Below are 72089 nucleotides of genomic sequence, written 5' to 3'. Positions count from 1 at the left end.
AGTGAGAGTGAGTGGTGCAAGAATTGGGGGCGCCTGCTGCCCCTTATTTATAGGGGACTCCGGGCGCCCGGATCCCTTCCGGGCGCCCGGGGTTGATTTAGGGCGGGGCGCCCGGATCCCCTCCGGGCGCCCGCCCCTGGTTTTTTACTGCAATTTTTTTTTTTTAGGTTTTGGAGTTAAGTTTTAAAATTAAAATTTTGAAATTAATTTTTAAGTTTAGAATTAAAATTTTGAAAATAATTTTTAAGTTTAAAATTAAAATTTTGAGATTAATTTTTGAGTTTAAAATTAAAATTTTGAAATTAATTTTTTAAGTTTAAAATTAATATTTTGAAATTAATTTTAAGTTTAAAATTAATATTTTGAAATTAATTTTTTGAGTTTAAAATTAAAATTTTTGAAATTTATTTTTAAGTTTAAAATTAAAATTTTGAAATTTATTTTTAAGTTTAAAATTAATATTTTGAAAATAATTTTTAAGTTTAGAGTTAAAATTTTGAAAATAATTTTTAAGTTTTAAAATTAAAATTTTGAAAATAATTTTTAAGTTAAAATTGAAAATAATTTTTAAGTTTAAAATTAAAATTTTGAACATAATTTTTAAGTTTAAAATTAATATTTTGAAAATAATTTTTAAGTTTAGAATTAAAATTTTGAAAATAATTTTTAAGTTAAAAATTAAAATTTTGAAATTAATTTTTTAAGTTAAAAATTGAACTTTTGAAATTAATTTAAGTTTTAAAAATTAAAATTTTGAAATTAATTTAAGTTTTAAAATTGAAATTTTGAAATTAATTTTAAAATTGAAAATTTGAAATTAATTTAAGTTTTAAAATTAAAATTAATTTTTAAGTTTAAAATTGAAATTAATTTAAGTTTTAAAATTAAAATTTTAAAATTAATTTAAGTTTTAAAATTGAAAATTTGAAATTAATTTAAGTTTTAAAATTGAAATTTTGAAATTAATTTTTAAGTTTTAAAATTAATTTAAGTTTAAAATTAAAATTTTGAAATTAATTTTTAAGCCTTATTCATCTCACCCGATCTATATTATCAATCAAGGAATCCTATGATTTTGTGAGATGAAATTGGTTTGATTACAGAGTTTTGGTTTAACTTGTGTTAGATTCAGACTTAGCTTTGGTTTCCACAAGTAGGCATTCTTCGAATAAACTTCTAAGCTTGGTGAGTCACAAGGACATCATTAGAAGTAACCAACCTTTCGAGGTTTTCCGAATAGTCCTATCCACGGAACTTAGTACTACATCTTGGTCTAACTGGTTAGGATTCGTTTAAGGGTAGCTTCGGTCAGTTCCACTTGGCCAAATGCACCAGATCGAAACCATATCTTTCTAGACATGCGATGCCCAAGTTTCCCTAACGTACTATCATCCAAAAATTTCACCAGTACCATGTTTCAAGTTAAACTTGGTCTCTTTTTAACTAATCCTAATTACCCTGCCGGGTTGGTAAATTTTGGGTTACCCTATCGGGTAAGTTAGTTTTGGAGCCTCCCCCTGAATTATTGGCCATTAATTTAAGTTTTGATTTTAGGCTTGTGTCGATTCTTTTTATAGTTATAGTTAACTTGGTGATAATTCTGTTTAGATTTTGAATTTGATTTAGGTTTGTATTTTGGATTTTGATTTGGTTTATTTAATTTTATATAATGTATTTTTTCTTTAGGTATATAATATTGATTAAGTCCTACTTGCGTAGTCAGACACGCTTTCGGAACCCAAGCTAGATTGGTTGACTTGTGTAAAATACGGCCACAAATAATAATTTAATAATAAGGTTTAATAGACAAATAACCTTATTAGGATTTTTAGAAATTTTTAGAAATTTTCTGGGATTTAATTGGATCTCATATGATGTATTTAAAGGGAATGCATTAATGGGGCCGATAAAAGCCTGTTTGGAATACCCGGGGTGGGAGTTGATTGAGAAATCGATCTAGGGTTTTATTTTACAAATCTCTAAGTTATAAATATAATTATCCCGTGCCCTAACTCCCACACCCGTCGAACTACTCATCCTCCCCGAGCCCTCTCCCTCTCGCGAGATCCCACACCACCTCCGGCGATCTCCCTTCCTCACTCGAGCACTAGCCGGTCTCCTCTCTTCCTCGCGCAAGAGCACCCCGGCAACCGGCAACCTCCTTTCTCGAGCGATCACAGCCGGCGATCTTGCCCTCACGTGAGCACCCCAGCCGCCTCAACACCCGCTTGAGCCGGTGTTGTCCATCCCGGTGCCAGCCGAACCCTAGGTTGGCTCCAGGCAATTGCTTCCACCTCCACTGTGCCACACAAGTTGGGGTCGACTCCGGATCAGCCCAAACAGAGCCCTGCCGCCAACACAGCCGTGCCCTAACCAATCCAGCAGGTACAATCTCTCTTGTAGGTATGAGTTTTGGGAATAAGGGATAGGAGTAGGTGTATAAACGATCTCCATTGATGTCCTTGCTTCTTCCTATGGTTCCTTTCGATTCCTTCCTATTGCCCCCGAATGGTTTGAACAAGTTGATAGTGGATTAAGTCTTGATTAAAGATGCTCTTGCTTCTCCCTGTCGTTTCTGGATTTTTCGAACAGATTCTAATAGTTTAAGCTTCGATTGATGACACTGTTACTTTGTCCGTTCCATCTAAATGGATGAAGTGTTAAGCTGTGTTCGATGGCGTTTTGGTTTTATTAATCGGTTTTGCTTCGTTGAACAAGCTTGAGATAATAGGATGTGACCAATTTCGTTGTTACTTCTACTCATGCTTTGTTTTGGAATTAGTCGTTGCTGCTTTTGCCTTCCGAATTGTTGAGGAAATTTGTGTGGATTTAACTTGATATTGTAGCTGAGGTTGTTGTGGATTCTATTTGTGGTTCTTGTCTCCTCGCTGTTGTAGGATTTTGGGACAGATGTGGTAGTCATTATGCAATTTCAAGAATTATTCTTGCTACCTTAAGATGTTTTCGGATCTTGGTCAGGTAGGTGAAGTTTGGTTTTGTCTTGAATAGCCGTGATCTTGAGAAGTGAATTGGTGTGATTTCATTTGAGTTAGCTGTGGATTTGTGGATGGGGTTACGGTGTGGTGGTTGATTCTTTTAGATGATCTTATATGCTGGTAAAGATTTGGATTATTAGGTGGAATTGAACATGGTCCCTAATCGAATTAGGTTTGGGATTTGATTTAGTTATTAAATTCATATATAATTAGCTAAATCTATATACTATGTGATCGCAGGACGTTGATTGAAGACGGTTGACACGATCTACATATAAAGGTGGGTACTTCTTGCTTTGTTTTCTTTTAGTACTTCGACCTTAGTGCATGAATCATTTTGGATAAGGATTGTTTTTACCTTGACTCCACTCTTATTTTCCTGCGTTTGATACTTCCACTCAAAATCTTTGAGTTACTCATTTTTATATCCATACAGTCTCTTGTTGTTGTCTATGATCAGTAGCAGATATTAGATACCATGTTTGTATGCTTTGACTGTTGTTTATTTATGAAGATATTGAGTACCGGCTTACGAGTATACCTATTTCCGCTTATATATATGATGATCGCGATTGTTCGTGATCATGTCATCGCACGACGCAGTCCTCGCCACCGAGAGTGGTAGTCGAGTTGATGTCGCTTCCGTCTGTCGCACTCTACCACGCGCGTGGGTAGTGGTAGCGGAGTTGAGCGCAGAGACTTCACAGCTAGTTAGCTACTCAAGACTGTCCATCCGGTCACCGCAGGAGTGGCGGCTAGTGCGGTACACCGTTATTGATCCTGCCTCGACCATACAGGGTCATGCAGAGAGGTGGGCGGGTGGTCATCCGTATATACGTTGTTATTATGACTGTTGTTGCTTACTTATGTTATTATTGCTTTCTTATCTTGATGTATATTTACGCGCCGTCATTGCTGTTCGCTTATCGATACGCCTATCTTGAGATATATTCTCGGTAGATGTTTAGTCATTGGGAAGTGGTATATACCCGCTTATTACCTCTCAGTAGTTATGAGAACATCTGCAGTGATTAGTACCAGCCTAACCTATTGTACCTAGCTTAAGATATGGTTTCGGTGTATGAGCATTTATTATGGCTTTACTTTAGTGTATGCTATTCTTTTATGAGGCTGTATACTTTTGGTTCACTTTCTATTGTATATTACGTTCACGACTATCTCTTTCCTTACCCATGAGTTCCAATACTCACCACCGCAATTTGGTTTTCTTCGCCAGTAATGTGATGAGTCATAGATGCTTGAGAGATGTCATACCGATCCCACGTCACACTCGAGGATAGTTTTCTTGTTTTGTTTTAGTATTGTTTGGATGGTATGTTGATTTTGTGTATTTTGCTTTTCGATGAGTCGATGTGAATTTTTGAGTCTAGTCCGTGGTCAGACATTTTATTAGTGTCGTTGTTAGTTTTACGTTCATATTATTTTGGTGTTTCACGTGTTTCGATCGTGTGGGTTGTTATTAAGCAGGTTATTTTATTCATTGTAGCCAGGTTACATATATATTAATTGCGTGGTTATGTTATTTCTAATTTGTGCATATATTACAGCCGAGTGTGGCTGATGTATATTTTGTATGTAGTAATGTTTCATATTGTCCGCCGTATAGGGGAGGTGCTGTCGAAATTTCTTCGGACAGGGACTCCTTTGGGGGCGTGACAACTTGTATTGGGTTATTAATGATTTGAAGGTTTTATTTGAATTTGACTTGTATCCTAGTCCGGTTTTATTATAACATGCTTTTTGATTATTTAAGATTAAGTCTAAATTTTTTGATCTTGTTGTGAATTTTTCTAACATCTCTTTTAAATTGTTTATTTCATTTTTTAATGATAAATTCTCTTCCTCAAGTGTTAGATCTTAAGTTGGATTCGAATTCTTTAATTGTTCCTTGAGGTTTTGATTTTCCTCAAGAAGTGATTTGTTTTCATTTTCTAATTTAGTTAATTTACTATTTAAACAGGAAATAATTCTAAATTTTTTTTTGTTTAAATTAAAGTATACCTCATTCGGGCCTTCGGAAACGAGTACGGACTCGTGGCTTGTTTCGGGTTCAGACCCATCTTCATCTTCCGACTCGTTATCTCGTGGGCCATCGATGCGAGGTGGCTCGATGTTCTGCTCTTCTTCCTCCGATTCGTCCAGGAGTCGTCCCACGTTGCTTTGAGTGCCTTCTTTTTGGTTGGCTTTGGTTTGTCGAACTTTAGTTTTGACATTCGTTCTTGTAATGTCCCTTTTGCTGGTACCAGTGAAGGTGTCACGTTCTTTGTTACGAGGGAGAGCCGATCTTTAAGATCCTTTTCAAGCTCCTCTTTCTCCGGTGAACATTTTTCTTACCAAGTTCACCGTGTTCTTCGTCTTCTGGGTCTTGTTCAGATTCACTTTTCTTTGAGGAACACGCAAATAAGGCTACACCTTTCTCGGCTCCGGCATTAGTTTGTTCGTGCAATTCTAATTCACTAAAAGCTCATCTAATTTTAATTTAGAAAGATTCTTAGAAATTTTGTAGGCATCCACTATTGATGCCCACAAACTATTACGTGGAAAAGCGTTTAAAGCGTACCTTATTAAGTCTCGTTCTCCATTTGTGGCCTATCGCATGGAGCGGTTGAGGATGTCCTTGATCCTCGCGTGGAGTTGATTCATTGTTTCTCCTTCCTGTTTTATATTAAAGTTTTATTTAAAAGGGTCTCGTTTTGTTACTTTAGCCGCTTGTTCCTTCGCATTCGATCGGTTTGTCCCATAATTCTTTAGCGTTCTTGTGTGGACCGACTGCTTAGCTCTTCTCTTGTTAGTCCGCATTAGAGTGTTGATCGCTTTGTTTTCTGTTGACGCTTTTTCTTGAGATCTGCTGTCCAGTCTTGAGGATCCACTAGATTCCGGCGTTGTCCACTCGAATTTTGTAAGGTTTCGTAATGCTCATCCACTGGTGAAGTCTGTCTTGAGGTAGACCTCCATGCGCTTCTTCCAGTAAGGGAAGTCGTCCCGTTGAAGAGTGGAGGTCGCACTGTTTGAATCCTTCTTGTTGGGACATTCCGTGCACGGATAAATAACCAAGAAAAAATATCCCAAGACTTGGTCTTAGATTAGTAGTCGGGAAAAAAAGATAAAAAGACTAGATTAGTGTTGCACTAATTTAAATTGATTAGTTAAATATTAAGTTATCGAAACACCAGTTTTAAAATTAATTAAAAAAATTCACCTGTCGATTGGTGGTTGCACCAAATCAGAGCGGTACCCGATACCACTTGTAGGACCGTTAGATTCGATAGAGGGGGTGAATATCGATTCGAAAAAACAAGAGTTTAAGCGCAGCGGAAAAGATAGAGACACAGTATGTTGGCAGCCTGTGACGACTCTACTCGAAGGCCGTGGTCCTTGACCACTTTGGGCAATCACTAGCAAGTCGAAATATGATTCAGAAAAAGTACAGGAGATGCTAGTAATAATAAAGCAATCCGACAAAAAGAAAATTAAACAAAACCGAAGAGCACTTTTGCGGAGCGTTGTTGGCCGCACTCAACATCGAGAAGATCGCAGAAGAGTTCTCATCAAAGTTGATTCAAGCTCCCTGCCCGGGGCTTCTTTATATCTGTTCGGCGCTGATCCCTTCCGGCCGAGTGACGAATCGCCAAATCAAGATGCTCCACGAGCGGCGAGGTGTCCGGATAAAATTCGCCTTCGGGCGCCGATCACCTTCCGTTCTCTTTTCCCGCAAAACAAGGTTAGTCAGAGGCAAATATATATCCGTAAAACAAATGGTTAGCACAGTTAAAGTTCAGCAGATAGATAAAGAGAGTATGAATTAGATTCGTTCTTCGAGACCGAATCTAGTCACGATCTCGACTTAGACATCCGAAATGGATCTAAGCGGATCGGCGCCTAATGTCCCTTCCGGAACGTCCTCACGATCCCCTCCGTGACTTACCTCACTTACTGCTAGACGTCCGGCCACCGTCTGGACTTCTCGCCAAGCGTCCGGCCACCCCGTCGACCCGCTTCTCTCCGGTCAGCCCGTCGACCTAGCTGGACTTCTCGCCAAGCGTCCGGTCAGCCCGTCGACCCGCTTGGACTTCTCGCCAGCTATCCGGTCAGCCCGTCGACCTAGCTGGACTTTTCCTGCACACTTGATCAAAGTGTCAAACAACAACACAACTAACTTAACCTATTTGTCATTCATCAAAACCTGGGTTAGATCGTTAGTGCTACCCGCACCAACAGAAGCTTTACTTCAGTCCATAGACTGATTGAGTTTACACACAAGATGCTCTTTGTTCTTTGCAATGAACCCTTCTGGTTGCTATATATGGATGTTTTCTTCAAGACTTCCATTAAGGAAAGCTGTCTTGACATCCACTTGCTAAATCTCATAGCTAAAAGAATCCGGATAGACTTAAGCATGGCTACCGGTGAAAAGTTTCCTTTTTCAACAAGCCTTGCTTTGAAAGTTTCTACCTTCCTGTCTATCCCTCTTTTACTATTGTAGACTTATTTTCACCCAATGGCTTTTACACCATTTGGTGATTTTATAAGCTCCCAGACTCTATTAGAATACATATATTCTAATTCTTTATTCTTTGCAAAGATGTTGCATCTTTATCTTGGAGTGCTTCGTCATATGTCCGGGGATCAGGTTCATGTCTACCAAGGATCAAGTCCAAAGACTCTTCCAAAACATGAATCTTTTAGGTTGCCTAACAACCCTCCCACTATGGCGAGACATTGTTTGTGTATCAATTGTGATACGTGTTGCAGTTTATTATGATATTTCATCTTGTCCAGTTGGTACTAGATTAGACGTGTCATTTCTTTAAGAACAATTTTACTTATGGGCTCGTGGTTCATCGTATAGTCCTTTTCTAAAATCGGACATTGGTGCTAACAATAACCTTCCGATTTTGAGGACTATAAATCTCCTTTCATTTCTCTAGGATAACTCACAAACAAGTGAACTCCTGCCCAACTTATCAGTGTCTCTCATGTGCTAGACCACCCAAATCCAAATATGCTTTAGTTTAGGCTTATGCCTATTCTGCAATTCTATGGGAGTAGGGAGTTCTGACTTAGAAGGTACTACGTTCACTTCCGTTTCCAGTGTATATCCTTTAAAACGAATTTGGTAATTTTGAATAACTCATCATCGATCTAATCTTTTCCATAAGAGTCTTATACCTTCTTACTACTACATCATCTTGTTGGGGTGTACCAGATGTAGTTAGTTGGGATTGAATCCCTACTTCTGATAAGTGACTCCTAAATTCTCCCAAGAGGTATTCGCCACTATGATCTTACCATAGTGACTTGATACTTTTACTTTGATGTTTCTCCGCATCAGCCTTGTACTCTTTGAACTAATCAAAGCACTTAGTCTTGCGGCGCATCAAGTAAATGTATCTATATCTCAAATAGTTGTCTATAAAATAGACAAAATTTTTGAACCTTCCTCTTGTCTGGATAGTCATAGGACCATACAAATCAGAATAAACCAATTCCAACATATAATCGGCTCGATACCCCTTATACTTTAAAAACTTCTTGGTTATTTTTCCTTCCAAGTAAGACTCGCAGGATTGGAAAGATTTCCACTACCAATGAACCTAAGAATTCATTGGTTTTTATCCTTTGAATCATACTCAAGTTAATATAACCCAGCCTTAGACTGCCAAGGATGTGATTGGTTCATTTCCGAAGGTTCCTTTCCCTTATTAAAGTTAGAAGATGTGTTACTAATTTCCATTTATTGCATTGTGGGAGTTATTGTATTTATAAATTGTCAACCAACGTACCAGAACAGATATCTTTCCTATTTTCTTAATAACAAGTTTGTTATCAAAATAGATAGAATATCTATTCTTTGATTAGTTTAGAAACCGAAATCAAATTCTTTCTAAACTTGGTACGTAAAGATAATTTCTTAAAATCCATATTTTATTCCTATCAGAGGATAAGCATCTCCCACTACAACAACTACCACTTTTGCAAAGTGCCCATGTAGACGGTGACTTCCCCTTCATATAGTTATCGGGTTTCCTGGAACCTCTGCAATTAATTGCAAACATGATCAGTGGCTCCCGTATCTACACACCAGGTATTGGTAGATAACACCACTAATCATGTATTAACTAATGAATGAAATACACATATTTTGTTCTTAATTCTAAGAGGACAGTCTACCTAAATGTCCAAGTCCTATTTCCAATTTTTACAATTGGGACTACTAAGTTTTTTTCTATAGTATAACAACTAGGGAATTGACAAACATTTTAAATCCAAAGAATCACAAAAATATTTGGTCAAGATCAATTCCTTAAAATCCCCATGAATTTTGTATGCCACGATAGTGTGGACGTATACAAAATCAAAGAAGAGATTTTATCCATTAATTTTATTATCTCGTCAACTTTATTTTATGACGAATAAAATTAATAGTTGATCTTTCTTTGATCAAATATTTGGTCAAAACTTTTGAATTTAAAATAACATTGATTCCTCAAACAATATTATTTAAATTCACCAACACCTCAAACACCGTGAATTTTACATGCCACGATAGTGTAGACGTATACAAAATTAAACATTTGTAAGAGGAGGGGTTTACCCATTAATTATCTTGTCAATAAATCTTTATGACAAATAAAATTACCTCAAACACCGTGAATTTTGTATGCCACGATAGTGTGGACGTATACAAAATCAAACATTTGTAAGAGGGGTTTTTAATTTTATTATCTTGTCAACTTATTTATTTGACAAATCAATAGTTGGTTTTCTTGGTCACACAAATAGCGGTGACTCCGATGGGAGGATACTATTAGACGTGCTAAGTGTATACCATTACTTGACACTAAGTCCGTTAATAAGATTGTGTCCTTGATGGGGAAGATCACACGCTCTTAATTAACTTCCTATAGTCATCCAAATGGAAGTTTAAGCTAGTGATCCGCAAACAAGCTCATCCGATATGGAGGAAGGCACTCGAGCCAACGCCATGAAGCTTGTTGCATCACTTATAAACCAAGAATGGAGACCGTGGAATTTATTTAAAATAAATCCCTCCCACTTAGTTATTTAAAGTGAGGAATTTTGACTATGCTAGCCTACTTAGCATGCATACTAACAAGCACACACAACACAAAATAAAAACAATAAATAGAAAACTAATTTTCAACTATTATGGCTTTTATCTATTTTGTCCTCCGTATGTCGCCAACCCTAGTTGCTGCCATCTTCACCGCCACCGGGTCTAGTTGTCGATCCATCTTGCTCCTTGTTCCACTGCGCCTCTGATCCTCAAAAGGTTCCACGCCTTGCAAGATTCGATCCGCGACATAAATAGAATTTTACATTTTTCAATCCTATATTCCTCGAAGAAATGTACATGTAAAATAGATCGAACATAAAATAAAATTTACATCCATCGATCCTATATTCCATAAAAGGAATGTACATGTAACTAGATCAAAAAATAAAATCCTAATAAAACTAAATACAGCTCCTGCTGTATTTTATAATACAATCATGCACACACAATAAAATGCCCTTGACATGTCCAAGGGTCCAATTACACACATAATAACTATAAGCCATAATAGTTGGATCCTGCATCCACAAAGTTAGCACATCCTACTATTAACCTGCATAAATTATTTATGACATGTGCATAATTAAACTAATACCAAATACACAGAGGCAAAACCCTAGCTCTGATACCAATTGTTGGTTGCTACTCGGAAAACCTAATGGTTCCACTGTACAAAAATTTTGTATAAAGGTCTGAACCTTTTCCTAGCTACCATGTGTTCTTTTAAATTAAACTTGGATCGCCTGCGGAACTTAACACGTTTGATCCAAATTTTAATCTATTTGTTCTTTTAGGTTTAGACTCGGATCTCCTGCGAAACTTAACACGTTCGATCCAAATCACCTAGGTTATTAATTGTTAGGACCAAAAGTAGCTAGAGGGGGGGTGAATAGCTCGTCGCGTTCGCTCGGTGCTCGGCGTTGCTTGTTTCTTCAAGAATATGCAGCGGAAAATACAGAAACAAATACAACAACGCTAACACGGTTGGTTTACTTGGTATCCACCTCACAAGAGGTGACTAGTCCAAGGATCCACACCACGCACGCACCCTCCACTATGAAAACACTCCTTTTCGGTAACTACCGAGGGCGGAGAAGCCCTACAAGACTCTCAGTACAAGAAGAAAGGAAAGGGAAACAAAATACAAGCGCAAAGCTTACAATGAGTACAGAAAACCCTAACCCTAGCTTCTCTTCTTGCCCTCTTGACTTGGAGAGCTTCCAAGATCCTTCAAGAACCGCGATCCGAGCTAGCGGAGGAGTAAGCAGAGCTCCGGGTGAATCGAGAAGTTGTTGTTGCATCGAACGTCAGGCCTATAACCGACGCCAACGGTCGGATCCGATCGATTCGAATGTTCCCAATCGATGAGGCTTTGGATCGATCCACGGATCGATCCAGCGCGTGCTCGAACGCTCCGGATCGATCCACGGATCGATCCAGCTTGCGGGCCCCCAATCGATCCATCGATCGATTGACCCTGGATCGATCCACCGATCGATCCGTATGGTTTGACATTGATCGATCCGCGGATCGATTCGCCCGATCGATCCACCGATCGATCAGAATCGATCGATCCATCGATCGATCCAACGCTTGGTTTTGTCCAAAACCAAGTCCTAAACCTCCCAAACCAACATCCGGTCAACCTTGACTTGTTGGTATGTCATGCCTAGCATCTAGTCACTCCCTCGACTGCTAGACTCCTTACCAAGTGTCCGGTCAATCCTTCGACCCACTGACTTTTCTCTGCAGCATCCCACAACCTTCGACCTACTTGACTTTTCTTTCATGCCAAGTATCCATCAATCCTTCGACCTACTTGGACTTCCAAAGCACCGGATGTCCGATCATCCTTGATCCATCTGGATTTTCCTCGGCTTCACTCACGGGACTTTCACCCAGCTTCACTCACTAGGTTTTCATCGCCTAGCTTCACCACTAGGACTTTCATCCGCCAGCTTCACTCACTAGGACTTTCACCGCCTGCTTCCCAGGGTTTTCCATCCGCCTAGCTTCACTCACTAGGACTTTCACCGCTTCACTCACCAGATTTCCATCCGCCTAGCTTCACCACTAGGACTTTCACCGGCTTCACTCACCAGATTTCCATCGCCTAGCTTCACCACTAGGACTTTCACCGGCTTCACTCACCGGATTTCCATCCGCCAGCTTCACCAGGACTTCTCATTGCCCGGCTTCACTCACTGGGACTTTTCTTCCTGCTTCACTCACCAGGACTTTCATTTTGCCTAACATCCCAGTTAGGACTTCCCAGTCAAGTATCCAGTCAACCTTGACCTACTTGACTCTTCTTCAATCAATATCTTATTGTCAAACATCTAAACCCAAACCAAGACTCAGCTTGGTTACCCAGGTCAACCTTGACCTGAGGGATATTGCACCAACATTAATTTCATTAAATATTAATTTCCAAAATTGGCTTCCAGTACTGACGTGGTGAGGCACATGACCTTCTTGGATATGGGAACAACCACCACCGACTAGACAAAGCCTTTTAAGGAAAGTTAATATTTAATTTCCTTAAATAACTTTAGGTCAACCGAAAAGAACAATCAAATCACAAGGAAAAGAAAAAAAAATAAAAGAACACAACATCGAAAACAAATTCGAAATACTAGAATCGTATGTCTCTTGTATTTGGTATTATTTCCAAAAATAACTAGTATGATGCGGAAAGGAAAAATACTAGTTATACCTTTTAGAAAGACCTCTTGATTTTCTACCGTATTCCTCTTCTAACCTCGGACGTTGTGTGGGCAACGATCTTCCAAGATGAGAAACCACCAAAGCACCTTCTTCTCCTTTCTTCAAGTTTCGGCCAAGCACAATGCTTTCAAAAGATGAAGATCTTTTTCCACCAACCAAGCTCCAAGGGATGCATGAAACAAGACTCCTTTCTCTCCTTTTCTCCAAGCTAGATCCGACCACTTCTATGCCTCCAAGAGATGATAAAGTCTCGGCCACAAGAAGGAGAAGAGAGAAGGAGAAGGGGAACCTCTAGGGGCTGGCCACACCAAGGAAGAAAAGAGAGGAAGAAAAAGAATAGAGTCGTTCAACATGAAACCTCCTCTACCCCCCTCTTTTATAATCCTCGGTCTTGGCAGATAAAGAAATTTAAATAAAAACCTCCTTAATTCTTTTGCCATGAAAAGGAAAATTTATTTAATTAAAAATAATTTTCTCTTCTCCAATTTATTTGGCCGGCCACCTCTTTCCCCAAAACAAGGAGAGTTTAATTAAAACAAAAATTAAAACTTCCTAATTTGTTTCTAGAAATTTATAAAAATTTCTCCAATAATTTTAATCCCTTCATGATTGGTTAATAAAAAGAAATTTTATAAATTAAAATCTTTCTTTTAAACATGTGGATAATTTCCAAAAGGGAAAGTTATCTCTAAAAATTAAAATCTCCTTTCAATCTACAAATAAGGAAAGATATTAAATCTTTTCTTAATCTTTTGTAGAAACTAATAAAAGAGAATTTTTTATTTTTAAACTTTCTTTTAAATCATGAACATAATTAAAAGGAAAGTTTTTACCAAAATTAAAATCAACTTTTTAATCTACAAATAAGGAAAGAGATTTAGCTCTTCTCTTAATCTTTTGTAGAATCTTATAAAAGGAAAGATTTAAATTTTAAACTCTCTTTTAAATTATGTTATCCACATAAGAAAAAATTTTAAAAAATAAAAATCCTTTTATTTTAATTTGGGCCGGCCACACCAAGCTTGAACCCAAGCTAGGGCAGGCCACCTTGAAGCACCCATGAACCAAACTTTGGCCGGCCCTAGCTTGGTCTCCAAGCTAGCCGACCCCTATGGGATGGGTAAGAAGGTGGGTATAGGTAAGTATAGTACTCTATAATTAAGAGGCTACGATAGGGACCGAGAGGAGGAATTGGTTTTGGTCTCTCGATAAAATTAAGCATCCCGTGTTCGCCCCGAACACACAACTTAATTTTATCAATAATAATTCATTCCACTAGAGAACTATTATTGAACTACCGCACCAATCCCTAATTACATTTTGGGCTCCTTCTTATTATGAGTGTGTTAGTCTCCCTGTGTTTAAGATAACAAATGTCCACTAATTAAGTAAGTTACTGACAACTCACTTAATTAATATCTAGCTCCAAGAGTAGTACCACTCAACTTCATCGTCATGTCGGACTAACTCCACCTGTAGGATTTAACATGACAATCCTTATGAGCTCCTCTTAGGGATATTCTCAACCTAGATCACTAGGACACAGTTTCCTTCTATAATCAACAACACACACTATAAGTGATATCATTTCCCAACTTATCGGGCTTATTGATTTATCGAACTAAATCTCACCCATTGATAAATTAAAGAAATAAATATCAAATATATGTGCTTGTTATTATATTGGGATTAAGAGCACACACTTCCATAATAACTGAGGTCTTTGTTCCTTTATAAAGTCAGTATAAAAGAAACGACCTCTAATGGTCCTACTCAATACACTCTAAGTGTACTAGTGTAATTATATAGTTAAGATAAACTAATATCTAATTACACTACGACCTTCCAATGGTTTGTTCCTTTCCATCTTGGTCGTGAGCTACTATTTATAATTTATAAGGTACTGATAACATGATCTTCTGTGTGTGACACCACACACCATGTTATCTACAATATAAATTAATTGAACAACTACATTTATCATAAATGTAGACATTTGACCAATGTGATTCTTATTTCTAGATAAATGTTTATACCAAAAGCTAGGCTTTTAGTATACATTCTAGCAATATGTTATCCTTTCGCCTGCTTTTTCTTTTGCTAATCAATACGTGTGCTATCTACTCGGCTCACCAACTACCGTTCATGTTCCCGTACTTCTCCCCGTTATTCGACTCTCATCCCACTTCTCTTGTGTCCGAAAGGGATTTTTTATGAAGTATTTTACATAGCTAGTCCGCTCGGCTGAACATATCCTATTTCGCAAATGCACTTTTCGCTAGATGTTCATGGAGTACTTTTGGTTACTTGGCCGATCGGCCAAACGACTCACAAGTCGACTTCTTTATTCTCTTCTTCTGACCGGAGTGTTTATAGTCGCCGGCGCGACTCTAGATTTTTAACGTCGGAGCTCGACGGTCTTCCGGCCGGAGGGTTTATAGTCGCCGGCGCGACTCTCGATTTTTAACTTCGGAGCTCGACGGTCTTCCGGTCGGAGGGTTTATAGTCGCCGGCGCGACTCTCGATTTTTAACGTCGGAGCTCGACGGTCTTCCGAGCGGAGGGTTTATAGTCGCCGGCGCAACTCTCGATTTTTAACGTCGGAGCTCGACGGTCTTCCGGTCGGAGGGTTTATAGTCGCCGGCGCGACTCTCGATATTTAACGTCGGAGCTCGACGGTCTTCCGACCGGAGGGTTTATTTAACGTCGGAGCTCGACGGTTCTTCCGACCGGAGGGTTTATAGTCGCCGGTGCGACTCTCGATATTTAACGTCGGAGCTCGACGGTTCTTCCGACCGGAGGGTTTATAGTCGCCGGCGCGACTCTCGATATTTAACGTCGGAGCTCGACGGTCTTCCGGCCGGAGGGTTTATAGTCGCCGGTTCGACTCTCGATTTTTAACGTCGGAGCTCGACGATCTTCCGACCAGAGGGTTTATAGTCGCCGGCGTGACTCTCGATATTTAACGTCGGAGCTCGACGGTCCTCCGATTCGGCTGACGATGCCCTATACTTGCGCTAATTTTCCGACTTTTTTACTCCTGCATTTCAAGTATACAACCGAACGGACAGTATACAACATACATTACATTGGCGCACCTTTCATCCCGCTCGGTAAGGCTGGAGATGATTTGCGCTCCATGGTCGATCCAGCTGTCGTCCGTCTTCATCTTCCAGATAATAGGCACCCGAGCGGAGCTTTTCAATTACTTTGAAGGGGTCCGATGAAATGGAACCGTGGCAGGAGGTGCTTCCGCTCGGCCTCCTGACGCTGACGTCGCTTGTTGCTCCAGCCGCTCGGCTTGCACCTTCTGTTTCTGTTGCTCCACGAGCTTAGCTGCTCTTGCCTCGATTAGAGCATCGAGCTCCTCCTGGGAGAGCATCACGGTGTGCTGTCGTCCATCTTCGTCCATCCCTTCCGCTCAGATACAGGTGCGTTCCCACAGACGCTGGGCACGTGGCGCTCTTCCCACCGATGACGTGGATCTCTGACCGGCCGTATAGATCTCCGGCGAATCTGCAAAGAAGTCGGGCCGGGAAGGGTTTCGCGGCAACGACCCTCCAACGCTCAAGTCAGACAAGAGGAAAATGATAGTGGCTTCGAAGATGTGAAATCGCGTGAGTGCGTACCTCCGCCGAAATCTGAGGGCTTTTATATAGAACTGTGGAGAGACTCAGGCACACCTAACGAGGCGTATACGTGTCCTTTGCCCATACCTTAGTATGGGCTTACCAGAGGAGCATGCCTAACACAATACTGCTACAGTCCGAGAACCTCTCTGATGGGACAGCAGAACCTTCTGTCGTAAGATTTTGCGTATGGTTTGATCGTTGAACATGCCGGTTGTCAGAAGATGTGTAACGCCCCACCCCTTCCTGCTTAAGATGACGGGGGTTACTTATCATTTCTTCTTTAAAACAGCGGAAGTCTTATCTATAGTATATATATTTTTTCCGTTAAACTTTTACTTTACTTTTCAAAACATTATCACTAACTACCTATCATATGGGTCACATAACATGCTTAGCATAAATTTAAACCATAATACTAAAGAGCATAATGAAGTGTCATAGAGTCATAAAAGAACAACATGAACAAAATTCTTATTAACTAGAAGCAGGTCTTTCTCTTTAGCCGAATCACTACTACACACGTCCTCCTTGCCCCCTCCTGCTGCTCCCTTAGTACATCTATTCTTTGCCCTTATCTGTGGTACAAGGAAAGTAAGCTGTGAGCACTCAAGGCTCAGTAAGATCCTTTCCTACTCACAAAAACCGTATAGCATAAATAAAGCTTCAAGGCATAAAACATAAAGACAACTCATCATATCATGTATAGAAGCATCATATCATAACATAATCATATGGTATCATGGCATATCCTAATAAAGTCATAATGTGCATCCTAACATAACATAATCATGATCATAACATATCCTAACATCCTAACATAACATAACATAATCATAGGCATCATGGTGTATTGTAACATAATCATAATGTGTTATGCAAGATGACTTTCAAAAACATGATTCATGCAATAACATATGCAACATGTCCTTTGAAAACTTATTACTTGTATACTTAAACATATTCATAACATGATTAGGGCCCCGACTTGTACCACATACATAAATGCGCGCATCCCATGTAGGTCCAAGGTAGCAAGTCTTGAACCCTACAAGGCATACATAACTAGGCCCGTTTCTTAGTCCATCGACCTAGGGGCACTTAGGAGCCCATCCCTAACGAGGCTCGTTTCTTAGTCCATCGACCCCGGGGCGCTTATGGAGCACACCCTTGGTACAAGCCATATAAAGTAAAGTAGCATGTCATACATATCATGGTTCTTATCATTTCTTGCACATCGTATTTCTTATCATATCATACCATATAGAATTTTGGGCACACAGCTCATCATAATGGTATGTAAAATTTGGGCACACAGCACATCATAAATACATGCATAGTTTGGGCACACAGCTCATCATAAATAGCATGCAAACTTGGGCACACAGCTCATCATATATATCATGCATAAATTGGGCACACAGCTCATCATAAATAACACACAGCATAACATATGGGTTTCCATCATGTATAGATCATAAGTGTGCATAATTAAACATAGAAGCATAACAATCTCATAAACATGGCGTATAAGATACATGGGAAACATAATTAGATTTCTAACCCTAATGTCTTATAGTGGCCGAAACATATAGATTGGGTTTTTAGGTAAAAACTCCATACCAACATGTGAACCCTAAATAAGTATCATTTCTTATACCATAAGAAAACACCATGAGCAAGTTTAGGTAGAGTTCTAGGTTTCTTAAACTTACAACTTATCATGGCCGAAACTTATCAAGCATACATTGGGTTAAAAAAATTATCATTCAAGCTTGTGAACCCTAAACAACTTTCATAGCAATTATTTCAAGGAACAACATGAGCATAGTTGAGTTAGGTTCTAAGTTTCCTAGGCCCTTAAACATGATATGGCCGAAACTTGTAGGACTTAAAGCTAGGGTTCAAGTGTCATAAAAGCATGAGAACCTTAAACAACTTTCATAGCAAATATTTCAAGGAACAACATGAGCATAGTTGAGTTAGGTTCTAAGTTTCCTAGGCCCTTAAACATGATATGGCCGAAACTTGTAGGGCTTAAAGCTAGGGTTCAAGTGTCCTAAAAGCATGAGAACCTTAAACAACTTTCATAGCAAATATTTCAAGGAACAACATGAGCATAGTTGAGTTAGGTTCTAAGTTTCCTAGGCCCTTAAACATGATATGGCCGAAACTTGTAGGACTTAAAGCTAGGGTTCAAGTGTCCTAAAAGCATGAGAACCTTAAACAACTTTCATAGCAAATATTTCAAGGATCAACATGAGCATAGTTGAGTTAGGTTCTAAGTTTCCTAGGCCCTTAAACATGACATGGCCAAAACTTGTAGGACTTAAAGCTAGGGTTCAAGTGTCCTAAAAGCATGAGAACCTTAAACAACTTTCATAGCAAATATTTCAAGGAACAACATGAGCATAGTTGAGTTAGGTTCTAAGTTTCCTAGACCCTTAAACATGACATGGCCGAAACTTGTAGGACTTAAAGCTAGGGTTCAAGTGTCCTAAAAGCATGAGAACCTTAAACAACTTTCATAGCAAATATTTCAAGGAACAACATGAGCATAGTTGAGTTAGGTTCTAAGTTTCCTAGGTCTTTAAAACCTTGTGTGTCCGAAAGTTATAGAGCATGTAACCAAATTTCCATGCAACAAACAAGCCTAAGAACATTAAGTTAGTTTCATATCATTTCATCAAGAAGGTCATGAGCATCTTAGACTTGTTTTAAACTCCCCTAGGCCTCAAATCTAAACATGGCCGAACCTTCATAGACATGAAATATAGTTAAAATCAACATACAATCATGGGCATATCATAATAGCTTCATATCTTATCTTAGGGAGATCATGGCATGCTTAGTTTTAAGTTAAAGCTCTCCTAAGCCCTTAGTTCTACCATGGCCGAATATTCATGAGCATGAAAATGAAGTTCTAATCAACATACAAGTAGGAGAAAATGTTAACAATACCATTATCATAGGGCACCTATCATAAGAACAAAGGAGCATGTTTTAGTTTAAGGCTTAAGCTTACCTAATTCTTTTGTTCATGCTTGGCCGAAAGTCTAGGATCATGAATCTAAGTTCTAACTAAACATTCTAGCATAGAAACATAAAATAAATCCCTACCATAAAATACATGTCACAAGAAACATATCAAGCATGTCGAAATTTAGATCTTTACATTCCCTAGGTCCTTCCTTTGGTCTTATCTTGGCCGAAGTTCTTCATGAGGTTTGCTTAGATTTTTATGTAACCGAATCTTCATAGAACACACAAAAGCTATTGTACCATAGGTGAGGGAAACTTACATCCTTTCGCTTGTGGTTTTCCTTAGAGAGAAAAGTATTCTAGGTGCCAAGGAAGGAGAAAGCTTCTTCTTCTTGTACCTCCTTTTGTTTCTTTTGCTTAGAAGGGCTAGGACTTGAAGGCTTCTTCACGGAAATTAGTTTTCTTGGAGAAGAACTTAACTTAGCTATTGGGATGAGGAGAGGAAAAAGTTCTTGGTTCGGTGAGGAATGAAGAAGGAAGAAGGAGGAAGAAAGAAAAGGACTTACTCTCTTGTTTTTCTTCTCCCAAATCTATTTATTCCTTTGTTAAATGAAACATGTCTTCATTCATTCCCTCAACTCTTCTTCTCCATCATTCTTTTAATTCCCATGAAAATTGAGAGAGGGAGGGAAGTAAGCAATTCCTCTTTTGCTTGCTCCTTTTCTTAACCAAGAGGAAAAGAAGGTAAGCCACTTGGTTTTCTCTTGCTCTTTTGCTTAGTTTTCTTTTATTTCCTCCTCACCTTTAATTAAAATTTTCATCCCTTTCCATCCAAATATGACTCCTTATCCTAGTGGTTATCATGCATCAATTTATCTCCATCATTTGTGGGAGGCTCAAGGTTCAATCCTTGACCTCACCTCTTCTTCTTCTATATTTTTGTTTTTATTTTCCCTTTTCTCTTATTCTTTTCATTTCTATGCTCTAAGGAAAAATAATACTCATATACCTATCTTATAATTTCGTGGGTGTTACAAGATGTCTCCCAATGTCCCCTTGTCCTTTTGTCTCTTCTTTCCCCGCACCGAGCGTCCATCCGCTCGGCAGGCATCAGTCCGACCGGTGAGATTCCACTCCACATTCTCCGGTCGACTGAGACAGTTCCTCCACCATTGCTGCTTTACGCCACGGCCGAGCGGGCTGCCCGCTCGGCCCCACGACCCTGTTCACCATGAGCGTCGAAAACCCAACTCCCCGTCGGGCTGTCTTTGATTGTGTTCTGACCCGTTCAGCCGGTCGACCCTACTCGTCTCCGATCGGCCATTTGACTTTTGACCTCCACGTGGCGTTGACTCCCCTCCAAGGGGGTCCCCTGTCCTTACCGCCGGATCACTTGCCTCCCCTTCAAGTCTAGTCGAAGAAGGCGATTAGTCCGACTGATTGGACCGCTAGTCACGCCAAGCGGCAACCCGATGGAACTATCCTCCGCTCGGGCCCCACGGGGGTAGCTATAACGTCAGTCAACGCCAACATTCCTAGGATCTCTTCGAAGTCTGCGCCCATCTTCGACGTTAAGGCCGGGCACGCACTCATTAAATGCACCCAGTGGCTGGCTGCCACATGTCACTGCTGCCGTCATCGTACGGCGGCGGTGTCGCGAGCGACGAGACCGAGGCGGTTTAAAATGGACGGCCCGATGCGTGCTCCGGTTCCCGTGACCTGCATCCGACGGTGGAGGCCGCTCGGGCTCAGCCCTATAAAGCCTTCGCCTTCTCTGCCTTCTCGCCGCATTTGCGTGTTCGCATGTCCCGTAGCCTCCTTTGGCGTTTTAGTGCTCCGGTGATCTCGTTGCTACTTCTTCCGGCGACTCGTGCTCCTCGTCGATCTCTATTCTTTTCTGTAAGACTCTTCTTCTTTTCTATCTTTGGTTTTCTTTGCGTTTCTTTCCCGAGTTTTGGTCCTCTGGGCGCTGTCTCGTTTGTCGTCCTCTTCTTTCTACCATATTCCTTTTGTGGTTTCGTCCGTTCGGACCATGGCTAGCTCCTCTCAGCCTCAAGACCAAGCCCTCGGCCCGTGGTATACTACCATGGAGTCACGCTTCGATCGGCGCGACGTCGATATTCTGATGGACACCTTTGAAATCCCCTCTGATTTTGAAATTATCCTACCTTCCCCCTCCGCTCGACCACACAAGTCGCCGCGCGCAGCTTTCTGTGTTTTCCACGACCAGTTCGTAGCCGGTCTGCGCTTTCCAATCCACCCCTTCATCGTAGAAGTTTACAATTTTTTTGGCATTCCGTTCGGAAGCCTAGTTCCTAACACTTTCCGCCTTCTATGCGGCGTTGTCGTCTTGTTCAAAATCCACAACATTCCCCTCCGACCGGAGGTCTTCTACTATTTTTATTACCCTAAACAGTCCGAGCTGGGTACCTACATGTTCCAGGCTCGGCCCGGTTTAGTTTTCTTTAATAAATTGCCCTCTTCCAATAAACATTGGAAAGAGTTCTACTTCTACCTTCTCTGCCCGAGCGGGCCTCTTTCCGAACCCAGTGGCAGGTCGGACCGCCAATCTCCCCAGAGCTCAAAAGGTTCAAGACCCGACCGGACTATCTTCACGCGGCCAACATGCTAGCCGGTCTGAAGTTTGACATCAACAAATTCTTACCTGAAGGGGTGATGTACATATTTGGCCTGAGTCCGATCCGGACCCCCCTCCCGAGCGGCTTCGGTAAGAATTTTACTTGTGCATTTGCCTTGATTGCTAACTGATTTTCTTCTTTTTCCTTTGCAGCGGACATTGTCAGGGAGCCCGTGATGGCCGGCATTTTGAAAAGGAAAGCGACGGCGCTTGAGGCCGCGGCTGCCAAAGAGATGGAGGCGCTTGGTATTGAGCCGGTCGGCTCACATGAAGGAGAGAGCGACACTAATGCGGGGGAGTCGGCCGCTCAGGCTTCTCTCCCGGAGCCGGAGGTTGGCATAACTTCCAGCCGAGGGCCTTCCGCCCGGGAGGAAGGCTCCGCTCAGGAGGAGGAGCGCCCTCTTCAGCAAAAGAGGCGTCGAGCGGAGACACCCCTTCGATCGACGACTTCCGCGGTCCAGCCGTCCGAGCGGACCACCGCCGATTCCCGCGGCAAAGCCCCAGCGGTGGAGGCGATTTCGTCCGATCGAACTCCGTCTCATCTGGATGCGCCCGCGGACCCCCTCGAGGCCGTGCCTGTCAGCGCCCTTCTACCTTCTCCCCGCCGAGTCCAACGCTCAGCCATTTTGTCCCAGATGTCTGCACCGACCTCCGATCCTTCCCCGGCTTCCGCCCAGACGACTCCCGGTCGGTACCGTACCATCCGGGTCTCCTTGCATCTCCCCACCGAAGAGTTGATGCCTGAATCCGATCGGCCCACCGCGCCCGAGCACATGATAACAATGAAGGGGCCTCTAGCCGAGATGTGGGTCGACGCTCGGGCGCGCGTCGCGATGATTCCGCTCAGCAATCTGGCCAACAGCCATATGCAACAGGCCACTGGGGTAAGTATGTTTTCTTAAGTCATTTACGCATTCCTTCTGGTCGGCTATTAACAATCTTGCTTATGTCAGAGATGGGTGGAGGAGATCGCTGTCTCCAATCGTCTTGCCATGGTGGACGAGGAGCTAAAGCGGCTAAGGAGTTCGGGCGGCGCGCCTTCCCAGGGTCCATCATACGCCGAGCTGCAGAAAGAGCTCAAGAAGGCCCAAGACTTGTTGGCAGCCGAGCAGAAGAAAACGGCCGACCAGGCTTACACTCTGGCCGACTCGATCACCGGAACAAATCACTGGATCACAAAATAAGCCTGGCCACCGAGCGGAAGAAGACGACCATCGCCGACCTGGAGAAGAAGAATGTCGAGGCTCGGGGCCTAGAGCAAAGGGTTAAGGAGCTGATGGACCAGCTGGCCGGCGAGAAGGCGGCCCGATCGGACGAGGTGAAGAAGCTCGAAGCTGCCTTGCAAGAGCACCAGGCCGCCGCCGACGCCTCCCGAGCAGCCTTCAAAGAATACCAGGATGCTGAGCGAGACCGGGTCGCCGCCTTGAGGCTGAAATACTTCTGCTCGGTCGAATTCTCCGAAAAAGTATGCGAGCGGATGTATACTGCTTTTGAGCTTGCTATGACGACCACCACAACTTATTTGAAGTCCAAGGGTCATCTTCCTGACTCCGTCCTCATCCCGGCCCAAGACCAAGCGACGCTCCTCGGCACCATCCCCAAGGACATTTATGACTTCCTTGAGTAGAAGTTTTTATGTAATTCGGCCGCTCGGCCAAAAACTATCCTTGTTTTGTAATTCGGCCGCTCGGCCTTAATTTCTCTAATGATATGTTATCCTTTCGCCTGCTTTTTCTTTTGCTAATCAATACGTGTGCTATCCGCTCGGCTCACCAACTACCGTTCATGTTCCCGTACTTCTCCCCGTTATTCGCCTCTCATCCCACTTCTCTTGTGTTCGAAAGGGATTTTTTACGAAGTATTTTGCATAGCTAGTCCGCTCGGCTGAACATATCCTGTTTCTCAAATGCACTTTTCGCTAGATGTTCATGGAGTACTTTTGGTTACTTGGACGATCGGCCAAACGACTCACAAGTCGACTTCTTTATTCTCTTCTTATGACCGGAGTGTTTATAGTCGCCAGCGCGACTCTCGATTTTTAACGTCGGAGCTCGACGGTCTTCTGGCCGGAGGGTTTATAGTCGCCGGTGTGACTATCGATATTTAACGTCAGAGCTCGACGGTTCTTCCGACCGGAGGGTTTATAGTCGCTGGTGCGACTCTCGATATTTAACGTCGGAGCTCGACGGTCTTCCGGCCGGAGGGTTTATAGTCGCCGACGCGACTCTCGATTTTTAACGTCGGAGCTCGACGATCTTCCGGCCGGAGAGTTTATAGTCGCCGGCGCGACTTGTATGGTTAAGCTTAGTCCTTCATTACCTATGGGAAGCTCATAGGGGGAGAATGAAAGGACTCATGAAAGGGAGTAAGTTAGGCTTTCATTACCTAGAGGGAGTTTGCCCTCTTAGGGGGAGAATGAAGAGCTTAATTTATGCTTTCATTACCTAGTGGCATGAAGAAGGAGGCTATGGGATTAGCCTAACTTACATATGGGATTGTAAGTGTTATTGTGGTATTGTCAAACATCAAAAAATTGTTGGTGCAATATCCCTCGGTCAAGGTTGACCAGGTTGACTAGTCTGAGTCTGGTCTAGAATGTTTGACAATAAGATATCAAGAAGAGTCAAGTAGGTCAAGGTTGACCGGATACTTGACCGAAGTCCTAACCGGGATGTTAGGCAAATGAAAGTCCCGTGAGTGAAGCCAGTGCAAGAAAAGTCCCGTGAGTGAAGCGGTAGGGAAGTCCTAGTGAGTGAAGCCAGGCGATGGAAATCCGGTGAGTGAAGCCGTGTGAAAGTCCAGTGAGTGGCTAGGCAGATGGAAACCGGTGAGTGTGTGAAAGTCTAGTGAGTGAAGCCAGATGAAATCGGTGAGTGAGCCGGTGAAAGTCCTAGTGGTGAAGCTGGCGGATGGAAAACCCGGTGAGCGGTGAGTCCTAGTGCAGGCAGTGAAAGTCCAGTGAAGCAGGCGCGATGAAAACCCAGTGAGTGAAGCAGTCACGGTGAGTGAAGCCGGGCAGGAAAATCCAGATGGATCAGATGATCGACCGCGTCGGGAAAGTTCGCAGGTCAGGATCGATCGACACTGGCATGAAAGAAAAGTCCGCGAGGTCATGCACAGTCAGTGGGTCGAAATGACCTTGGTAAGGAGTCCGGCGAGTGACCAGATGCAGGCATGCATACCAACAGTCGTTGACGATGTTGGTTCGAGGTTTAGACTTGTTCGGACAAAACTGCGTCGATCGGATCGATCCAGCTCGATCAGCCGATCGATCGATCGACTGTTCAACGAGAGCCGATCGATCCGCGATCGATCGATCAATCGATCGCTGACGGCGCTTCGCCGCGATAAGCGCCGGATCGATCCGTGGATCGATCCAGCGTGCTAGCGTAGGCGCTCGATCGATCCGCGATCGATCCAGCCTCGATCGATTGAACATTCGGATCGATCGATCCGCCGCAGCGCGGTTAGCGCCGATGGTCGCAACAACACTCGATTCACTCCAGCCTTCGCCCAGCCACGCCAGAGCCAGATTCGCGATCTGAGCCTCCGTCAAGAGGCGATCAGGCAAGAAGCAGGGTTTCACTCATCAGCCGCTATTTTATTTCCTTTCCTTTCTTTCTCCAGCCCTCGGAGCCCAGCGAGTGCAGAGGGCGCGGGCGTGATCTCGACTGTCACCTCGAGGTGGATGCAACGCAGTTTGTTCAGCGCATATTCTTGAAGCAGCACGCCGAGCACCGTGAACGACGAAGGCATTCACCCTCCAGCTACTTGTTATGCCTGACCCTTCCGACGATGATTCCGGTGAAGAGCCTGCTCTGATACCACCTGTTAGGACCAAAAGTAGCTAGAGGGGGTGAATAGCCGTCTGCTCCATCTGCTGCTTGTTTCTTCAAGAATATGCAATGGAAAATACAGTAAACAAATACAACAACGCTAACACGGCTGGTTTATTTGGTATCCACCTCACAAGAGGTGACTAGTCCATGATCCACACCACGCACGCACCTCCACTATGAAAACACCCTTTTCAGAATCACACCGAGGGCTGAGAAGCCCTACAAGACTCTCAAGACAAGAAGAAAGGAAAGGGAACAAAATACAAGCTCAAAGCTTACAATGACAGTAAAACCCTAACCCTAGCTTCTCTTCTGGCCTTTGCCTTGACTTGAGAGCTTCCAAGATCCTTCAAGAACCGGCGATCCGAACCTGTGAGCGCCGTGGAGGAGTAGGCAAGAGCTCGAGTGAATCGGAGAAGTTGTTGTTGCAACCATCGAACGTCTCAGTAATCGACGCTAACGGCCGGATCCCGATCGATTCAATGTTCCAATCGATCCGGAGGCTTTGGATCGATCCACGGATCGATCCGAGTGCCTTCAGCTCGAACGCTCGATCGATCCACGATCGATCCGGCTATCGCTGAAGCAAGCAAGGCCCCAATCGATCCATCGATCGATTGATTCTCCGGATCGATCCACGGATCGATCCGTGCCTCGCTCGCTCAGAGTCCGATCGATCCACCGATCGATTCGAGCCCGGATCGATCCACGGATCGATCCAAAGACTTGGTTTTGTCCAAAACCAAGTCCTAAACCTCCCAAACCAACATCCGGCCAACCTCGACTTGTTGGTATGTCATGCCTAGCATCTAGTCACCCTCGACCGCTAGGACTTTACTAAGTGTCCCGGCCAATCCCTTCACCCACTGACTTTTCTCTGTACAAGCATCCGGTCAACCTTCGACCTACTTGACTTTTCTTTCATGCCAAGCATCCACCAATCCTTTGACCTACTTGACATCCCAGACTGCATGTCCGATCATCCTGATCCATCCGATTTTCCTCGCCCGGCTTCACTCACTGTGACTTTCACCTAGCTTCACTCACTAGGTTTTCATCGCCTAGCTTCACCACTAGGACTTTCATCCTAGCTTCACCACTAGGACTTCACCGGCTTCACTCACCGAGTTTTCCATCCGCCTAGCTTCACCACTAGGACTTTCACCTGGCTTCACTCACCAGGATTTCCATCTGCCTAGCTTCACTCACTAGGACTTTCACCTGGCTTCACTCACCAGGATTTCCATCTGCCTAGCTTCACTCACTAGGACTTCCTTCTGCCTGGCTTCACTCATCAGGACTTTTCTTCTGCCTGGCTTCACTCACCAGGACTTTCATTTTGCCTAACATCCCAGTTAGGACTTCCCAGTCAAGTATCCAGTCAACCTTGACCTACTTGACTCTTCTTCAATCAATATCTTATTGTCAAACATCTAAACCCAAACCAAGACTCAGCTTGGTTACCCAGGTCAACCTTGACCTGAGGGATATTGCACCAACACGACTCTCGATTTTTAACGTCGGAGCTCGACGGTCTTCCGACCGGAGGGTTTATAGTCGGAGCTCGACGATCTTCCGGCCGGAGGGTTTATAGTCGCCGGCGCGACTCTCGATTTTTAACGTCGGAGCTCGACGGTCTTCCGGCCGGAGGGTTTATAGTCGCCGGTGCGACTCTCGATATTTAACGTCGGAGCTCGACGGTCTTCCGGCCGGAGGGTTTATAGTCGCCGGACCGACTCTTTAACGCCTGAGCTCGACGGTCTTCCCACCGGAGGGTTTATAGTCGCCGACTCGACTCATATTAACGCCGAGCGACGGTCTTCCGACCGAGGGTTTATAGTCGCCGGACCGACTCGATATTTAACGCCGGAGCTCGATGGTTCTTCCGACCGAGGGTTTATAGTCGCCGGTCTCTCGATATTTAACGCCTGAGCTCGACGGTTCTTCCGACCGAGGGTTTATAGTCGCTCTCGATATTTAACGCCTGAGCTCGACGGTTCTTCCGACCGAGGGTTTATAGTCGCCGCGCGACTCGACATTTAACGCCTGAGTCGGACGGTCTTCCAAATGAGGGTTTATAGTCGCCGGTTCGACTCTCGATTTTTAACGTCGGAGCTCGACGGTTTTTCGGCCGGAGGGTTTATAGTTGCCGGCGCGACTCTCAATATTTAACGTCGGAGCTTGACGGTCCTCCGATTCGGCTGACGATGCCCTATACTTGCGCTAATTTTTCGACTTTTTTACTCCTGTATTTCAAGTATACAGCCGAACGAAAAGTATACAACATACATTACATTGGCGCACCTTTCATCCCGCTCGGTAAGGCTGGAGATGATTTGCACTCCATGGTCGATCCAGCTGTCGTCCGTCTTCAGCTTCCAGATAATAGGCACCCGAGCGGAGCTTTTCAATGACTTTGAAGGGGTCCGATGAAATTGAACCGTGGCAGGAGGTGCTTCCGCTCGGCCTCCTGACACTGACGTCGCTTGTTGCTCCAGCCGCTCGGCTTGCGCCTTCTGTTTCTGTTGCTCCACGAGCTTAGCTGCTCTTGCCTCGATTAGAGCGTCGAGCTCCTCCTGGGAGAGCATCACGGTGTGCTGTCGTCCAGCTTCGTCCATCCCTCCCTCTTGGATACAGGTGTGTTCCCACAGACGGCGCCAATTTGATCATGTCCGAACGCTGAATCGATGGACGCTGGGCACGTGGCGCTCTTTCGACCGATGACATGGATCTCTGACCGGCCGTACGGATCTCCGGCGAACCTGTAAAGAAGTCGGGCCGGGAAGGGGTTCCCGGCGGCGACCCTCTGACGCTCAAGTCAGACAAGAGGAAAATGATAGTGGCTTCGAAGATGTGAAATCGCGTGATTGCGTACCTCCGCCGAAGTCTGAGGGCTCTTATATAGAGCTGTGGGGAGACTCAGACACACCTAACGAGGCGTATACGTGTCTTTTGCCCATACCTTAGCATGGGCTTACCAGAGGAGCATGCCTAACACAATACTGCTACAGTCCGTGAACCTCTTTGATGGGACAGCAGAACCTTCTGTCGTAAGATTTTGCGTATGGTTTGATCGTTGAACATGCCGGTTATCAGAAGATGTCTCCCAATGTCCCCTTGTCCTTTTGTCTCTACTTTCCCCGTGCCGAGCGTCCATCCGCTCGGCAGGCATCAGTCCGACCGGTGAGATTCCACTCCACGTTCTCCGGTCGACTGAGACGGTTCCTCCACCATTGCTGCTTTACGCCTCAGCCGAGCGGGTTGCCCGCTCGGCCCCGCGACCCTGTTCACCATGAGCGTCGGAAACCCAACTCCTCGTCGGGCTGTCTTTGATTATGTTCTGACCCGTTCGGTCGGTCGACCCTACTCCTCTCCGATCGGCCATTTGACTTTTGACCTCCACATGGCGTTGACTCCCCTCCAAGAGGGTCCCCTGTCCTTACCGCCGAATCAACTGGGATTGCAGCAAGAAAAATAGAAATGGAATTGCAATAAACTGAAACAAGGAAGAAATGGTAAAGAAATTATCAGATCTGATGATCTGAGCAAATTCGAGTAATTCAATCTATAAGGATCAAGAAAACTAAACCTTAAACATTCCACAAACCCAATCCTTGCGGCAGCTTCTTCACCTAGCCAAAAAGCAGAGTAACCTCTGAGAAACACCCTTCGGGTGACCACCAGCTACAAACCAAGCTTCCAACTAATCCAGATGAATGTTCATAGCCTCCAGAAAACATCCTCCGGGCTCACAACCGGCTGGAATCCTCAACGCACAAGGAAGCTGGAATCCTCAACGCACAAGGAAACAGTGCTGAGTCTGGATTTTGCGCACACTTGATTGGCTGATCAGATCCAGTCGAATGCAGCTGATGAAATAGAGATGAAATGAAATCCGGAGCTACTGGGAAACACCCTCGAAAGCTCCGATGCTGATGGAAATCCAGATCTGGGAAACACCCTTGAGCTATATTGTGGCGGACAGAACCAACACTGAGGACTAGGAAACACCCTCGACCGCTCTTTGTGACCTCGGACGAAGATCGCTGGAGCTTAGAAATCGCCGGCGATGAAGAAGGATTGCTCACGGATCTGAAATGTGGAAGGGAACGTCGACGTCGCGGCAGAGAAGAAGAAGAACAGTGAAGAAAATCACGAATGCCGAGTCCGAGCTTGCACTGTAGCTTCTCAAAGCCTTTATACCCCTTTCAAATCTGATCGGACGGTCCAGATTAATTCAGGCTTGATCAACGGTGGAGATATCTCAGATCAGAATAGAAAGCTCTAGATCTTCATCAACGGCTGAGATGTGCTTCTCATTAGGTTGGATTGACCAGATCTTCAACGGATGACCCAGATCTTCTTGATCTTCAATTGACGGTCCAGAACACTCCAAGGCTTAATCGACTTGATTAGCCCTTGATTTAAGCCCATGTATGACCTGATCTGATCGGGTCCATGACCCTTTTGATGCCTACAAAATCATAAGCAAATATTAGCATCAAATATCATGATAATTGGCTAAATTGCAATTAAGTCCAAGATCACATGCAATTATGAAATATAATGTATATGTGAGATTAAGCTATGAATAAACCATCAAAAACATGTATTATGAATCAAGATAATATAGCCAAAATCATGGTTATCAATTGCCATGGTCGATGGAGCGACGGACGCCGGTAAGGAGGGAGAGGGAGCGGAGCGTGGCTGCTGGATACAATGGTGGCTCGGCGGTAGCCTTTGTCGCTGACGTCGGGTCATGTAGAGAGGCAGTCGTCATGAGGAGAATGTCGTGAGGAGAAGGAGGAGCAGTGGTGAGCGCCGGCGAAGAGCGGAGCGTGAGGAAGATGGGAGGGGTAGTAGCCGATCTGGCAGCGGCGACACGCGGAGAGGAGGAGAGGGAGGCTGTCGGTGTCAGCTGGTGAGCTCAGGCGGCTAGGGCTGTGAGACAGAGAGAGAGGGATGTGGTGGGGGGGCGTCGTCGGCGTCGACCTCCCTCCCAAGCATCTCCTGTCGGTGGTGTCGTTGAGAGAGACAAAGGAGGAGGAATAGCGGACGGTCCGCCCGGCGGTGACGTTGCGAGGGGGAGATGGAGAGGAGTAGGAGTGGCGACCGATGGCGGCTCCGGCGAGAGGAGAGGAGAGAGAGGAGCACCGGCGGGAAGCTAAGCGTGGGAGAGAAAGGCGTGTCTTCGTTTTTGGTGTCTCGGCGGCGGACGAAGGAAGGAGAGGAGCGGAGGTGGTGGTCGGGACGGCGCCGGCGAGGAAGAAGAGAAAAGAGGGGCTGTCGCTGGCGTTACAAAGGGAAAGAAGGGAGGAGGCGGGTCTGTGGTTGGCTTCGCGAGGAGAAAGAAGGAAGGAGGGATGAGAAGACGTGGTGGCCGGCGGTGGTGTCGGCGCCGGAGAGGAGGAAGAAAACCCCCTCCCCGTTCCTGTTGGCAGCGGCAGCAGAAAACAAGCCCCCTCCAACAATGCTCTCCTCCACACCTTAAACCCTACACAGTCAAAAGACAATATTGCCCCTCCCTCTCCCTTTAATCCCTTCTCTACCCGATATCCATATCTATATCACAAGCCTCCCCTTCAAGTCTAGTCGAAGGAGGCGCAAGTCCGACTGACTAGACCAAGCCCAAAATAGAATCACTACCGAACGCAGAATCAGATCACTAGGCTCATCCTATCACGTAAAACGAGTAGCTGTGATGATGCCGAGCAAGTGACTTAAATAGTATTGAGTGAGCGACAAGAAATAACGCGAAGCGCATGCTGAGCAAGCGATCGATCAGATGCTGAGGGAGACTATGTGTCACGCCCTAGAGGGGTGTTGGCCAGACAAAAATCTGGTAGCATCTCCCTTGTACCGGTGACAATATAAAGCAATAAATACACATATAACATCTATAAAACCATCAGCCCACACGACTGGAACAAAATAAAGACAACCACGCAGTTTAATATCATCAGCCCACTCGACTGGAACAAAATAAACATAACCACGCAGTTTAATAAGCCTACACGGCTGAAAGTAAACATGCATAGCGGAAAACACCAAAATAATACGAACATAAGACCAGCAACAACACTAACAAAATACTTGCAACCACCACATTAAACCCCAAAATCCACATCGACTTATTGAAAAAAAACAACGTGCGTAAAATCACTATACTACCAAATAGAAATAAAATCGAAAAGTAACTGTCCTCGAGTGTGACGTGAGACTGACAGCCGACATCTCTCCAAGCAACTCCTCAATCATCTATCTGCTACCTGGCGAAAGGAAAACCATTTTGTGGGGTGGTGAGTATTGGAACTCAGCGGGTATAGGAAAAGATAGTGCATGAAAATAACATATAAATAGAGAATAAGCCAACAGTATACAGTCTCATAAAGGGAATAGCATATACTACCGTGATGTTAACTTATGTGTTCATACCTGGAGCCATATCCTAGGCTAACAACAGAAGGTCAGGGGTGGCACAAACCTGCTACAGCACTGCTATAACTACAAGGTAATATGTAAGATGTGTCCATTTTACCAATAAATATACCAGTGTCTAAACACCCATAACGAGTGTATATCTCAATGTAAATGTGCATATCAGCAAAAGAAACAACAGTAGTATATACTAGCAACAACAGTATAAGCTAATAACAGCACCATAAATAAGCAATAATAACAGCAGGTACAATAATAACGTATGCACGGATGGTCACCCCGCCCACCTCTCTGCACCACGACCCTTGTATGGTCGAGAGGCCGGATCGATGACAACTGTATCACCCAAAAGTCGCCACTCCTCTCGAGTGACCGGATGGACAGGTGCTGAGTAGCTATCTAGCTACCAAGCGAAGGGGATCCCTATTGCTCACAACTCCAGCTACCACTACCCATGAGTGGCCGAGTGCGACACGACAGGACAAGCGATATCTCCTCTAGCTACCACTACCCATGAGTGGCCGAGTGTGCGGCGCGACCCGACGACTCACTCCCCCACAAGGAAGAAGTGGTCGCCTGCATGCATGCAATGACATGATGCGTACAATGCAGCCGTCATCATATACACATAAGCTAAAATCAAGTATAAGATATGCTACATGAAGCCAGTATGCTAAATGCGGTATATAAGTAAACAATAACAAAACATACAAGGTTGGTATATAGTATCTGCTAAATATCATTGATATCAACAAGGGACTGTATGGACATAAAAACGAATATCTCGAAGGTTTTGGGTGGAAGTATCAAGCACAGGAAAAATTACGAGTGGAGTCAAGGTAAAGCAGTCCTTATCCAAATAATTCATGCATTAAGTTCAATGAACTAAAGAATATATCAAAGTAAAAAATACCCTCCTTTATATGTAGATCGTGTCAACCGTCTTCAATCAGCGTCCTGCACTAGTGCACTTAAAATTAGCTATCTTCAAATAAATCAAATAGTTAACACCAATTGTCATACCATATCCAACCCAGTCCTAGAACAATTGGCAGTCTATCCAATCTATTGCTAGAAAATCAAGAGAAATAGTACGAGGAAGAAGTGCATCATCAGGAATCAATTGAGTCTCCTTAGAACCGTAACAAACTTGAACCACATCCCCTTAATCTGAGCCAAAAATCAGAAACCCTTTCCTAAATCTGACCAAAACAATAACTACCACAAAACAAGCACACAACAGCTAAACACACCATCTAAATGTGACACAGAACTGAAAATCATCTCAACCCGAGTACATGAAACCAAATCTAGTACCCTACACCAAAAATCTGTCCACCATATTACAACTAGCTTGAGGGATCTAGAACCCCATCAAAATCAAATGACCTTACCCAAATTCACAGCAGGCATAAGAGGAACAAGATAGAAACAACAACCTTGATACCCTAGACATCATCCCGGATTGTATGATAACCTACGGAAAGAAATCTTCATCTCATACTTACAAATAAAATCGGCTTGCTGGGTAGCTCTTGTAGGGGTCGGAGGTGGAAGAAATATGGGTGTCGGTGCTAGGGCAGAAGAATTCGGCTGACGCTAGGGCATAAGGAAGACGGTGCTGGGGTGCTCGCGTGCGGGAAAGGGGGCGGTTGTGTGGTGCTCGCGCGAGAGGGCTGGTTGTGTGGTGCTCACTCGAGAGCCGACGGCTGCTAGGCGCTCACAGAAAAGTGGAGATCGCCGGTCGTGTGGCTCTCGTGAGGGAAGAAGAGGCCGGCGGCCGCGTGGTGCTCGTGCGCGGGACAAGGAAGAGGTCGGCTGAGCTCGGCGAAGGAGGTGACTCGCGAGAGGGAGAGGGCTAGGGAAGAGGATCGGCGTTGCAAGAAGCTAGGGCACGAGGCAAATTTGAATTTATAACTTAGTGGCTTTTCAATTAAACCCTAGATTGGTTTCTCAATTAACTCCCACCTCCGGGTATTCCAAACAGACTTTAACTAACTTAACCGATCCACCTCTCTTAAACTCGTCATATGAGCTCCGATTAAATCCAGAAAAATTTCCAAAAATTCTTAAAAATTCCGTTAAGATTATTTCTCAAAAAATCTTATTATTTAATTATTATTTGGGTACCGTATTTTACACTAAGTGATATCAGGAAGACGCTCGAGCGATGCTGAGCAGAGTGATCGGACGATTATGCAAGTGACAAGTAAAAAATAAGTGTCGAACGGGTGACGAATGCGGGGCAAAGTGATGAGTGAGACACGAGCAGCGGATGCGTGATAGAGCGACGAACGAGACGCGGACAACGAGTGTAAGGTGAAACGGTGAGTGAGTCGCGGGCTGAGCGATAGGACGAGTGCCGAACCGGTCGGAAGACAATGGGCGAATGATGTCAAGCGCGCGACCGAGAAAATGTCGTCCGAGTGACTGTAAATCGCGACCAGGCAATAGAGAGACTGATGGATGAACAGAGCCGTGAGCGCGATCGAAAAAAATACTGACCGAACATCAATAAATCGTGACAAAGCAATAGAGAGAATGATGAACGAGAGAAGCCATGAGCACGACCGAGAAAAATACTGACCTAGCATCAATAAATCACGACCGAGCAATACAGAGAGTGATGAACGAGTGAAGTCATGAGCGCGACCAAGAAAAATACTGATCGAGCGTCAGTAAAATCGCAACCGGGCAATCGAACAATGTCGATCTGACCATCGAAAAATACTGAGTGGGTCGAAAGATGATGGACAAGAAGAACCGTGAGTGCAACCGAGGAAATACTGGCCGAGCGTCAATAAAATCGCGACCGAGTAATAGAGAGAGTGATGCCTGGGCAACAGGGAGAAACCCAAGCTAGCGGAATGATAATGGGAGAGCGGTGACAAGTGCGCGATGGAGAAAAAATGTCAAGCGATAGATCGATCGACATAAAACGAGTAGCCGAGTGGTACCAATGAATGGTCGAGCAAACGACCAAGCAACATCGATGAGTGAAAACGCGAACTGAGAGTGCCGGGCAAGGCGGTAAGTGAACAGTAAGTGCCGATCGAGCAACAACGGTGAGTGAAAACGCGAACTGAGAGTATCAGGCAGAGTGACAGGTGAACAGTAAGTGCCGACCGAGCAACATCGGTGAGCAAAAACGTGAACTGAGAGTGTCGGGCAGAGCGGCAAGTGAATCAAGTGTGATGAGTGTCGGGTAGAGCGGCGAGTAAGGAGTGAGTACCGACCGAAAGGTCGTTAGGCGTGAGAGCATGCTCACTTATAACTCGCACTTGGGCGAGAGTCTGGGACACCGACCTGCCGGTCGTTGGGTGTGAGAGCATGCTCACTTATAACTCGCACTGGGCAAGAGTCTGGAGGCGTGAGAGCATGCTCACTTATAACTCGCATTGGGGCGAGAGTCTGGGACCCGACTTGTCGGTCGTTGGGCATGAGAGCATGCTCACTTATAACTCGCACTGAGGCGGGAGTCTGGAAGCGTGAGAGCATGCTCACTTATAACTCGTACTGAGGCGAGAGTCTGGGACCGACCTGCCGGTCGTTGCCTCGTTGGGCATGAGAGCATACTCACTTATAACTCGCACTGAGGTGAGAGTCTGGAAGCGTGAGAGCATGCTCACTTATAACTCACACTGGGGGGAGAGTCTGGGACGCGACCTGTCGGTCGTTGGGCGTGAGAGCATGCTCACTTATAACTCACGCTAGGGCGAGAGTCTGGAATCCCGACCAGGAGGTGTTCTGGAGGTCTGACCAAGAAATGCTCTGGAGGCTTGACCAGGAAATGTTCTGGAGGTCTGACCAAGAAATGCTCTGGAGGCCTGATCAGGAAATGTTTTGGAGATCTGACCATGAAATGTTCTGGAGATCTGACAAGGAAGGAAGTCTGACCCAGACTTGATCTGGAGGTCTGACCCAGACTTGATCTGGAGGTCTGACCAAGACTTGATCTGGAGACCTGACCAGGAATTAATCTGGAAGCTCGACCGAGAGTTGGTCTGGAAGCTCGACCGAGAGTTGGTCTGGAAGCTCGACCGAGAGATCGTTAGCAATACTCCGATCCGAGACCGGTGGTGATACTCTAGTCCGAGACCAGTGGTGATAACTCGACCCCGACCGGGGGAGGATAAGTCTTGAAATCCATAGAAGCGGAGCCTATAGCAATATGAGAGGACAGAACCTTTATCATACCTGATGGCGAAGTGATGTCAACCGGCTGGCTCGAATCCCAAATGCCCGTACAGCTAGTAAGAGAAATAGTGTCGATCCCTTGACTCCCAAATGTCCGTGGAGTCAGGGAGAAGAATAATCTGAGCCCCGACCCTCAAAGGGAGTGAAACCCATAGCCATATAAGGGAGTAGAGTCCATAGCAATAGAAGCATAACACCGCAGGTGAAGGGAGCAGAGCCTGTAGACGTAAACATCACGCAAAACAGGTGGAGAATACAGAGCATATAGTAATAATAGAGTGAAGTGCCTATAGCAGTAAAAGAATGCAGAATCCCATGGCGAAGGGTGCAGTGCCTGTAGCAGTAAGAGGATGTAGACCCTCATGGTGAAGGGTGCAGAGCCTGTAGTACACCTGATCAGGGATCTGGGTCCTTGGTCCCTGATTGGAGAGTAAGGTCCCTAGCCTATAATCAAAGAGTGAGACCCTTAGATCCTGATCAGGAAGTCGTACTGTTAGTCAATGATCGAGGAGGTGTCCCTAGTGTAAGAGCGGGGAACTGTGTCCCTAGTGTATGAGCGGGGAGCTAGGCCCCTAGTGTTCGATCAAAAATCGAAGGCCCTAGTCTTTAACCAAGTACTAGGATCTTACTCTTTTATCAGGGAGCTATAGCAGCTCCTGTAACCGTAGACAGGGAGCAGAGCTGGTAACGTACCTGGTCGGGGAGCCGTGCCAACCGGCTAAGGGTTGTCTCGATCCCTTAACTCCCGAATACCCGTGTAGTCAGGGGAAAAATGTAATGGAAAACTAACCTGTCGGCCAGTTGATACTCCAATTCAATTCCTCGACTCCCGAATACTCGTGGAGTGAGTGTAGAAGATAATATGTTTGTCGGGATCCTCCGGGACTGTGATAATGGCAGAGAACCTCCCGATGTCGTCCATCTTCACGTTCCAGAACAGGTGAAGGAGATTCCCACAGACGACGCCAAATTTGATCCCGTCCAGAAGCTGAGTTGGATGGACCGTCGGGTGGTAAGAATGTTGACCGAGTCGCGGTGTCCCAGAGGGGATATGTTGAGATGGCTTTTATGTTGACTAAGTCTTCAAAAGTCTTCTGGTCAACGATACCTGCAGCTGACGACCGGGTCCCTCCGGTCCCTGGTACCCCGATGCTCGAGGCAGATTCAACGAATGCATAAGTAACAGGCTAATAATATAATAATGAAATGAACGAGGGACGAGTACAGAAAACATACCCTGGCTCAGGGGGGCACCCCTCGGATGGGACGTTGCTCGAGTTGTCGTGACCTGAAAGAGCAGGCAAACGGGAGTCGGATGTGGAACTGGGTCTGGCGGCACGGAGCTGAATGCGGCCTGGATCCGGAAGACGATACGTGGACCGGGAAATGAGATCGGCACGTAGGCCGGGACACGAGATCGGCACGCAAGCCGGGACACAAGATCGGCACACAGGCCGGGACACGAGATCGGCACGCAGGCCGGGACACGAGATCGACACGCGTGCCAGGATACGAGATCGGCACGACGACCGAGATACAGCGGACACACTGACATAAGATAACGATACGAGGATCAAAACGTAGCCTCGGCTCGAAGGCCAGAAAGCAGCAAAGACAGAGTACGATCAGATCGGAGTCCACTAGCGGCGAGGGCCCGGAGGTCCGACCCACATCGAAGGCACACGGTAATGAGGACGGCTGCAGCTGGGAGCAGATTTTGCATTGCCATGGTCGATGGAGCGACAGACGCCGGTAAGGAGGGAGAGGGAGCGGAGCGTGACTGCTGGATACAATGGTGACTCGGCAGTAGCCTTTGTCGCCGGTGTCGGGTCATGCGGAGAGGCAGTCGTCGTGAGGAGAATGTCGTGAGGAGGAGGAGCAGTGGCGAGCGCCGATGAAGAGCGGAGCGTGAGGAAGAGGAGAGGGGCAGTAGCCGGTCCGGCAGCGGCGACACGCGGGGAGGAGAGGGAGGCTACCGGTGTCGCCTGGTGAGCTCAGGCGACTAGGGTTGCAAGACAGAGAGAGAGGGATGTGGTGGGGGGTTATAGCGCCGGCGGCTTCGTCGGCGTCGACCTCCCTACCGAGCATCTCCTGTCGGTGGTGCCGTCGAGAGAGACGAAGGAGGAGGAATAGCGGACGGTCCGCTCGGCGATGACGTCGCGAGGGGGAGATGGAGAGGAGTAGGAGTGGCGGCCGATGACGGCTCCGGCGAGAGGAGAGGAGAGAGAGGAGCACCGCGCGGGAAGCTAAGCGTGGGAGAGAAAGGCGTGTCTTCGTTTCTGGTGTCTCGGCGGCGAACGGAGGAAGGAGAGGAGCGGAGGTGGTGGCGCCGACGAGGAAGAAGAGAAAAGAGGGGCTATCGCTGGCGTTGCGAGGGGGAAGAAGGGAGGAGGCGGGTCTGTGGCTGGCTTCGCGAGGAGAAAGAAGGAAGGAGGGAGGAGAAGAGGTGGTGGCCGGCGGCGGTGTCGGAGCTGGAGACGAGGAAGAAAGCCCCCCTCCCCGTTCTTGTGGCGGCGACAGCAGAAAACGAGCCCCCTCCAACAGTGCTCTCCTCCACACCTTAAACCCTATACAGTCAAAAAACAATATTGCCCCTCCCTCTCCCTTTAATCCCTTCTCTACCCTACATCCATATTTATATCAGTGCATTTTAGAGATCTGTACATATTAGAGCAAAAGATGATATAATTTATCCTAAGTAATCTATTATGGCAGGCCCTTTATATGGAAGAAGTCAAGCACCTGACATTTTGAAATTGTTAGAATTTATCCTCCTAAGCTATGCACACAGCTTGGTGAGTCGGGTCACCCTTCTAAGTTCCAGAATCAACTCGACCCTCCAAGCATCTCAAGCAGCTTTAGGACTCTCATGGTGGGCCTAGCCCCTCAAAGCTATAGGCCCGTGGCACCCTTGGATACGACTCTGACCAGAATGGGTCATGACTAAATGCAACCCCTCAAAAGTTATGGCCCAGATAGGAATGGACTAAATTCGAGGATTCGGACTTCGTTCGAGAGAATCCGACCCGCTACCATCCAGCCCCAGCAGCAGCCAGCAGTAAACAGCGCACGTGTCGTTCTGCGACCTATATGACCCCGCTGCTACGACGGTGGCGGCGTTGGCCGCCTCCTCTGTTCTGGACTTCCAGTCGCCGTCTCTCGCTCCGTCTCGGGATTGCGATGCTTGGTCGATTAGCTGCGAGGGGATCAACAGCCAAAGCTCTCCTCCGGTGCCCTAAGTCCGTCCCGCCACTCCTCACTTCATCCGCCGCCGTCCGTTTCTTCGGCACCGGCGGCGGAGATGCCTCCTCCCCCCCGGAACGGCTCGCCCTCGAGATGATCCAGTACGCTCTCGGACTTGCCAGATCGCAGAAATCAGGTCCCTGATTCTCCCCTTATGATTTTTTTTGGTCGTCCCTTGTGTATTTCGAGTTCTTGGCTCGATTATCCCTGTGAGTGGCTCATCATTCACCAGGAGATTCGTACTCCCATGCGATGCTGGTGCTGGAGCAAGGAATGTCCAACCTGAGGGAAGGAGGAGGAGGAGCGGTGGAGGGAACTAGCTCGAGCGACAACGCCATGGGGATGATCTTGCTTGCCATGTCCACTCTGCTTTACGAGAGGTCTTTGCTTTTCCTGATTACGAGGAATAATGTGGATCATGAGTAGGACTAGGATTTGTACTCGTTGCTTGCTATTTTATTTGCAGAGGGCAGCTTCAAGATGCCAACGAGAAGCTTGAGATGGTTCATCAGTTAGGGCGAGCTTCAATAGATCTCATTGGTAATTAGCCAAAATCTTTTTGATTTTGGTTCACAATCTAGTATTCCTATGTAGATATAGGAATTTATTAGTTTGTGATTGCCTTGTGATATTAATGATAACATTATCAGAAATCCTAAAAGGCAATATCTGATTCTGATATTAGAGGTCTTTCCCTAATGACGAGAAAGTTTCTTCTTGTATGTATGTAGAAGGCAACAATAACCATGTCCCTTATCTTTTGATTTTGAATAAGCAGTTGCTGCCTGTGAGGGTCGAGTGGGGTTAAACTTGGAGACTGGTCAGGTGCGTAATTATTACTAGTTTTATCCTTGATTTTCACAGCTAGATTCACTTCAAGATTACTGTGCCATAGGATGCCAACTCGTTGCTGCTTGCAGACAATTGTTCTCATTTGCTTAGAGCTAGTGAAGAGGGTGGTGTTCCTGTGTCAGAGGTTACCAAATTTCGTGCTAAATCAATTAAAGGACTTGTTGATCTTATAAATGGGGATTGTATGTCTGGTTTGTTTTTTGATGTAATTGATTGCTAAGTTTGTCTCATAGTTGAAGGTTCATGGTTGAGGTGAGCATTGTTTGTATTTCTTTCCTCAGTGGAATCAACTTACGGTGGCTCCAAGGAATGTGGTATGGGAAGAACTGAAAACCAATTAGGTAAAACATGTCAGTACAAAGTTAGTAGAAATAAATATAAATACATATGTTACTTGATTCATATATGTAGGATCTAGCCTTCTTTCTCAAGGGGAAATTTCACATTGCATCGGGAATTTCTCATTATCAAAAGAACTCTATGAGAAAGCACTCTTGACTTTAGAGACCAAAAAAACATCGAGCACGTCTTATCTAGCATCTACCAATATGGTGCCTGAAGAAGTTACAATCGGAGCAGCATGTGCCTTGGGACAACTTCTGTCTCATTCTGGGTATGTTCATGCTTGCGCCCTATTAGACACTAGATTCTATGATTGCATATTTTTCTATTGATTTCCAATTTATCACCTTACTATGTTGTTCACATTTGTTATTTCTGCACAAACTATTACATACAGGAACTTTGCAGAGGCCGAGGAACAACTAACAAAGGCTCTTGTCAAGGCCGAAGAACATTTTGGTTTGTGGCTATTTCCCTGAAGATTTGAACAGATTATCTGCTTTTTCCTTTTGTAGAGTACAATTAGTGCTTATTCTTTGAGTTGATTTAGGTTCAACTCATCCAAAAGTTGGTGTGATCTTGACTTGCATAGCCATTATGTATAAGCGCAAGGCACAGGTGGAAGCGTCAAGCTCTATACTAATTCAAGAGGTTAGTTTGTGCTGTACCACAAAATCTTAACAAATGTAATGTATATTTCATTTTGGATAGATTTCCAAGTAGTATTAACGTCTATGTGATATTAACTTCATCTGTTTCTTGTTTCAAGCCACTGATCTTTGGTGTTTTTGGTTATTGCCCTTATGCTTCAATAGACTAGTCACCAATTTTCAGCTTGAGCTTCAAGTGTAGATCTTGAGCTTGCATCAATGGCTCTTTAAGTTAGCTTGTCCTTTGCCGCATTGTAAAACTAAATTTAGACAAATGTCACATATATTTCAATTTGGATAGATTTTCAAGTAATATTAATGTCTATGATATTAAGTTCATCTGCTTCTTGTTTCAAGGAATCACTAATCATCAAAGTTTTGACTATTGTCCTTATGCTTCAAATAGACTATTCTGCCTTTTTGAGCTTGAGCATGAAGAATAGAGATTCAACTTGCATCAATGGCACTTTGAGTTTATGCTATTTTTCAATAATTCTCATTCAAATATCTAGTGTTTTCTTAAAGTTAGTCGAACTACTATACTAAAATTTAACGGTAGTATCTTTGGATTGTTGTTGCCTGTTTGACAGGGATTGTACAGGAAGGCCACAGATTTGCTCAAAGCTCCTGACTTGAATGAGAAAGGTACTAGAAATTTCCTTCCATTTAAAGTCTGTAGGCCCTTATTTTTATTTTTGAGTTTTGACAAAGGCTGCTCTCTTTTGTATATCTTTGCAGTTGTTGCACTACTCGATAGGAGGGACATAATTGCTCTAGCTAGAGGTAGCCTTGCAATCTTGTTCACTTTATTATACTGGTTTTGACCTTGCTATAAAATTAGATACTATTAACTATTGTCATTTATGATAAATTGAAAAGTATTATAGCATATGCCTTCATTTAATGTTTGTTTCTATTAGATTTTTAAATTACTGCCTAAAATGTGCATTTTTTTTTTAAAATTTAACAGAGGTCCTAGATACTTGTATATTCCTATCAAGCAGCTCCGTTGCTTGGCGTTTTAATTTTTAAGTAGATAGTCCCTGGAATTGATGTTGCTCTTGCATAACGTTATTTTGAATAGAAAGGCAGAAAGATTTATAGAGAAAATACTGTTAATCAATCATTAAAATAGAAAAAATAAACAATTCAATCTCCAAACATCAACTTAACGTTTTACATGCACCTTTATTTACAGCAATTGAGCATGATGAGCTAATTTTCTCAACCCCAAAAACCATTAGAGAACCTGCACAGGGCTTATAGACCTGGGGAAAATCTTCTTAAACTTTATTAAATAGGTATCATCAATGACGAGATCTCATAGAAATAACTGAAATTTTTATTCTATAGTAAATTCTAATGTAGTCCCATTAGGAAATGGTGAGAGCTCTTGGTTAGCCATTGCATGCAACTAGGATTGAATCATGAAGTTATATTTAAATTCTTGTCCCATTATTTCTATTTAACCTGGCATGCTAATACTTCATAAAGATGCTGGTACTGGCTTCTCTATGGTAGTAGTTTATAGTTGTCAGAGGTATTAGGTTAACAGAGTTACATTGCCTTCTCTATGGTAGTAGTTTATAGTTGTCCGAGGTATTAGGTTAATTGCCCATGATGGTATTTTATGTTTAAGGTTGTACCATAATCAACATATACATGCAGTTATCCTTTTACAACATATGCAACATGTTTTTTTTAAACAAATTTTAAGTCGTATCAAGGCAGTTCGTAGGATTAGTGTTTACAAGAGTGGTCACTTGGCTTGCCCACATCGAAGCAATTGCCTTTGAATCTCTCTTCTCTGAATACTCAACAATTTTATTGCGCGCCTCTATTATTGTGACTCGGATCTTTGTCAATATATCCTTGTGTGTCAAGAGTCGAGCATTCTGCCTCTGCCTGTGCAGACACCGCATTTCCTTCACCTGCTGCCAGCTCCAACTTGTTTCCCAGCACCCCCATCTCTCATGCATGTGACCTTTCAGGTTTCGGCTCTAATTTCCTCCAGGACCCTTGATAAGAGAAGATCTGGACACTATTTGCTCGCCTTTAAGATTGATCAGTGGCTGTATTGTTCCCTAGGCCTTTAGCCTTCGCCTCTATGCTCTAAATTTGGAGCGGTGGCTCAGCCTACCCAAGCTTACACTCAGAAGATCCTTGGAGCCTTTCTACTATTCGCAAGTTCATCTCATGGGGTCTTCCTCACTTTGGAACCATTCCCTTCTGGTGCAAGCCTCCACCAAGTTCTGTTGCTGTGAGAACACAGCCTAAATCCTATTCTGTTCACCAGTATCTTCGTTGCTCCTTTCTTTCTCTAAATCTATAGTATCGGAGTTTGTAGATCTGCCCCAACAAACTTCTCAGGTCACCTACTCCTCTCACCTCGACTCCCCACCGATGCCTCTTGTAAGACCCACCAATCCATGGATATTGTTGCTCTTCTTAATGTTGACTGATCTCTTGATTCCAATCACCATATTCATATTCATATTCATATTCTATGAATGTAGATCCAAGTCCACTGTCTTTTCTCTCTGATTCTAAATCCTCTATCTTTTCCCTTTTATATTCTAGTCTTCCTCACAGCGTAACGTGTTGGTGCATTTGGCATCAATCGTCAAACCTAAGTTTTGATGAATGACATGTGGATTAAAGTTAGATGTTTTGTGTGATCTAACCTTGCTACCAAATGTACAAGACTTGACTGGTCTGACACCGGGCTGAAATTCAGCTAGGTCTGGAGGACCTGATAGCTGGTGTAAAAGTCCAGATAGGTCAAGGAGTGACTTGATATCTGGCATGAAGTTTGGCTAGGTCCACGGGACTTGACAGTTGGCCGAAGTTCAGTTGGGTTTGTGGACTTGACAACTGGCGAGAAAACCTGGTGGACCAAGCAAGAGTCAAGCGATTCTGTATAGTAAGTAAGTCACTAGAGGAGAGTGTTCCAATGAGGATGAGTCCCAATTTGGGACTTTAGGCGCAAGTCTAATTTAGGTTCATTTTGGAAACCTAAATTGAGACAATGACTAGTTCATGATCTTGGAAGGATAAAAACTAATTATTACTGCTATCTTATTATTGTTCTAACTTTGTTTTGCAGGTTAGATATTTTGTGTTGGATTAACACATTTTGCAGGCAAAGCAGCACAAAATGCCTCAGGTGAACAGTACTCGAGGCGCCTTGAATCGATGGAAGGCGTCTTGAGCTGGGCGATGGAAGGTGCCTTGGAGAGGCTTGAAGGCGCCTTTGGTCGGATAACATAGAAAACCTCGACGACGATAAGGCACAGTCTTCTCGGGATAAAACTTTGCCGATGGAAGGTGCTTCCAGTGTTATGGAAGGCGCCTTGAACACTCTATAAAAGAAAGCTTCGATCAGTGTGATCCGGCGGTAAAAATCCGGAACCCCATAAGGAGTCAACGCTGAGGGGAGGTCAAAGGGTCCAGTGGCTCGCCGAAAAAGGGCGAGCCGACCGGACTCAGAAGAAAGGGAAATCTGATAGTAAAAGGCACCCTGGTAGGGACCAGGGATCCGACGCTCAAATAAAGCAGTGCGTAATGACCGAGCGGAAGGAGGTGCCGCCCGGACGGCGCAAAGAATCAAGGCCGTCCGGACGACGTTCATCGCCCGCCCGGCGGGCCGGGCACCCCAGTCAGACGGTGGGTAAAAGACGGGGACATCTTCTGACAGCCGTCCATACTTCTAGTCTGACAACGGGTGGTCCTGCCGTCCCATCAAAGAACATGCTCGACGGTGGCAGCATGGTGTCAGGTAAGCTCTCTGACAAGTGCATACCGTGGTATGGGTTGCTGACACGTACGCACCTCGGTGGGCGTGCATCAGTTCCTTCTCCGTCCTATATAAAGAGGCTATTACTTCGCCAAAGGTACGCATGATACAAATTTGGCAGCCACTTTCTCCACCACTTACCTGACTTGAGCGTCGGAGGACCGCCGGGGCACCCTCCCGACTCGGTTTTGTTGCAGGTTCACGGAGCACTCGAGGATCCAGAGAGCGCCACGTGCCCGTCCGACTCTTGGTTCGGACAGGATCAAACGTGGGAACGCCTCCCGATTCGAACAAGAACAATGGACGAGGGGACGACAACACACGGTGGCGCTTTCAGGTAAGAACTCGACGCTCGTTGAGATGAGGGTGCCAAACTCATGGAGCAAAACAAAAAGCATCCGCCGAGCGGGAGGAGCAACAAGCAACATCTGCGTCGTGGCCGAGCGGAAGCACCTCCAGCCACCGTCGCATTCCATCGAGCCTTATTTCGCACCCCTGAAGCCATACCAGCCCGAAGAGATAGAGGATCTTCCTCAGATGAAATGCCAAGGCGGGATGACAGGAAGGGGAAAGCTCCCCGAGCGGACTCCTCCCCCGAGCGGATCAATCGCCAATTTTCGGAGGCTATCCTACGAGACCCTCTGCCCAAGCACTACGTGCCTCCGACGATCGGCGAATACAATGGAACAACAGACCCGGATGATCATCTGGGTAAGTTCGATAATACAGCCACGCTCCATCAGTACACAGATGGAGTAAAGTGTAGAGTCTTCCTTACCACCCTCTCGGGATCGGCTCAACGGTGGTTTCGGAGGTTGCCGGACGGATCCATCACGAGCTTCAAGGAATTCCGAACGGCCTTCCTCCACCACTTCGCCAGTAGTCGGCGTTATCAAAAGACAAGTGTCAGCTTATTCGCCATCAAGCAAGAGCCGAGAGAATCGCTTCGAGGTTATATTCAGCGATTCAACCAAGTGGCGATGGATATCCCCACGGCCACATCGGAGACGATGATGAATGCCTTCACGCAAGGCCTTGTGGATGGGGACTTCTTCCGGTCGCTCATCCGAAAGCCGCCCCGAGATTATGATCACATGCTACATCGGGCCAACGAATATATAAATGTGGAAGAAGCGCAAGCCGCTAGGAGGAAACCCGAGAGCCACCAGCTCATGCCGAGCGGAAGACGCCTTCCCAGGACCACCCGAGGGCCGAAGCAATTCGATCCCTCACGCCCGATCGCACGTACAAGAAGGCTCCGCCCAAGCCAAAGAAGAGGTGGACCCCATGTTCTGACCACCGCACGGACACGCACAACACGAGGGATTGCCAAGCCTTCCCTTTCAGGTCCAACTCGCTCCTGTGGAAAGCCGAACGGTCGCCTCCCATCGGCTGGAGACGAGGACTCATGGTCGACGGACCCGCACCGAGGCGACATCGCAGACACCGATCGGCACCGATCTCCGAGGCGGGAGAATCGCCGGGCGTCCAGAGAACGGCGTCCGCTCGGGAGGAGGAAAATAGAGCAATACTTCCGGGCGAGATCAACGCGTTATTGTGGGTCGACCGAGGAGACCCAATCGAGCCGAAAAGGCGGGCGTCCGCGCAGATCCACGCGGTACCGCCAAGAGCGGCAAGTGGACCGAAATCACTTTCGACCCGGACTTAAGGAGTAGAAGTGCCCACGACGGCTACCGCTCATTAAAGCGGTAATAGCAAATTACACCATTCACCGCATATTTGTTGACACAGGAGCTCGGTCAACATCATATTCAAGAAGGCGTTCGATCACCGCAAATTGATCGAGCCATTACGACCCGCCTACGGGTTTACGCAACGGTTCACGGCTTCGGACAAATCCTACCGGCCACCCGGGAGAAGAGCCAGAGGACCGGGACAATAAACTCGTGGTGGTCGACTCTCCTCATCCTACAACGTCATTTTGGGACGGCCGGCGCGATCCGAGCGGTTGTCTCAACCTTCCACTAGAAGATAAAGTTCCCGGAGGACAAAGTAGGAGAAGTGCGGGAAGATCAGCTCAGCGGTGCTATATAGAGATGATCCGAAGAAGCTTGTTCCGCTCGGAAGGCGCCCTGAATTGAGGTACACGCCATAACCGAGAAACCTCCGCTTTAATTTATGATGAAAAGGAGGAAGTCCAGATCCATCCGACCCGATCGGAGGCCACGACTTTTATCGCCTCGATCGGGAAGAAGAGAAGGAGAAGTCGATTCAATGCCTCCAACGAAATCATGATATCTTCGTCTGGTCGAGTTACACGGAATTTCGCCGAGCCTAGCGCAAAGATGAATTGCATGTCCGACCGACGCCTCGGCGATGAAGCGGAGAAAAGGGACTTCCGAGCGTAATGCCATTATCCCAAGGAGGTGGAAAACTCAAGGCCGCCACATACGCGAGGTGCAGTTCCAGCCTGGCTGGCCAACGTAGTCTTGGTCTCCAAGCCGGGCGGCAAGGGTCTGCATCGACTTTCGAGATTTAAACAAGGCATGCCCAAGGATTTTTCTCTGCCCCGGATAGATCATTTGGTGGACTCTACGGCCGGAATTAATTGCATGCTTGACGCCTACCAAGGATATCATCAAGTGCCGCTCGAGTAAGCTTCGTAACGGCTGACGGCACATATTGTTACAATGTGATGCCGCTCGGATTGAAGAATGCCGGGCCACCTATCGCGCTTGATGAACAAGGTGTTCAAGGAGCGATCGGGCGAATGGAAGTTTATGTGGACGACATTTTATCAATCCGTCCGAGCGGTCGATCTTTTCAAGGATATGGAAGAAACCTTCCGAACACTAGCAAATACGGAGTCAAGCTAAATCCCCAAAAGTGCTTGTTCGAAAGGAGGGCGTTTCTTGGGGTACATAGTGACCGAGCGGGGAATCGAAGCAAATCCCAGCAAGGTTAAAGCACTGCAAGACATGCCACCCTCAAGAAATACAAGAGAAGTGCAAAGGTTGACCGGTCGGATAACTGCTCTATCGAGATTCATCTCCAGAACCGCCGACCGGAGCCTGCCATTCTTCAAGATCCTGCGCAAGGCCACTAAGTTCCAGTGGGATGAAGAATGTGACCGAGCATTTGAAGAGTTGAAGACATATCTTAATTCTCTGCCAGTGTTAGCCGGGGGTGAGTCACTTTATATGTATCGTCGTCAATCGAGCATGCTGTAGGTTCAACACTTGTGAGGGCAAGCGGCGAAGAACAACCGTGTATTTTCTAAGCCACATTTTAAAAGATGCTCTCGTTACACCGGGCTCGAGAAGTTGGCCTTTGCTTTGGTTCTAGCCGCTCGTCGACCGTATTTCTTGGCTCACACCATTATTGTCCGGACGAACAGTCCAGAAGAGTGCTGTTGAATCCAGAAGCGTCCGGACGGCTTATCAAGTGGACGAGAATTAAGTGAATTTGACATCCAATATCAGCCCCGCTCGGCGATTAAAGCCCAATCCTTGGCTGATTTTGTGACTGAAGGCCAAAGCCGGAAGCTATGTGGAGAATATATGGATGGATCCTCCACTCGGCTCAGAAGTGGATCGGAATATTACTACTCTCACCTCGGAAGAAAAGATGCATCTATCCGTCCGGCTAGATTACAAAGCTACTAACAATGAAGTAGTATGAGGCCCTCATGGCCGGATTGCAAGCACGGCATGTGGGAGCAGGTCGGGTGACACTCTATTCGATTCACGCGGGGAAGAAGACTCCGGCACAAATCAACAGCGTTCGGCTCAAACTCTACGCTGAGGCCTTTGAAAACTCAAAGCTACTTTCCGAGAGGTGCTTATTCGTAAGATCCCACGAACGGAGAACCAGGCGTTAGCCAAACTCATGAGCTCAATAACGCCGGTCGCCATTCAGCAACCAATTGAAAAAACGCTGCTGGTGGCACATGTCGACCGGATGCAAGGCCTCGCGTTTCCAAGTGACTGGAGGACACCTATTATAGAATTCCTCCGTTCGGGCACCACACCATCCGATGAATATGCAGCCCGACTCCTCAGAAGAAGAACCGGTCGGTTTACACTCATCGGAGATCAGCTTTACAAGAAAGCTTTCGCCCTTTGCTGAAATGTAAGCTCTGAGGACTCGCTTACATCCTCCGTGAAGTACATCAAGGATCATGCGGGGGTCATCCGACGCTCATTGGCCAAGAAGATCCTCTTGGCCGGATACTTTTGGCCAACTTTACAAACAGATGCCGCTCGGACAGTATCTACATGCCTTTCATGCCAGAAGTATCACAACTTCTCCCACCGACCGGCTATAAAAACCGAGCGGAAAACCGACGAGCCCCGTCGTTAAAAATCGAGAGCCGCGCCGATCGGCTATAAATATCCGCGCCGTCGAGCTCCGGCGATAAATATCGGGAGACGCCTATAAATAATCCGAGCGGACGAACCGACGAGCCCGTCGTTAAAAATCGAGCGCCGATCGGTTATAAATATCCGCGCCGAGCTCCGACGATAAATATCGAGAGACGAGCGCCTATAAATAATCCGAAGTGACGAACCGACGAGCCGCCGTTAAAATCGAGCCACGCCGACCGCTATAAATATCCGCGCCGAGCTCCGACGATAAATATCGAGACGAGCCGGCGCCTATAAAAGCGGAAAACCGACGAGCCCTTCGTTAAAAATCGAGAGCCGCACCGATCGGCTATAAATATCCGCGCCACAAGCTCCGACGATAAATATCGAGAGACGAGCTTCTATAAATAATCCGAAGTGACGAACCGACGAGCCCTGCTGTTAAAATCGAGAGTCACCGACCGGCTATAAATATCCGCTCCAGTCGAGCTCCGACGATAAATATCGAGAGACACTTAAAGTTGGGACGAGGAAAATTTCTTGCTAAAATAGAAAGGAGCATAAGATTATCTAATACGCAAGCCAAAAAGTCATTACATAGATATGCGGGGCCGAACGGCGGGAATTCAAAAAAAAACGCTCCTCACACATCGAAATCAAAAGAGCGTCGGGGATGGCGTCCATCACGCCGCCAGATCCTCGGGGGATAGTCACGGCAGACAGTGACCTTGTCTTCGGGATAGCCCACCGCCTTGATGGCCTCCTCGAACGTGAGGGATATCTTGTCAGTAAACTTCTCAAGCCTTCCGAGCGGAGGAACGCCTTCCTCACTTTGTCCGAGCGGGCCGACTCCTCTTGATCTCCTTGAGCGCGGCATGGGCAGCGTCGCTAGCTTGGAGATCCTTCAAGTCTCCATCGAATCTTTGGAGATCAGCCGAGCGGCTCTCTTTTCGGTGGCCGCAGAGCATCCAGTTGATCCAGCCCCCTGATCTCCACCTTCATGTGGTCCATATCGTTGATGACCGTTGCTTCCGAGTGATCGCCGTCTCGATCTCCTTGTCTCACCGCTAATCATTGTTTCGCCGAACGACCTTGCTCGCCGATCGAGGCTCGCTTCCGCTCGGCTAGCGATTTCGCCTTCTCGGGCAGCGGCCGACCGCCTCGCCCCGCTGCTTTTTGTTTCTTCAGTTCCTCCAGCCAACCGATCGCTAATGGCGATCTGCTCCACCCAGTTAGCAAACACGAGCAGGTAAAAACTTCAAATAAGAGAGAGAAGAGGGGGAAGGGCTATACCGGTGGCTGATTGAAGGTTGCTATCGCCGAGCTGCCCGGGAGTCAACTTAGCTATCCGACTCGAGCATCTATCCAAGCTTGTGCGAGGGCCCGCTGTGGTGATCATCCGTCAGAAACACCTACCGATCGGCGCGAGCCATGTACGCCTCAAGGAGGCGAAACGGTTTTGTACCGCCGCTGCCCGCCTCCGAGATGGCCCGCCACATAAGAGGTGGGTAGCTCGCCTAAACGCTTGAGACGCTGCCGAGTCCTCAAGGGCCGGACGGCGCACTTCCAAGCCGGCCCTGAGAATCCCGAGGTCGGGTACTCACGAGAGACTGCTCGGACAGCACTACAGATCCGCACCCCGCCAGTCAGGCTCATCAAGTGTAGAGGCAGGGCGATTCCGTCGCCAGCTTCGAGGCCAAGCAAGACATCATCGCCGAACGGCCTCCACTTCAGCCTTCACTGCAGTTCTATATTGCCGTGGCCTCATCGGGAGGGGCGGGGGCGTCCGGCCGTCCCCTCACCTTCTTCGCCGCCTGATCGCCGAGCAATGCCCTGCTCGCGGCCTCCTGCTCGCCACCGCCTCAATCCGAGTGGCCTTCTTGAGCTTCCTGGCTCGCCCGCCACATGACCTCAGCTAACAGAATAAATCAGTTAGAACAAAATAAAGGGAAGATAGGAAGCTTACTCATGCTACAAGGCGGATCGGCTGGAGTAGACAATCCGAATATATGCATTACTCCCGGGAGAAGCATCTTGTCAATGTGGTAGCGCTGATCGACTAGCTCGGCTGCATGGAGATAGTCTGCGTCACCTCTAAACTTGCCGAGCTCCGGTTGCGTATAGCCGTCTGCCACTTGGTATGGAAAGTGGGCCGCTCGAAAGCGATATAGAAAAATGCTCCTTCCAAAGGTTTGTTGGAGCTCGCGATATTATCGAAAAGGACGAAGCCTATCCTAGATTGAAAACAAAGGTGCCCCACTCGGCTTGCTTGGGATAGTAGAAGTAGTGGAAGATTTGGGGTTAAGGGAATGCCGTTCAGTTTGAACAAAACTACCACTCCGCTCAAGAACCTAATAGAATTAGGAACTACTTGGCCGGCGGAATGCGGAAATAGTTGCAAACTTCTAAGAAAAACTGTGAGGAGGAAAACGAGTCCGCCGTGAATTGATCTCGAAGAAGACAACAAGCGGAGGATCGTTAGCCGACAAGGCTTGCTAACACTATTTCGTGGTCTGCCGGTAGGTCATATGCTCTAGTGAGGCGCATGGCCTCCTCGTCGAACCGACTTTCCATGTTCGAGTACCAAAGACCCGGAGCACCGCCGGTCATTGCGAGGTACCGGTCATGATCGAAAGGCCGAATGCGGGATAGAAGAGGATGGTTCAAGCAAAGGAAGAAACCGGCTGAAAAGGATGATTAACGAAAGAAGAATGCGTCTGAAGCGAGAAAAAGGCTCTTACAGTAGGAAGATGATCGAAGAAGCCAGTGATCGCCGGAAAGTCCGAGAACAAAGTCGCCGCGAGAGGGGAATGATGAGTTTGGAAACGAAGAAGACGAAATGCGCGAAACGAAGTCAAGGGTCTTATATTGCCGCCCGGAAACGATCTCCACCGTCCGATCCAGTCGCCGATATCGAGGTTGTCATCGGATCGTCTGCTTCAAACGGCGGTTGTCCCATCGAAGTGACGCAACCGCCATACTCGACAAATGCACGGTCGCCACGTGTCAGCCTGTTACTAGCGCATTTAATGAGCTCCTCTCACCGTGCGCAGAGCACGTGATGGGTAGTGTGGGGAACAACGGACATCGATTCCCGGAAAATACAAGGCATGGACAAAGTATTCTTTGTCGGACAGACTAAGCATGGATGAGCATCTTTATGCTCGGCGAGCGGCCTAAGGCAATGATCATTGTTCGACGGATCGGCAGCCGATCGGTCGACTTTGCCTCCTTCGACTAGACTCGAGAGGAAGGCAAGTGATCCGCGGTAAAATCCGGAACCCCATAAGGAGTCAACGCCGAGGGAGGTCAGGTCCAGTGGCTCGCGAAAAGGGCGAGCCGACCGGACTCAGAAGATCGATAGTAAAGGCACCTGGTAGGGACCAGGGTCCGACGCTCAAATAAAGTAGTGCGAATGACCGAGGAAGGAGGTGCCGACCGACGCGAAGAATCAAGGCCGTCCGGACGACGTTTCATCGCCCGGCCCGGGCCGCACCAACGGTGTGGTAAAAGACGGACATCTTCCCGACAACAAGTCGTATGGTCGCCATACTTCTAGTCCGACAACGGGTGGTCCTGCCGTCCCATCAAAGAACATGCTCGGACTGTGGCAGCATGGTGTCAGGTAAGCTCTCTGACAAGTGCATACCGTGGTATGAGTTGCTGACACGTACGCACCTCGGTGGGCGTGCATCAGTTCCTTCTTCGTCTTATATAAAGAGGCTATTACTTCGCCAAAGGTACGCATGATACAAATTTGGCAGCCACTTTCTCCACCACTTACCTGACTTGAGCGTCGGAGGACCGTCGCCGGGGCACCCCTCCCGGCTCGGTTTTGTTGCAGGTTCGCCGGAGCACTCGAGGATCCAGCAGAGAGCGCCACGTGCCCAGCGTCCGCTGACTCTTGGTTCGGACAGGATCACAGTGCAATGAAAATAACTCTATAAGATTTTGTGCATCCATTCGACGCTCCGACTGCTCCGACTTTGTGCTACTACTCTGCTACGACGCTGTTGTGATCGACTACTGCTGAGAAGATGTCCAACATAGAGCTCGATCCGACAATCTACAAGCGTTGGGTAACAGAGTTTTCTTTTTTAGTTAATTATTGCTTAAAAGGAAAGTGTAGCTTGTTACACTTATTCTATCTTTTCTATTGTACTCGTTTCTTTCTTCTGGCGATTTTAGAAGAGGATTGTAGTGAATTGCCTATCAATACGATCCGCAGGATCCACGCGGATCGTGGGTCTTGGAGTAGAAGTCGCCGAAGACTCTGAACCAAGTAATCGATCGAGTTCTTTTTTTTGTTTCTATTTTTATCTTTTTCACTGTGTATTTATTTTATAAAACCAAAAAGATAAGTTTTTCAAAACCACGTGATTCATCCTCTTCTCATGTGCGTAACGGTCCTACAAGTGGTATCAGAGCCCTATTAGCTCTGAATTGGTGCAACCACCAATCAAGCAAGGGGTTTATTTGTCCCTTTTTTTCGCTTTAATTTTTCTATTTCAAGCTTTTTTCGAATTAATCTGAATTGACACTGTTGCCTCTTCAGATAAAATTTTCACTTTAATTTCCTTGAATTACTCAAATTGGTAGAACACTACTCGAGTCTTATTCTATTCTTTCTTCTCTTGTACTATTAATCCAAAACCAAGTCTTGGTACTTCTCTCTAGTTTTCTATTTTAGTAATCACATGACCCAAAATGAAGGCTTCAGCATCGCGCGCCCGCCATTCTTCACCGGAGACAATTTCCCATATTAGAAGAGGAGAATAGAAGTATACTTCAAGATAGACATTGACTAGTGGTTCTCAATCCGATGCGGGTACCAGGCACCAGTTGACGAAGCAACCAAAATACCAATAGAGCAGGAGAATTGGAACCCGGACATGAGGAGAAAAGCTCATATCGACTCCAATGCACTAAACACCCTCAAGTGCGGACTGACCAAGGAGGAATTCAACCGGGTTGGTGCATTTGAAAATGCAAAGGAGCTCTGGGACAAGCTAATCGAACTACACGAGGGCATCAGCGACACGAAGGTTTCAAAAAGAGACCTCCTATTAAATTCATTACATAATATCAAAATGCAGGATGGAGAAAAGACAACACAACTTCACGCGAGAATTAAAGACATCCTCAACGATATGCACCTTATCGACCACAAACTTTAAAACCGGGACGTTATAAGGTAATTTAAATTTGCTTTCTCGAAATGCATTGTGGACATTTATAGTGGATGCCTATAAAGTTTCGAGAAACTTAAATAAACTTAAATTAGATGAATCATTCTATGAACTAGAGCTGCATGAACAAACTAACTCTCAAAAGACCGAGAAAGGTATCACGTTTCTTGTAGGTTCTACAAATCAGACAAAGAATAAGACCAAGCAAAAGATGGGATCTGAGTCTGAGTCAGGACTCGGATCTAGAAGAGCAATTAGTGAATATGGTGCGGAGAATGTTCACTAAAAAGGACTTCAACACAAAGGACCTTCAAAAGATAATCAAGCCCAACATCAGCAAGTCAAACATTACCTGCTTCAGATGCAACAAAAAGGGCCACTACAAGCACGAGTGTCTGAACATCAAGATAAAACCCAAGAATCTCAAGAAAAAAAAGGCACTCAAGGCGACTTGAAACGAGTCATCTTTGGAGGAATTAGATAACGACGAACCGAAGCATAACTATCTGGCACTGATGGCAATCAGACCAGAATCGGAAAATGAATCGGGACAAGATGAAGAGTTAGAATACGAGTCGAGCCACGAGTCCACACTCGTTTTCGAAGGTTCCGCCAAGGTAAACTCTACTCTAAGCCCTAGATTTTTTAAGATTATTTCATGTTTACATAAGAAGTTATCTGTTGTTGTTGAAAGTCAAATAGATACACTTAGTAAAGAAAATAAGGAGCTAAAAGAACAACTTAAATTAAACCCAATAACTAAACCAAATTAATCTTAAAATTCAACTCAAGTTGCTAAACTTGAAGAAGATAATTCCACATTAAAAACTGAAATATTTAACCTTAAAAACTTGAAAAATTTACAACAAGATTCAAAAACCTAGACCTTATACTTAGATCACAAAAAGTTATCTATAACAAATCTGGATTCGAATATAAAAACAGCTCAAATAAATCATTTACATCATTTTTTTTTGTCAAAACAACAAACCAACCAAAGCTTGGGTTCTAAAAGTTTATCTAACCAAGTAAGTAAGACTCAATCAATACTATGTACTCCAAAATGAAATTCACTACCTAAAACCAAATCAAAATAAAACAAATAATTCAAACTCAATACCAAAAACAAAACTTAAACTTACTAGTTCAAATTCAAATCTAAAAGATAAAATAAAATCAAATAAATCAAACTCAAACCAAAGAACTAAAGTTAAATTAAATAACTACAAAATCAATCTAAATTTAGGTTATAATCAAGTTTATTACAACTATAAAACTAATTGACATAAACCTAAAACTTAAACCCAAACTCAATAATTCAGGGGAGACACTAAACTAGTTGGCACCTTCAAAATAATAGTTTACCCAATTGGGTAATTAGGACTAGTTAAATTAAGGACTAATTTAACTTGGCAAATAGTACAAGAGAAGTTTGGGATGATAGTAGGTTAGGGAAGCTTTGTCTATTCATGTCTAACAAGAATCATATGTGATCCTGTCCGAACGCTGAATCAACGGACGCTGGGCACGTGGCGCTTTCCGAGTCGTTGACGTGGATCTCCGGCCGGTTGGACGAAGCTCCGGCGAACCTGCACAGAAGTCGGGCCGGAAAGGGGTTCCCGGCGGCGACCCTCCGACGCTCAAGTCAGGCAAGCAAGCAACAAAGCAGCGGCTCCAAAAATCGTAGAATGCGTACCTCCGGCAAAGTCTGCGGCTCTTTATATAGAGCGGTGAAAGAGCCTCTACACGCCCACCGAGGCGCGTACGTGTCCGCAGCCCATACCCCGGTATGTGTTTGTCAGAAAGCTTACCTGACGCCATACCGCTACAGTCCAACCATGTCTTCGATGGGACAACAGAACACCTCGTTGTCAGACTTGGAGTATGGCCTAGCCATAGGACTTGACGGCTGTCAGAAGATGTTCCTGCCCTTCTTTACCCACCACCGGCCGGGACGTCCGTCCGGCCGGCTGGACGAAAAGCGTCGTCCGGACGGCCCTCATCCCCTGCGCCGGCCGGGCGGCACGCCCATCACGTCCCGCCTGTCATTTGCATTGATATGCTGGGGAGACTTCCGGGCGGGTGCTACGTAAGGACTGTTAGCAGTATGTCATCTTCTCTTAGGCCTTCCGCTCGGCTCTTAGCTATTGTTTCATTGAGCATCGGAACCCCAATCCCTGTCAGGGCGCCTTTTACTATCAGATGTTTACTGGCAGACCGATCGGCTTGCCCTTTTCTCATGAGTCCGGTCGGCTCACCCTTCTTCGACGGACCACCTGGCCTATGTCCGATGCTCTCCCCTACTACCCATCACGTGCGCTGCGCACGGTAAGGGGAGCTCATTAAATGCGGCCAGTATCCTGCTGACACGTGGCAATCGTGCGTTTGTCAGCGTATGGCGGTGGCGTCACTTCTGATGGGACAGCCGCCGTTTGAAATGAACGACTAGATGACGACCTCGATATCGGCGACCTGGATCGGACGGCTGAAATTAATAGCGGCCGCCCTTATAAAGTGCCGACTTCCGCTTTCCGCCGCATTTCGGCCTCATCTCCTCCCGACGTTTCGGTGCTCCTTTCTTCTCCGGCGACCTTGCGTTCCGGCTCTCCGGCGACCCTACAACCCCCTTCGATCATCCTCTTTGCCCGTAAGGATTCCTTTTCCTTGCCGCCTCTCCTTTTTTCTCTCTATTAGCTATTTCTTTCACCATCCCGCATTCTTTCCCTGTTTTTATTTCTCCCTCCTTCCATCACACGTCCATCCCTGGCCTTATACCATGACCAATACCTCACAGCCGACCGGCGGTGCTCCGGGTCTTTGGTATTCGGCCATGGAAAGCCGGTTCGACGAGGAGGACGCCTTGCGCCTCACTCGAACCTATGATCTGCCGACCGACCACCAAATAGTGTTAGCCACACCGACCGATCGGCCTCATGAACCGCCGCCCGACACCGTTTTATTCTTCCGAGACCAATTTTTGGCCGGGCTACGCTTTCCACCCCACAAGTTCTTCTTACAAATCTGCAATTATTTTCGCATTCCGCTCGGCCAGGTAGTCCCTAACTCCATTAGGCTGTTGAGCGGAGTGATAGTCCTTTTTAAACTGAACAACATCCCCCTCGACCCTAAGATTTATCACTACTTTTTTTATCCCAAGCAAGCCGAGTGGGGTACCTTTATTTTCCAATCTAGGATAGGTTTCATCCTTTTTGATAATATGCCGAGCTCCAACAAACATTGGAAGGAGCACTTTTTCTATGTGCGTTTTCCCGAGCTGCCAACTTTTCGTACCAAGTGGCAGACGGCGATGCCGGCGCAACCGGAGCTCGGCAAATTTAGAGGTGATGCGGCCTACCTTCATGCGGCCGAGCGGTTGGTGGGTCAGCGCTATCACATTGACAAGCTGCTTCTCCTAGGAGTAATGTATATATTCGGCCTGTCTTCCACCACAGCCGATCTGCCTTGCAGCATGAGTAAGCGATTCTCATCCCTCCTTTTTTTTTGTTCTAATTGATTTAATCTTTGTTTCTGCAGCTGAAGTTATGTGGCGTGCTAAGGCGACCGAGAAGCTCAAATTGAAAGCCGCTCAGATTGAGGCGGTGAAGAACAAGGAGGTCGCCAAGCGGGGCCTTGATCCAGCCGATCCGACCGGCGAATTAGGCGAGGGGACGCAGGATGCCCCTGAAGCCTTAGCAGCTACTACCTCTCACGACGAGGCAGCGGGCGGCACAGAACCTTCTACCCAAGCCGAGGTGGAGGGACGTTCGGCCAATGATGTTCCGCTACTCACTCGGAAGCGCCGACGACCGGAATCTGCATCTGCCTCAATTCCACTTGATGAGCCACATCTCGAGCGGGGCGCGGATGCTCCGGTGTTGTCCGGGACGGTTTCCCTAGAGAGTACCCCGACCCCACATGGCTCTCCGAGGGCAAGCTCTGAGGTGCCGCCGTCCAGCCCTTCAAGAACTCTGCTTCTCTAGAGCTTACCCCCTCCCCACATGGCTATCCGAGGGCGAGCCGAGTGGCCCAAATTTAATTAAAACCGTCCTGCGCCTCCCCTCAGAGGAATACATGGCTGCTGCTGATCGGCCAGTGGTCCCCGAGCAGCAGATCACCTTGACGGGCCCTCTTGCAAAAGCTTGGGAGGACGCTCGGCGCCGAATAAAAGCGATGACTCCCGGGCAGCTCGGCGATAGCAACCTTCAACAGGCCACCGGGGTATGCTCCTTTTCTTTGTTCGTGTATTTGAATTAAGTTTTTAACCTGTTCACTTTTGCTCGTAGAACTGGGTGGAGCAAATTGCCGTTAGTAATCGGTTGGCCGAGCTGGAGGATGAATTGAAAAAACTCAAGGCCGCGGGGGACAGCCAACAGTCGACGGCCGCTCTGGAGAAGGCCAAAAAATTACTGGAAGCCGAACGGAAACGGGCTTCCGATCTGGCGAGCAAGGTCGTTCGGCTTGAAGCGATGGTCAAACAACGAGATAAGGAGATCAAGACGGCGATCACTCGGAAGCGACGGGCCATCGATGACATGGACCGAATGAAGGTGGAGATCAGAGGGCTGGAGCAACGCATCAAGGATCTGGATGCTCTTCTGGCCACCGAGAAGGAGAGCCGTTCGGCCGATCTTCAAAGATTTGATGTAGATTTGAAGGATCTCCAAGCTGCCAGCGACGCTGCCCACGCCGAGCTCAAAGAGTATCAAGAGGGGGAGTCGGCTCGCTCCGACGAGGTGAGGAAGGCATTCGTCCGCTCGGATGCCTTTGGGGAGAAATTTACTGACAAGATCTCCCTCACCTTTGAAGAGGCGATCAAAGCGGCTGTGGATTACTTAAAGGCCAAAGGCCACCTGCCCGCCGAGCTGACCATCCCTCCCGAGGACCTCGCGACCGTGATGGGCGCCATCCCTGATGCTCTTTTTGATTTCGACGCATGAGGAGTGTTTCTTACGAACTTTTTTGTATCCCCGCCGTTCGGCCAAACTTATTTCTGCTGTAACTTTTTTGGTTAGCCCTGTGCTTAATAGATAATCTTTTTCTTTCCTTCAACTTTTGTTTTGGCAAGAAATTTCTTTGGTCACGTTCAAGTGTTCTTTAAAACCCCTCCGCTCGGCTTCATACTCTAATACGGACTCAAGCCGATTGTTTTCAGAAAATGTCTTTTCCCCATGCGCCTGCATAGCCGCTCGGCGCGCGAACGTCGCACGTTCACGTGCTCCCATCTTTAATTCTTATTAACCATCTTTTGCTTTGCACCTTACCTCAAAGAGGTTTTCCATATATTCTTGCTAAGCGAGCCGCTCGGCTGTATGTTGGCCTTCATGCACAGACTCTGTCGCCGGTCGGCTCTTACCGCCGGAATGTATCACTTGGATGGACATCCGCTCGGGGCGTTTATAGACGCCGGCTCGACGGCTTCCGCCCGGACGCTTATAGACGCCGGCCCGCTCTCGATATTTAACGTCGAGCTCGACGGTCTTCCTCTCGGACGCCGGCTCGTCTCTCGATATTTAACGCCGGAGCTCGACGGTCTTCCGCTCGGACGTTTATAGACGCCGTCTCTCGATATTTAACGTCGGAGCTCGACGGTCTTCCGCTCGGACGTTTATAGACGCCGGCTCGTCTCTCGATTTTTGACGTCGGAGCTCGACGGTCTTCCGCTCGGATGTTTATAGACGCTCGATATTTAACGTCGGAGCTCGACGGCCTTCCGCTCGGACGTTTATAGACGCCGGCTCGTCTCTTGATATTTAACGTCGGAGCTCGACGGTCTTTCGCTCGGATGTTTATAGACGCCGGCTCGTCTCTCGATATTTAACGTCGGAGCTCGACGGTCTTCCGCTCGGACGTTTATAGACGCCGGCTCGTCTCTCGATATTTAACGTCGGAGCTCGACGGCCTTTACGGCTAACTTCGATACTGCCGATCGGCGGAACCCTTGGCCATCCTTTGAATTAATTTTGCTGCCTACATTACAAGGACATAGGCGACCGAAATGTGTATAAATTTACGTTTAGCGCACCTTTCCCCCAGCTCGGATATCGTACTCCCGGCCGAACGGCTCGGGGTCTTCTTCGTCGAGCGCTTGGCTCGGATAACATACCTCCGGCCGAACGGCTCGGGGCCTTCGCTCTCGAGCGCTTGGCTCGGATAATTTACCTCCGGCCGAACGGCTCGGGGCCTTCGTTCTCGAGCGCTTGGCTCGGATCTTATACACCATGAAGATAGGCCGCTCGGCCGATAACGCCAATTGTGCACATTATAACATTTTGCCTTCTACATTTCAAATATACAACCAAACGGAAAATATACAGCACATATTCTATTGGTGCACCTTTCACCCTGCCCCGGATAGGCTGGAGATAATTTGTGCTTCATGGTGGATCCAAGTGTCAATCCATCTTCATCCGCTCGGCGGCTCGTCCACCCAACTTCCTCGTATGCGGTCGATTCATCGCCTGACATCAAACTCCCGCTCTTGAGGTTCCAGAAGGAGGGGCTTGCTATAAGTTGAATTCGGGAGATGAAGTATCTGCTTTTGAGGGAGATGGGACTGTGGCAGTCGGTGCTTCCGCTCGGGAGAAGCGTCCGCTCGGAGGGCCTTGCCTTTTCTGTTGTCTCGTATTGGTATTTCATCTGACGAAGATCCCCGATTGCGATTCACTGCCACAGCATCAGGAGGCATCCGGAATAGGGCCCGACGGAATAGAACGGTAGCCGATGGTGTTTCCGCTCGACCACCAAACGCTGACGTTGCTTGCTTCTCCGGCCGTTCGGCTGTTACTTTCTGTTTTTGCTCCACAAGCTTGGCGGCCCTTATCTCGATCAGAGCGTCGAGTTCCTCCGTCGAAAGCGTCACCGTGTGTTGTCGTCCAGCCTCGTCCATTGTTTCCGTTCGGATGCAGAAGCGTTCCCACAGACGGCGCCAAATTGATCCTGTCCGAACGCTGAATCAACGGACGCTGGACACGTGGCGCTTTCCGAGTCGTTGACGTGGATCTCCGGCCGGTCGGACGAAGCTCCGGCGAACCTGCATAGAAGTTGGGCCGGGAAGGGGTTCCCGACGGCGACCCTCCGACGCTCAAGTCAGGCAAGCAAGCAACAAAGCAGCGGCTCCAAAAATCGTAGAATGCGTACCTCCGGCGAAGTCTGCGGCTCTTTATATAGAGCGGTGAAAGAACCTCTACACGCCCATCGAGGCGCGTACGTGTCCGCAGCCCATACCCCGGTATGTGTTTGTCAGAAAGCTTACCTGACGCCATACCGCTACAGTCCAACCATGTCTTCGATGGGACAACAGAACACCTCGTTGTCAGACTTGGAGTATGGCCTAGCCATAGGACTTGACGGATGTCAGAAGATGTTCCTGCCCTTCTTTACCCACCATCGGCCGGGATGTCCGTCCGGCCGGCTGGACGAAAAGCGTCGTTCGGACGGCCCTCATCCCCTGCGCCGGCCGGGCGACACGCCCATCATGTCCCGCCTGTCATTTGCATTGATATGCTGGGGAGACTTCCGGGCGGGTGCTACATAAGGACTGTTAGCAGTATGTCACCTTCTCTTAGGCCTTCCGCTCGGCTCTTAGCTATTGTTTCATTGAGCGTCGGAACCCCAATCCCTGTCAGGGCGCCTTTTACTATCAGATGTTTACTGGCAGACCGATCGGCTTGCCCTTTTCTCATGAGTCTGGTCGGCTCACCCTTCTTCGACGGACCACCTGGCCTTTTGACCTCCACGTGGCGTTGACCCCTCGTTAGGGGGTCCCGGGCTCTTACCTCCGGATCAATATGTATTCGACCTGATGCATTTGATTAAGTGGAACTAACTGAAGTTACTTCTTACCAATCTAAACTGGTTAGACTAAAGTTTTGTTTTAAGTTCTTTGAACAGAACTATTTGAAAAATCTTAAAATATGTGATTACTCTAATGATGTCCGTGTGACAGCCTAGAAAGTTATTCAAAGAATATCAACTTGATTAACCTAAAGTTAAACTTGAATCTAACCCAAGTTAAACCAATCCCTAAAAATTTAACTTAATTCATCTCACAAAAACGATAGGATATCTTTGTCTAAAAACTTAGACCGGATGAGATGATTAGATCAATTAAAATTAAAAAAAAACTTAAAATTTAAAACTTAAACTTAAAAATTAAATGTAAACTTAAACACAAACAAAAACGATAGGATATCTTTGTCTAAAAACTTAGACCGGATGAGATGATTAGATCAATTAATATTAAAAAAAAAACTTAAAATTTAAAACTTAAACTTAAAAATTAAATGTAAACTTACACACAAACAAAAACGATAGGATATCTTTGTCTAAAAACTTAGACCGGGTGAGATGATTAGATCAATTAAAATTTAAAAAAAAAAAATAAATTTTAAAACTTAAACTTAAAATTTAAATTTAAACTTAAACACAAACTTAAAAATTAACTTAATCAAATTTAAACTCTGAATTATTTTAAAAATCAGTTTAAAAATATTTTAAAAATCATTTAGTTTTTTAAAAAAATCATTTTAAAAATCTTGTAAACCTTTTAAAAATCATTTTAAAAATATCTTAAAATTATTTTATAAATATTTTAAAAATTCTTTTAAATTAAAAAAAAACATAACTTTAACTAGAAACGGTAAAAACTTTCATGAAATACTAATTTAAATAAAACTTAAACTTAATGAAATTAATTTAAACTTAAATTAATTAATTTAAACCTAAATCTTAATTAAACAAATAATTAAATCATTAAAATTTAATTAAATTACTAATCAATTAATTTAAATCTCAATTAATAACTAAGTATTATTAATTCAAAATAAATAATTATTCTGAAAATTAATCAATCAATTCATGCTTAAATTAATTACAACATAATCTTTAATTTCATCTAAATTAAAATGTAATTAAACTTAACTTAATACAATTAAAATTTAAATAATATTTAATCAATATTTGATAATAAACAATCCAATTTAGTTTCAAGTAAACTATCAATCCAAGAATAGACTTATTAAATATACTTAATTCGAACTTAAGAATTCAAACTTAACTTATCTTTAACTTAATTTATAAAGCATTAGTAACCAATTGATTCATTTAGTATGAAAATTAATCTAATTAACTTAATCATAGATTAATCTTCCTGGAATAATTAATTAACGATTAATTTAAACAATCTCAAATTAATCAAACTTCACTTATATAGTTTTTCAAAGTTACATATTTTCTGAAAATCAGTATTCCAACACTAAGTTCCTTAAACAAGTAGAGAGAGCTCCTTGATAACCATAGGTGTTAGGTTAAGGGGGAGTGTCAACTTAAGGGGATGAAGGATTAAAATACTTTGAACACCCTTTTCAAACTTTGTTGGAAAAACATTTGGAAATATTTTCAAAACTATTTTTGCTTAATCTTTTTGAAAAATATTTTGTAAAATGTTTTCAAAACTTGCCTCTAAAATACTCTCATACTTTTTAAAATGTCTATTTTGAAAAATGAATTGAAAAATATTTTAAAAATTACTTTGAAAATATTTTGAAAAAATAATTTGAAAAACTCTTTTAAAAAATTGTCTTGCAAAAAAATAAACTTTAAAAAATTACTTTTCAACACCTCTGCAAATTATTTCAAAAATTACTTTTGAAATTTACTTTGAAAAATTAATTTTGCATTGAAAAATGGTTTGCAAAATTCTTGTAAAGTTTATCTTTGAAAGATGTTTGGTTTTTGAAAAATTTAATTTTCAAAATTTTGAAAACCTTTATGCAAATTTTGAAAATTTCTTTCAAAATTTCCTTAAATACTTTAAAAAAATTTCTTATCACAAACTCCTCCTTGAAACACACCTGCAAGTTTTTATGAAAAAAACTTTACCTTTGAAAATTTATTACTTGATATGCTTACTTGTGTATTTACATATTTCATACTTTGATATACTTATATGTATATTTTTCGATCAATGTCAAAGGGGGAGGATTAGGGTTTAAGTAAGAAAACCCAAAAGAAAATTTGAAAAACTTAACCCTAAAATGATCGAGAGAATAAAACTTACCTATTTCATTTTAGATTTCTCTTAAAATTATTTTTATATTTCATATTTTGGTATACTTACATGTATATTTTTTTTGATGAATGCGGGGAGGGTTAGGGTTTAAGTAAGAAAACCCAAAAGAAAATCTGAAAAACTTAACCCTAAAATGATCAAGAGAATGAAACTTACCTGTTTCATTTTAGATTTCTCTTGAAACCATTTTTTGTTATCGTATATTTTTGTATATTTTTTCTAACTTTAACTCAGGTTGTCATTACATCAAAAAGGGAAAGATTGTTAGTCCATTTAGTATTAATAGTTAAATCTAAGCTTTGATGAATGACAAGTGGATTAAAGTTAGATGTGTTGTGTGATCTAATTTTTCTACCAAGTGTGCAGGACTTGACTGGTCTGATAGCAGACTTAAATCCAACTAGGCCTGAGGACCGGATAGCTGATGTAGAAGTCCAGATAGGTCAAGGAGTGACCTGATATCTGACGGGAAGTCCGACTGAGTTTGCGGTACCTGACAGCTGGCCGAAGTCCAGTTGAGTCTGCGGACTTGACAATTGGTGAGAAGACTTGGTGAACCAAGGAAAAGTCAAGCGATTTTGTATACTAAGATAGGTAGGAGAAGAGTGTTCCAGTGAGGACGAGTCCTAATTTGGGACTTTAGGCGCAAGTCTAATTTAGGTCCATTTTAGAAACTTAAATTGAGACCATGACTAGTTCATGATCTTGAAAGGACGTGAACTAATTATTATTGTCATCTTATTATTGGGCTAATTTTGTTTTGCATGTTAGATATTTTGTGTTGGACTAACACATTTTGCAGGCAAAAGGAGCACAAAATGCCTCAGGTGAATAATACTCGAGACGCCTTGAACCGATGGAAGGCGCCTTGAGCTGGGCGATAGAAGGCGCCTTCGGTCGGATAACATAGAAGACTTCGACGATAAGGCACAGTCTTCTCGGGATAAAGCTTTACCGATGGAAGGCGCCTTGAACACTATATAAAAGAAAGCTTCGAATAGTGCAATGAAAACAACTCTTCTACAAGCTTTTGCGCATTCGTTCGACACTCCGACTGCTCCGACTTCGTGCTGCTGCTCTGCTACGACACTGCTGCGATTAACTGTTGAGAAGCTATCCAACATAAAGCTCGATCTGACAATCTGCAAGCGTTGGGTAACGAAATTTTCTTTTTATATTTAATTATTGCTTAAAAGGAAAGTGTAGCTTATTACACTTATCTTATCTTGTCTATTATACTCATTTCCCTCTTTCGACGGTTCTAGAAGAGGATTATAGTGAATTGCCCATTGATACGGTCCGCGAGATTGTGGGTTTTGGAGTAGTAATCGCCGAAGGCTCCGAACCAAGTAATCGATCGAGTTCTTGTTTTTGTTTCTATTTTTATTTTTTCCATTGCGTACTTGTTTTATAAAATCGTAAAGATAAATTTTTCAAAATCACGTAATTCATCCCTCTCTTACGTGCGTAACGGTCCTACATAACAGACCGTCTTTATGAGGTCATCTGACAAGGGGAAGTCTTTCAGCATTCATCTCCCTAGTGCTCTTTTTCCTTGATATGAAGACCTAAACACTGAAAGGTCATGCTCTAAGTTCGCTACTATGAAAGAGTGGGCTGTACTCTCCATTTCCATTAAAAATTAAATAGAGAAAACATTTTGTTTTCAATTTGCTATTTCTAATTGTGCTATTCATCTTTCTTTGAGGACATTGGAGTATTTTCTTTTTTCCTTTATCTATGATGTACTACTATATCCGTCGCTTATGAGAAAAGCCCACCTATAGAGACAAGTTGTTGAGATTTATTTGTTCCTAAGATTGTTTTACTCCCCTACATCCATTAACATATTACCGCATTGCCCGTGCCTAGGAATAGAAAGCACAACCTTCCAAATACTCGTCAGTTGTCGTGATCGCCTTTGCAGTACCTCTTCTTCATTAGTATTCACTTTTGCGGTCCAGGAGATGATCTCTTGATATGGATTGGTGGGGATGAATGGTCTCCACCTATTTTATGAATGGGGACCATTCATTTCACCAATCCATACCAAGAGACCATCCCCTGGACCGCAAAAAGCGATCCAGAGGATCTGTCCTCCTAAGAATTGACATTGGCATACCCTCACCGCTTGTTACACTTACCGAGTTCTCTCAAAATTGCATCTTGCTATGATATCTGTCTGAATTCTTTTCCCTTTTTTTTACATGTATTTATTAGAAAATAAATAAAATCAGTAACTTGAAAAATCTTACTATAGCCTTTCCTTCCATTTGAAGGTGGATATGCGGATCTGTTGTGCATTCAACAGAACAGAAAGGAAGAAGGTGAAAGAATGAAGCAATGGGCCGAGTCTCTGTGGAGGAACAAACGCTTGTCTCTTGCTGAAGCTTTGGAATTTCCTGAACCTACAAAAGCTGCAGTAGTAGACACCCGGACCTGTCGAGTTCTCTGATGGAAGTATGCAAACGCAGAGTTCGCCTCATCTGTGTCATATCTTCACTTTACCACGAAAGGTGACTTTATTTCAGTTCCCCTTGCCAGGAGCACAACTCTCAGGTATCAGTAGCCCGATCATGGAGACAAGTGACCTACGTTTCGTTCCTTGCTTTTGTCGGACAATGACCTGTTTAATGGTCAGTTGTCGATACTTTTCTGCAAGAGGCGATCAAACTGAGGTACAATATTGTCATGAGTACTTTTGTTTCCTTTTGACATCTTTGTATGTTTATAATGCAGTTATTTTGGTAAGGCAACTGGAATAAGGCACATTTTTGAGAACCTTACAGTTTTCAGTTGAAGGAAAGAGGTTATTCCATTTGGTTTCGTTTCAAAATTTTCAGGAAATCAATGTAGTTTAATTTGAAGCCTGATCATTAGGAATTCAGTATCATTCTGATTGCTTTAGGAGCAGCTAGCCACGAATCGAAATAAGTGGCTCGGAGATTTGGACAGCTTCATATGATGGATCGAGTATGAATCCAGTCGATCAACAGATGAACTGAGATGGTACTGTTCAATAGGTGCACCATAACTCAACTAGATCTTTGTTCCGACAAGATTATTGTAAATGGATTTGATGGGGTTCGGTCGAACCAAGTGGATGCTCTCGATAAGTGCAAATCAATCCGGTTGCTGGTGGTTTCGACACTCGGACACCCTTAGTTAAACCTCCCCTCAAACCCTACACAACTCCATTAGCAGGCAATGCTCTTCCTTTTTGAATTGGTAAGTTAACATGACTTTGCAGGAGGAAAGAAAAATAATTGAGGTGGTAATTTGATGAAGACCCCCACAAATTAATAATGCAAGAATTAAGATAAATTGTACTCTTAGAGCAGTCCGGTGATTAAGGTATGAGATATTGTCACATGAGATCTTAAGGTTAAAACTTGACGTGTTCGAGCATGCCTCCCATCATGTCTTGTCACTTGTATTAACGGTTAGTAGTCATCAGTGATTTACTGTCTTCGTGTTGATTTAGAGACAGATTGATGGGGGTGTTGGGAGCGAGTGAATCACCTTTTACCATAAGAATTAAGATAAGTCGCTTCGAGATTACGGTAGAATGGTTGATCATACATATAAAATTTAAGTCCTAGTTATGGTGTAAAATTTTCTAATAATAAGAATGTTGGCTATATAAATAGATCATCGTTAGTATTTTTTAATTTATGGTGATTTATATGAAATTTTTATAGAGTTAGGTAGATCACTTTTAAAATTAGCCGATTCAAATTATGAAAAAAAGATTATCAAGATGAGTTATTTAATAAAAAAATTTATGACCTGAATCGATTGTTTAATGAAGGGTAGATACCATTTCTTTTTCTAGAATCGAGATAACAGCCGCCCGTGTCACCTAGTTTTCTTTATTGAATAATTAAATCCAAACCAAATAACAAGTAACATTTTTTTAATCATGCATTTTTCATTTCTTAGATGAAAAAAAGATAACTTTCCTTTCAAAATTTGATAAATTGCAATATACTCTAAGACATTGTAAAATATGATAATACCATTTACCCCCTTGATGGAGCATCATTAGAAAATGTTCAATACTACCTACAATGACAATAAAAAAAAAACAACTTTTCAACGCAAGCAAACTGAGAGCATTCATATCTGTTTTTATCTGTAAAATTTAAAATAAATTATTTTTATTAAATTTAGATAATTATTTTTCACTATACACTAAGAGGGTGTTTGGCTAAACTTATTAAAAATAGCTTATAAGCTCGTACAACTTATAAGTTGTTTTAGGAGCTTATAAGTTGTTAGGTCTTATTTTAAAAATAAGTTGTTAAAGTTTTTGGGTGAACTTATTACAATCAACTTAAAGATATTGATGTGTTTGGTATTATAAGATCTTTTTATTAATAAAATTACCAAAAAGGGTGTAATACTATTAATAGAGAGTTTTGATATTTTTATTAATAGAGGGTTTTGGGTGAATTTCTGCATCGGGGGAGAGAAAATTAGAAAGAGGCGTTGGTGGAGAAGATGATACAACGTTGGAAGAAAAGTCGACGGAGATAAAAAGATATTAAGCTTATAAAAATTTATCGAGGATAAGATGGGGATTTATGAAATTATATAAGGATATTTTAGAAAAATAAATTATTAAAATAAGATCTTTTTTAAAAAAGTATGCTCTTCCATACTTTTTTAAAAACAGCTTATAAGCTCCAAAACAACTTATTTTGACAGCTTATAAGCTGTTTGAAAAAAAATTTACCAAACAAATTTGAAGAGCTTATAAGCTCCAAAACAGCTTATAAGCTATTTTAAAGAGCTTATAAGCTTAGCCAAACACCCTCTAAATCATTTATTCTAAAATTTTCATTATCTTTATTTTTTATTATTTTCTCTCTTTTTTTTAATCTTTTTATTATTTTTCTCTATGAATTTTATTTTCTAATTTTAAAGAAGTACTATTTATGAAATCTAAATTTAGATAATAGATTAAGTAGTTAATGTAAAGATTTTTTTTTTATGTAAAATGTAAAATTTAAGATAAAATTTATATTTAAGAAAATTGATGGAGATATTCTTAAGTATGAAAGTCAAATTAAGATCATGAAAAAAAAAGACCATTTCATTTTAGAACTTCTTGATAACTCATTATTTATGGATCGATTTAACATCATAATTATCTTTATTGCACTCAAGAGCCCTTGGCAAGACTTCAAATGTAAAGAGTAAAATGTATCATTATGCTAAGCTTGTAAGTAAGTTATTATTTATCGTCCCTACTGGTGTAATGCAGTGGTAAAATACTATAAGAAATAATTAAGAAAATTAAAATTTAAATCTTAATAGAGATAAATATTTTAAAGGTTTTCTAAGTGTACATATGTTATGCTTTAATTTTATTTGATAGGCAAACAAGGGAAGACCGTTTATCTATTGCCAAAAATAAATAAATAAATTATAACATATCAAATTTTGAGGGCTAAAATGCATTAGTTAGAAAATTTGGGTGGTTAAAGCAAACATGCTCTGGCTTCTTAAGAAGATGCTCTGAGACTCTTCAAACAAAGAAGCCACGGTTCACCTACCCCGCCGAAGAGCAGAAGCCATCGGCCATGGAGAAATGGTCTCTTCTCGGATCCACTGCGCTGGTCACCGGCGGGACCAAGGGAATCGGGTATTACCATCCTGCTTTCCCTCATAGTATTCATCGATTTGATTTGATTTGATCATCGATCGTCCTGCTCTAAACCCTGATTCGCAGGCGCGGAATTGTGGAAGAAATGGGGGGACTCGGCGCCGCCATCCACACCTGCTCCCGCAACCAATCCGACCTCGACGCCTCCCTGCAGCAATGGCGGTCCGCTGGCCTCAAGGTCACCGGATCCACCTGCGACGTCTCCTCGCCGGCCGACCGGGAGAAGCTGATGGAAGAAGTCAAATCCACCTTCGACGGAAAGCTCAATATTCTGGTGCGTGAGCGATCGGATCTGAAACTCGAGGCTTCTTCTTCTTCTTCTCGATTCGCGAAAGCTGAAATCTTTGGGTTCAGGTTTGTAATGCCGGAACCGGGGTGGTGAAGCCGGCGGTGGAGCAGATGGCGGAGGACTACAAGCTGGTGATGAGCACCAACTTGGACTCGTCCTTCCACCTGAGCCAGCTCGCGCACCCCCTTCTCAAGGCGTCGGGCAACGGCAGCATCGTCCTCATCTCCTCCATCGGCGCATCCATAGCCGTCGACGGCTTGTCCGTGTACTGCGCCAGCAAAGGAGCGGTCAACCAGCTCACCAGAAGCCTCGCCTGCGAGTGGCCGCGCGACAACATCCGCACCAACTGCGTCGCGCCGGGATCCATCAAAACCCCCCTGCTCGTATATGTAAATTTCTTCAAGCTTTAATTAATTCGAGCAGTCAATTTGCGTTCTTGAAGATCGTTGTGATGAAAACAAAACAAAAAAAATCTGTTTTTTTTTTGTTGTCGGATTGAGGCAGGCGATGGATGATGAATCGTTGGCGATGAGAAGGCGTCGGATCCCAGCTGGGAGGATCGGGGAACCGGAGGAGGTGGCGGCGCTGGTGGCATTCCTGTGCATGCCTGGGGCGCGCTACATCAACGGGCAGGTCATCTGCGCAGACGGAGGAAGAACTATAAACGGCAACATTTGATCGACTGCTACATCAAATGTTTCAAATTTGTTGCTATTAAAAGGTAAATCTCCAGATGGTTCTCGTCAAAATATCTCTACTTTTCTTTAATTTGATATTATTATTATTTAACAAAAATAGCTATAAAATCCGTTATGAAAGATCGATAAAAAAGGACCAAAATTATTTATTATTGTCGGAAGAAAGTTTCATTTTGCAAAGTTTTTTAGGGACAATGGTGGTGGTCGATGCTATTAATTGAGCCTTGTATCGGAAAGAATAGTCATGGGATGGTTAACTCAACCTAGAGGGGATGGATGCCCATGTAGTCTTCTAAAGATTATGAGACATTTTCCTCCGGTAAAAAGAAAAACCAAGATGTTGGACTATTAGAGTGCTTATCACTTACTTTTCGAAATTTAGCTAAGTGGTGGTAATTTTTTTTTATAAGAAATA

The 72089-nt window shown here is 44.7% G+C and overlaps 2 protein-coding genes across 7 annotated transcripts; both read left to right on the top strand.

Annotated features, from left to right (window-relative positions):
• The first annotated feature begins 39613 nt into the window (after positions 1-39613).
• LOC121971465 lies at positions 39614-67824 on the top strand. Of its 6 annotated transcripts, none has more exons than XR_006109142.1 (13): positions 39614-39926; positions 40023-40170; positions 40257-40330; positions 40569-40615; positions 40686-40833; positions 40924-40983; positions 41054-41255; positions 41382-41443; positions 41535-41635; positions 42225-42279; positions 42373-42417; positions 65819-66171; positions 67296-67824. XR_006109142.1 is itself a non-coding variant. In XM_042522744.1 (13 exons), the coding sequence occupies exons 1-12, from the start codon at positions 39638-39640 to the stop codon at positions 67469-67471; spliced, it is 1407 nt and encodes a 468-aa protein (XP_042378678.1). In that variant the 5' UTR covers positions 39614-39637; the 3' UTR covers positions 67472-67476; positions 67561-67767. The 6 variants fall into 6 exon arrangements, 4 of the variants coding, with proteins under 4 accessions (XP_042378678.1, XP_042378675.1, XP_042378679.1 ...); XR_006109143.1 differs by lacking the exon at positions 67296-67824 and adding an exon at positions 66282-66350; XM_042522744.1 differs by lacking the exon at positions 65819-66171 and having other exon boundaries at positions 67296-67476; positions 67561-67767.
• A 2650-nt stretch (positions 67825-70474) lies between these two features.
• On the top strand, positions 70475-71698 carry LOC121971466 (noroxomaritidine/norcraugsodine reductase-like). Its single transcript, XM_042522746.1, has 4 exons — positions 70475-70666; positions 70754-70961; positions 71042-71365; positions 71481-71698. The coding sequence occupies exons 1-4, from the start codon at positions 70605-70607 to the stop codon at positions 71652-71654; spliced, it is 768 nt and encodes a 255-aa protein (XP_042378680.1). The 5' UTR covers positions 70475-70604; the 3' UTR covers positions 71655-71698.
• The last annotated feature ends 391 nt before the right edge of the window (positions 71699-72089 follow it).

The sequence above is a fragment of the Zingiber officinale genome, chromosome 4A (assembly GCF_018446385.1).
Source record: "Zingiber officinale cultivar Zhangliang chromosome 4A, Zo_v1.1, whole genome shotgun sequence".
In the NCBI taxonomy this organism is placed as follows: Eukaryota; Viridiplantae; Streptophyta; class Magnoliopsida; order Zingiberales; family Zingiberaceae; genus Zingiber; species Zingiber officinale.
Note: the sequence above shows the minus strand (reverse complement) of the source record. Positions and strands in the feature narration are given on the sequence as shown.

Excerpts from the sequence above, each read along its gene's own strand:
- LOC121971465 (XM_042522744.1), top strand. The coding sequence starts at position 39,638 with ATGACCCCGCTGCTACGACGGTGGCGGCGTTGGCCGCCTCCTCTGTTC. Across the intron at positions 40,984-41,053 it reads AAGAACTGAAAACCAATTAG|GATCTAGCCTTCTTTCTCAA; the intron begins GTAAAACATGTC and ends TCATATATGTAG. Across the intron at positions 42,418-67,295 it reads CATAATTGCTCTAGCTAGAG|GTGGATATGCGGATCTGTTG; the intron begins GTAGCCTTGCAA and ends TTCCATTTGAAG.
- LOC121971466 (XM_042522746.1), top strand. The coding sequence starts at position 70,605 with ATGGAGAAATGGTCTCTTCTCGGATCCACTGCGCTGGTCACCGGCGGG. Across the intron at positions 70,667-70,753 it reads GGCGGGACCAAGGGAATCGG|GCGCGGAATTGTGGAAGAAA; the intron begins GTATTACCATCC and ends CCTGATTCGCAG. Across the intron at positions 71,366-71,480 it reads AAACCCCCCTGCTCGTATAT|GCGATGGATGATGAATCGTT; the intron begins GTAAATTTCTTC and ends GGATTGAGGCAG.